This window comes from Callospermophilus lateralis, chromosome 12 (genome assembly GCF_048772815.1).
Source record: "Callospermophilus lateralis isolate mCalLat2 chromosome 12, mCalLat2.hap1, whole genome shotgun sequence".
In the NCBI taxonomy this organism is placed as follows: domain Eukaryota; kingdom Metazoa; phylum Chordata; class Mammalia; order Rodentia; family Sciuridae; genus Callospermophilus; species Callospermophilus lateralis.
This window is the reverse complement of record NC_135316.1, coordinates 71,134,768-71,206,856: the sequence shown is the minus strand read 5'-3', so window position 1 is coordinate 71,206,856 and position 72,089 is coordinate 71,134,768. Positions and strand designations below refer to the sequence as shown.

The window sequence follows — 72,089 nt, the reverse complement described above, 5'->3', positions numbered from 1 at the left end:
TGTTTTTCTCTTTTTGTTTATATATCATATTTTAATCCTTTAAAACGTGTGACTAATACATGAGTACTTTGTTTATAATATTTAGGAAACATATTTAAGTGTTTTTAAACGTTTCTTAGCATGTGCCTTACTTTATAACATTTTTTTTCTTTCTTTCCTTCTTTCTTTTTTTCTTACAAAGCTTGTAATCACTTGAGTACAATTTGGGAAGATGCACAGGTTCTATATAAATAAGAATTTTTTAAAAAGGATCAGTCATCTAAATAGAAAAATCCTTATGTTTAATGGGAGATGGCAACTTCCAATTTCAAAAGTACTTATTGACATTGGATTCCATTTACATATCATAAAATCTTGAACCATTTCCTCTGCATAGGAATGGACAGGCAGATTTGGAGACCTTTTTTCCTAAAGCTGATAATGTCCTTACTTCTGCCAACTCAGCATTGTTATGTTGGAACAACTTTATCTTCATCTTTCAATGGAGAAAAATATGTACTCCTTCATCTTATCAGTTACTCCTAAATCAAGTACATTGGCACACGATTTTCAACCTACTTGGGTCTTACTCTGACCAAAATAATACTGGGCAAGAGTGCTATTTCTCTACATCCTATATTTGTGGTAGAGATTGCTAAAGCATTCTTAGAACTGATTCTCACCAATTGTGTGTGTGGTTGTTATAATTATTACAACAGCCCTATGAGGGTGTAGAGATGAGGACACAGTGAATCAAAGAAGAAACTTACTCAAGGTCATAACAGCTAAAAAGCAGGAGAACCAAGATTCAAATACGGTTCAACTTTTCTTCCAAAATCTCTCCCTTACTCATTGTCTTTTAATTACTGGTACCAGTGGTGAAATGTCATTGCATTCCTGTGACATGTTTGACAATTTATAACAATATAGATGTTTTTGTAGGAGTAAAGAAGGTGAGCCAGACTGTGGAAAAGAGGAGATTACAGACAATGAGAATGTCAGGCACCAAGGAAAGGAAGAGTGAAGAAGTTCCTAAAGATGGTAATGAATCAGTCTTAAGAAATAAATAATTAAAAGAACATCAACAAAAAGTAGTACCAAAAGATAATTATGTTAGAAGGAATAATAAATTAAAGTAGAAGGAGGCAGTTATATTTCACCAGGAAGAAATGTACTCAGTGTTTAGAAAAGCCATAACAACCTGAAAATACAGGCCTATGTTGAAAATCCATCAGCTATAATTGCTATTGAGTTGTTGTGGTGACGCTATAGTATATGTGCAAGTGGTCCAGATAAAAAAAAATTAGGTCAATCAAAATATTTATACTCTTCCAGAAAAGAACAGTTGTGGCATTGCAGAAGACAGCTTTGAGTTGCCTGAATTGCCTGCTATTATTGCCTTTGATTTTGATTTTGTCTAGAATCAGGGAGGATTATCAATCCAAAATGTACTTTTCTTTTAAATCAGAAAAAAACACCTAATTTTTCATGTTCCAGTATAGAAACATAAGTGTCTTAAAATGTCTGCATTTTAAAAACATAAGTGTTTTTTTTTTTCATTTTAGAAACGTAAGTGTCTTAAAATGTCTGCATTTAGTTTTTATCATGTACTTTATTCTTTTGTCCAGCTGTGGGCAAAGAAGATACATCATCATTAACTGAAGTTATAAAACAAGTTGCAAAACAACAACAATCACAAACATCAGAAATAGAAAGAAACAAAAAACTTCTGTTTCATTTACAGGTAACTTATTTCATATAATCCTTTAAATGTCTTCAAAATTTAATAGTGACAAAATTTTTTAAGAGAACTTCATATTGGGAATCAATTTTAATTACACTATACAATCAGTCAACAAATATATGAAAAAATGTTCATCATTGCTAGCAATTAGAGAAATTCAAATCCAAACTACTCTAAGATATCATCTCACTCCAGTTAGAATGGCAGCTATTATGAGACAAACAACAATAAGTGTTGGCGAGGATGTAGGGAAAAAGGTATACTCATATACTGCTGGTGGGGCTTCAAATTGGTGTAGCCAATATGGAAAGCAGTATGGAAATTTCTTGGAAAATTGGGAATGGAACCACCATTTGATCCAGCTATCCCTCTCCTTGGTCTATACCCAAAGGACTTAAAAACAGCATATTACAGGGACACAGCCACCTCAATGTTTATAGTAGCACAATTCACAATAGCTAAACTAGGGCCCACTTTCTATTGAGAATTTTGCTAAGCATTTTTCTCAACATTGTCCTTACCCTTGCATTGCTCATGATTTATTTGGGAAGGAGTCCAAGTAAACAAATAATTGCACTCATGGTGGTAGCATCAACAATAGAGGTAGGAGCCCAACACATTTAACATTGACGAATGAGTGATTGCAAAAGAAGTGATGTTTCAATCTTGGGTTTTAAAAGACAGTTGGAATTCACTGATTGATTGGGTATCTTGGCCAGTTATAAGATTAAGGGAACTGGGATAAGGAGGATGATATTCTAGATTAACAGGATCTGAGAAATTCACAGAAGCCTGAAACAGCTGATTACTGATTACTCTCTAAGGACCCATGCTTTTGCTAGGAGCCATGGACCCTGTTAAGAGGCAGCCATATTCTGACCAGTTGGGGGGCTGCCCTTAGACGACTTTGCTTTTTGGATTTCTTCTCTAGAAAATTCCTGCTTTTGACCTCAAATGCTAAACCAAACTGTTCTGACTTATCTTCTCCATTAGCCAGTGGTGTAGAGATGTTTACTTGGAAGTACACAGGGACCATCTAGGGAAGACAGTGGGGAGAACAAGGGGAATGCTGGAAACCCAGTCCATTTTTGATATGGTTCTAGACAGAGAGCAATGGTTCCCCAGGGAAGACTGAGGAGGTGAATGAGAACCTGTTTTCTCTGCAGCATAATTATTCCCAATGAATAAGTTATAGAAAGGATTTAGGAAGCTCCTGAATTCCTTCAGTAAATCAGAGGAACACCCAAGTTTCACCTTTATAGGACTGGTCCTACTTCAAAGCAGCAAAATGCTGGTGGGATCCGCTCTGTAGAAACTCTTTATTCAGGGTCCTTTAGAGGACTCTGCATGGTGTCTTAATGGTCTTAAGGGTGAAGTTGTGGGGACTATGGATCTCCCTCATCTGGTTCCACATTCTTGTGATCTCAGAATCGAATGAGGGTCCAACAGTCATGCTTCATCAACAGAAATAGATAAGCAGGTCATTTACCTGGGAGAGGGAAAGCAGCAGCATTCTGTATCTACTGGTGCCCAGTCATCTGAGACCCGAGGAAGCTACAAAAAAGAGCAAAACATATTTGTGCATTTGGGTTCCAGCAGCGTGCGAGTGCCTATCAGAACTGTTGGCTGACAAAGGAGGCACAATCACTGATCTCAGAAAGAACAAAATCCCGTGAGAAGAAAAACATGTAAGTAAATAAATGACATCTATAAGAGAGGAGTCAAAAAGTAGTGATAAGATGCAGATGCAGATTTGAGCAGAGTTGACATTTGAAGATAATCAAATATGCCTAGCTATATGACTAGCAGATGGTTCAAGTGAAAAGAGATTTAAGATTTCAGACAATGTTTAGCTTGTCAAAGATGAAAGCTTACAAGCAGCCAGGGGACAGAGTACCAGCTCAACTCTGACTCCACATCATCTGGCTGCCCTCAGCCACATCCGGGCCTTCACCATTTTGAGCCCCGCCCCATCCCTCAATCTTAATCTCATTATCTGCCTCTTAGTGGTGTAAACCTACCCAGAGGCAGACAGTTGCTTAGGTCTTAGATGCAGACTTTTTCTGAGAAGAATATTTAATCATGGTTGGTATTTCAAATAGCTTGTGCATTGTGATCATAAACCGAAGACTGGCTTTGGTTTTAGAGTTGTTTTTAGGTTCTCCACAGAGAGCTCCTACCATCATGGCCTGCACCCAGAGTAGACTTCTCCACAAGATTCTACTGCCATCTCTCCCACTTCTCCATTGGCCTCTGATTTTCCTTCCCTACATCCCTCCTGTGCCCCCATGACTTCATGCCACTCCCACGGCTTGTTCCAAAGTCCCAAGTTCAGTCCCAAATACTAGGTCACCCTACTCTCCAGTCTCTGGATGTTGCTGAAGAAGGTCACAGAAACAGGCTTGGACTTCTGTAAATTCAAGCTGATGAACTTCGCCTTGCTTCCCAGAAATACTTTTATTCAGTTTCATTAATTTCTGAGAGCAGACGTCCTCAGCCTGGGACCCACAGATGCTTAAATCACATGTACAATGATGCATACATGAACAAAGGGCCAACGTATTTATTCATCACCCCTTTAAGAAATCACTGACCCCATAAGGTTGGGCCCCTAAAGTCTGTCCTCATGCCTCGATCTTCTCCATCCTTCTACAAACTTTCCTGGTCCAAGATGCCTCTGGTGCCTCTTACTCACTGTGAAGAGCCAAGTGATGTGGTGGGCACCTCCTTATCTAGCACCCTCCAGGCTCACAAGATCCACCATCCCTCCCCTTCTAGAGGGTTCTTCCTTCTCCTGAGGTCACCGGTTCCTCCTTATGGTCTTAATCTTACCTTCTACTTCCTGAGATGCCTTGTGCCATTAATTATCTCATGTTTTTCTAGCTCCTCTACCTCTCCCCACTTCCTCTTCCTCACTTTCAGGACAAACCCCTGGCTCCTCTCTACTGCCCCCAAGATACAATGGGCTGGGGATGAAGACAACGGAGATGGACACAGTCCCTGGCTTGCTAGAATGTCCACATAGCCGAGGACATAGACATATAGAAAGGCCAAACGCCAGCAGTCTGCTCAGAACCATAACAGATGGAGAGTGGACGGCCAATGGGAACGCACAGTTCCAACTCCCACTGGGGGCCCAGGAGGCATGCCACATGAGCAAGGGAGGGCACGGTTGGGTGTAGATACCGGACCAGCCACTTAGGTCAGACCCCAGCTCTACTGTTCTTTTTTTTTTTTTTTTTTTTAATATTTTTTGGTTGTAGATGGACACATTATTTTATGTACTTATCTTTATGTGGTGCTGAGGATCGAACCCAGTACCTCCCACATGTCAGGCAAGTACTCTACCACTGGGCCACAACCCTAGCACCCTCAGCTCTACTGTTGTACTAGTCATGTGACCTTGGGCAAATTATTTAATTTCCCTGGCTTCAGGTCCTCATTTAGAAAGAGGACTGACACATGCAAAAACTGAGCACCTGCCACATAGTAACCACTATGTGAGTGTGAACTAGTCTTTGAATATTTATACCAGGCTCTGGACTAGACCCCTCACATACATGATTTCATTTATTCCTCACAACAACTCTAGGAATTAGATATTATTTTTGGTTTTTCTTCCATTTTCAAATAATAGCCTTATTGAAATAGGATTCATATGCCATGAAATTCACCCTTTAAAACTACACAATTTGGTGGGTTTTATCATTAACAGAATTGTGCAACTATTACACTATGTAACTTTGGAACACTTTCATCATCCCAAGAAGAAACTCTGTACCTTTTAACAGTTACTTCCCTCTACCCTCATTTCCCAAATTCTCAGCCATAGGCAACCACTAATTGACTTTCTCATTCTGTAGATTGGTCTATTCTAGACATTGCATCCAAATGGAATCATAGAAACATAATATTTCATGACTAGCTTCTTCCATGTAGTATGTTTTCAAGGCCCATTTGCTAGAACTTTGCTCCTTTTTATAGAAGAACATACTACATTATATCATTGTTCCACCGGCTGATGGCCATTTTGATTGTGCCTACTTTTTTAATAGTATGACTAATGGTGCTATGAACATTTGTATAGACATATGCTTTCAATAATATATGTTTTCAGTAATTTTTTATGAAGGTAATACAAGTACAAAGTTTGGAAAGTCAGATATTTCTCCAAGGGTCATTATGAAACAATAGCCTCCTGACAACACCCTCTTCACCTGATTCTCCAGAAACAGCCATTTTCAATAGCGTTAGCTAGTTCTTCTGCTGTTTAGATCCACACTTCTAGATTCTATGCTTATAATATATATAGGTTATTTGGATATATATACACACATGTAGATAAATACGCAATACTTATATAATTAATATTTCTACTTCCTGCTCAGCCACCCAGCAACATGTACACACTAATCCTCCTACCATCCTCCAAAATGATTTATAACATCTTTTAAATTAAATCATCATTCAACTTTTACAATGATCAAAATACTCACAACTGAGTTACGTAGTACACTACATTTTTTTGTGTCTTTTTTGTTTGTTTTTATGTACTTACTACTAACACTGGACCAAATTTTTGAACAGAGCTCAAAGAAATAAACACTTGCTCTTTCCCACTTTGGAAAGAATGCCCCGTGGAGATTTCTGTCCTCCTATCTGGTACTGTCTGGTTGCCATCTAGAATGTTCCTTCATCCTCATCCTGGGAAGCCCCTTTGTACCCTGCTGGGCTTATCTCCTGTTTCTGAACCACATCCCTTCTACTTCCTCGGTCTACTTCCTTGTTTCAATAAGCACATCCTCTAGTAGATTCCTGAGAAACAATATCCGGGACATAAATTTCTTGAGACATTTTACACCTGAGAGCATATGTAGTCTCCCCCTCTTCTTAGAAGCCCACACTTCTAGGAAGTCATCTTCTCTCAAAATTTTGAAGAAATTATCCCAGTGTGTTCTGGGTTGCAGCGTTGCTGCTGAAAAGTCCCGAGGCCATTCCCACTCCCCTGCAGGTCATTTTGGTTTTCTTTCTAGAACTGCTTAGGAATTTTTTTCTTCATACCTGGTGTTCTGAAATGTTTTGCTGACGTGTCTTTGTGCATGTCTGTTTGCCTCCACTGTGCTAGGTACTCAGGGGTCTCTTTTCATCTGGAAATTCAAGTCTTTTGGTTCTGGGGAAATTCTCTGTTTTCTGTGTACTTTCCCTGGCATTATTACATTTATTTGCGTATTGTACCTCTTGGGTTAATGCTCTAGTTTCCTTTTTTTCCCCTCCTATTTGTTGCCTCTTGGCCTTCCTATTCTACTGCCAGAAGTTTTCAACATTTTTAAAAAAATTTCTACCGAATGTTTTATTTCTGCCATTATTATTGAAATTTCTCAGTCCATTTTGTGCTGCTGTGACAGAATGCCACTGACTGTGTAACCTGTAAAGAACAGAAACCTCATTGGCTTATATTTCGAGTGATTCGGAATTCCTAGGCTATAATGCCAGCACCTGGCATGGGCCTTCAGGCTGTGTCATCACATGGCGGAAGGTGAAGGGTGAAGAGCAAGAGGGGGCCAAAGGTGCCCTTTAGTGATGCATTAACCCCACCCATGAAGACAGAGCTCTCAAGGCCTAATCACCTGTTAAAGCTCCCACCTCCTTATACTATTATAATGGCGACTAAATTTTAACATGAGTGTTGGAAGGGACAAACGCTCAAACCATAGCAATAGCCCAGACTCTTTTTCTCTGAATGTTCCCTTTTCTTTTATAGCCGTTAGGGGGGTCAGGATGGGATGGGAAATATCTGTCTGTTCTATACGCAAACTTTTCACCAATCCTTTTTTTTTTTTTTTCAGCTCCATCTTGCACCCCAGTCTTCAAAAATATCTGGTGCCTCAGAGTCCTGAGCTTTGCTGAGTGTCTGTTGTGTGAACTGAATTTCTTCTTGCTGGTTTCTCTCTCTCTCTCTCTCTCTCTCTCTCTCTCTCTCTCTCTCTCTCTGTCTCTCCTCTTAAATGTTTTATCTGTTTTCAAAATTTATTTATTTATTTATTTTTAATTTTTTAGTTGTCAATGAACCTTTTTAAATTTTCTTTATTTATATGCAGTGCTGAGAATCAAATCTAGTGCCTCACACATGCTAGGCAAGCGCTCTGCCACTGAGCCACAACCCCAGCCCTGGCTTCTCTTATCACAAGCCTAGGGCTCAGTTTGTTATGTGTGCTAAAGCACTTCTCAGAGTCCGCCTACTTCATGGCCTCCAACATTCTGCTGACATCTCTTGGGTACTATTGCCTCCTTTGATACAGTCTCCCCTACTCGACTTGGAATTCCTTGAGGTCAAGGGATGATTGTTTTATCACCTTCTAAACACTGTACCAGGCAACTCAAAAACGTTTGTTGAACAAATTCATGAAGAGAACTAAGCTGATACTTGAAGGATGAGATGGCAAGAAAAGGTGGACACATTCTGTAAGCACAGGGAATGGCAGAGCTAAAGATCATAGGTGAGAGAAAGCAGCCATCAACAACCTGACCATAACCGGATATACTGCAGTCAAGAGGGCAAAGCTGGGGGATTTAGCAGAAGCCAGCTTTTGCCTGTGTCATGGAGCTTGGGCTTTACCCTGAGGATTAGGGTTTTGCAGAGAGGCAGAATAGAATGTGTATGCTTGTATGCACACATCTACAAATACATACATACACACATTCTCATACACACATACACACATACTCATACACACATACACATGTATGTGTATAAATGTTTCTGTATACACAAAGAGATTTATTACAAGGAATTGACTTATATGACTATGGAGGCTGACCATTCTCAAGATCTTTAGGTTGACTCAGCAAGCTGAAGGCCCCCAAAGCCCCTAGTGTAGTTCTAGTCTATAGGCCAGCAGGCTTGAGACCCAGCAAGAGCCAGTGTTTCAGTTCAAGTCCAGAGGGAGAAAGAACCCAATGTCCCACTTCAAAGGTAGGCAGTTTGAAGAATTTGCTCTTATTTGCTCTTATCCTTCTCTTCAAGCCTTTAATGAATTGGAAGAAGGTCACCAACACTAGGAGTTGTCCTCTGCTTTATTCAGCCTACAAATTTAAATATTAACTTCATCCATAAACTCTGGTCCAAAACATCTAAAATAATGTTTGATCAAATAAGATGGAAACTCATGCAATAAGACAGGAAACTCACGAGGAATGGTTTGGAGAAGAGGATTATTAACCTAGGAAATGCTACCTTATTTTTACATGAACTTTATTTAGAGTTGCTCTTCTTATTACTTTTCTGAAACTAGACTCCAAAGTCTTCAATGTCCTTGCCTTTGTAATACTTCATACTATTAAGTAAGCTTTTCTTTTTCAAATTCTTTTCTTGATGGGCAACTATTGATAAATTTAAGTGCAAAATTAACAATTATATTTTGAAATCCTTCTCTCATCCCAAGTATCTGAAACTGAACTCATCATTTCTTCAACAACTAGCAGTCCCACCCTCTCCCTTCTTTCTTTCATTCAGCCAGGACTGTACCTCTGACCCAGCAAGGATCCAGGGTACTCCTTGAATCCTATTTATTTTCAAAATTCCAACATATTGTCAAAATTACATTTATTTTTTTCCCTCAGAGTCTCCCAATTCTGCTCTTTATACCAATTAGATTTGCTTCCTGATTTCCCTATCTCCTATCTCATCACTCCTCAATTCATCCTATGTATCACCAACAAATCACTCTTGATGAAAGCTACACCCTTCTCCCATCCCTTTCTTACTTGCTATGCATCTGAAATTACTCACCACTTCCAAGATAATGTCCAAGCTCTGCCTAAATCCATCTTTCAAATCTCATACTAACAACACTAGCCCTCTGCTGCCCCTGAGCTGATCTGTCATTAATTCTCTGTCTGCCTGAAACATTTCTCATTATGCCTGAGATTCTTGTGCTCTTTCTGCCTGGATTCTCTCCCCACTCTACATTTCTATAAAAATGAGTCATTCTCTGAGAACCAAGAACAGGAACAGCAACATAATTTGGGTGCCCCAAAGAAAACCAAAAATGTAGAATTATGTTAGCTTTCCCTTGCTGTGACAAAATACCTGAGAAAATCAACTTAGAGGATGAAAGATGTGTTTTGGCTCATGGTTTCAGAGGCTTCGGTCCATGGTTACTCTGTTGTTTCTTGGTCATGATGAGAAGAACATGATGGCAGGGAGTATGTGATGAAGGAAAGGGGCTCTCCTCATGATGACTGGGAAGAAAGTTCGGGGGAGGGAAGGGTTCAGGATCGAAACACACCCTCCAAAGGCATATCCCTAGTGATCCACCTCTTCCAACTAGGCCCCACATCCTGATGTTTCCATTACCTCCCCAAAGCATCACCAAATGGGGACTTAGCCTTCAACATATGGGCCTTTGGGGACATTCAAGATCCAAACGACAGCAGGAATATTTTGCTAAAAAATTAAGAATTTTTAGATATTGACAGCTTAGTATTAAACCAAATTTGGGGCCATTCTGGACATAAGGGCCTCGTGAGACTGCAAGGGCTATAAGTCCATGAGTCTAGTCCTGACCATGAATCCTTCCTTGATTATCAGTCTATTCTTTCTTCTCCTAAAACCTTGAGTACTGTTCATAAGCCATTCTTGACATCTCTCGCATGCTACTTTTCTTTGCCAGTTAATATTTGTACAATTCTGTGTGTTCATAGCATCTTTATTCATTCATCAAGATCTTACTGGGAACATACTCTATGCCAGGGTCACAGAAAACAAAACTAAAAAACATGGTCTCATAAACTCATGGAGTTTGCAATCCAGGATGTTACGAAACATACTAAAAATTATAATATCCTACAAACAACACTATAATATATAGAGATGCATAAAATACCAAAAAGGCACTAGGGTAGGATAGCAGGAAAGATAGCATCTAAAATCTATAACCACAGTAAGGTATCACCTCATGCCTGTTAGAATGGCTATTGTCAGCAAGACAAAAGACAATAAATGCTGGCAGAAATTGTGGAGAAAAGGGTACCCCTGCACACTGTTGGTGGAATGGAAATCAGTCCTGTCAGTATGGAAAACAGTACTAAGATTCCTCAAAAAATTAAAACTAGAACTACCATATGATTTTCTACTTCTGGTTATACAGCCAAAGGAAATGAAATCAAATGTATTGGTGACATAGCTGGATCTATTGTTTATTATAGTATTATTCACCATAATCATTTTATGACATCCAAATGCATTCCAAGAAATAACTGGATAAAGAAATTGTGGTATGTATACACAATTGAATACTATTCAGCCTTTAAAAGAAAGAAATTCTGCTCTTTGTAAAAACACGTAGGAACTTGTAGGATATTACATTAAGGTAAATAATCTAGGAACAGAAAGACAATCACTACATGATCCCACTCCTGGTGAATATAAAAATGTTGAACTTATGGGAGCAGAGGGTAGCCAGGAACTGGAGAGATGGGGATATGGGGAGATGCTGGTGACAGGATAAAAAATGTTGGTTAAACAGGGGGAATAAGTTCTACAGCTCTGTTGTACAGCATGGTAACTCTACCTGCCCCAGTAGATGTCATGAGTGTTTTAGTCTAAGCCATTTCCTCCCAAAGGTAAGCCATGTCTTCAAAATTTGAATACATTCAAAATAATATATTTTATACTTGAAAATTACTAAGAAGGTAGATTTTAAACATCATCACTACAAAAAATGAGGTCTGTGAAGTGATGACTATTTTGATAAGCTTGATCTAATTATCACACTTACATCACAATGTTGTTATATACCATAAATTGATAAAAAATTTTTATTTGTCAATTTAAAAAAAGGTGATGATGATGTGTAACTGAATCTTGAGAAATACAAAGAAGTGGGCCAGGAAAACGACAGGGGAGAGAGAATGAACAACATATCAGTCAGAAGGACCAGCAGATATAAACAGTGTGGGGGATGTTACAGACATTTCCCAAACATCACCTTTGGGAGCACAGGAATCTCACCCTCCCACAGAACCTGACACAGTGCATCCTCCATGGACAAACTCAATACATACTTGTGTAGTTGAAAAGGCAAGCTGACTCCACAAACAATGTGGTACTTAAAAGTTAAACCAAAAAAAGCAAAAGTAACTACAAATTTTAAATATAAATCTAAAATTCACTCTCTATGATAAGTCTCCCAAAGAATTTATATATGCAGCTGCCACATAAGTGTTGATTTTACATCCATATGATAAGTTTACCATTCCTCTTAGATAACCAGGTAATAAAAACTAATTATAGCTATTATTGCCAGGAGATCATAAAGATAGCTGTTCTTCATGGTAAATTTTGTTTTCCCAAAATGTCAAGCACACAAAAATGTTCTCTCTACGCTCTTCCTTAAGTATTAAAAAGTGAAATTCAGCGAATGAGGCGGGCTCTGTCCATTTCCAAGGTAGAAAATTCTCCCACCTGTGGATCATAACAATTCCCTGTATCCTCATGGACATTTGCTAACCCACGTGCAGGCACAGCCATTGGAGCAGATGCAGGCTGAAATGCATGTGTGTGCTTGCCTTCAGCTTTCCACGCTGGCACTACCAGATCTCCTCCACTTGCAAACAAGTGGGGAGACCATGTTTCATACTCCCCCAACCACCAAGACTTCAAATAAAGGGGCCCAAAATTTTAAAATACGGATGCAGAAAAATGAAAGAAAAAGAGTGTAGATCAAGTATTTCAATGGAAAAAAAATTATGTAAAGTCATAAACCCTTTAACAATGTAAACCTAAAAAATAAATAAATAGGCATGCGATAAACTTATCAGGAAAATATTTGGGGGAGCACAGTACATGAGAAAAGTAAAAAGTCTGGAATTAGAAGATATTAGACACAAATTCTGATTCCAATGTACACTAACAGATCTGGGGTAAGGCATTCTCCTTTCCTTGGCTAAACTTATATGTATTTGGAGGAAATACCATCTGTTTCACAGGATGACGTCCAAGAATAAATGAGATAATATGTGTTAACATAGCTGACATAGGGTCATCATTAGGAGTGTCAAATTTTAATTGAGTCTGAATTTTATAAACTTTAATTTACTTAAAAAAACAAACAGAATTGGGATTGTGGTTCAGGGGAAGAGCGCTTGCCTGGCGCGTGTGAGGCCCTAGGTTCGATCCTCAGTACCCCATAAAAAATAAATAAGTGAAAAAAATAAAGGTATTGTATCCAACTACAAGTAAAAAATAAATATTAAAAAATGTTAGTTTAAAAACAAATATTCCATTACATCATGAAGTTAATTCATTCTATCATTTTGTTTTAAGGCTCAAGCAGGATTTCTTTTGCATCCCCTAGATGCTTAGCCTGGGTGGCTTTACACATCATTTTTAATACTTCCAGCAAATCTAGGGTATAGGTCACAGTTTTAAAAATTTATCTTAAGGTAAGGAAACAGTCCCAGAGGAGAAGTTTGTGTCTTTACAGTTTATGTGCGGCTGCCATATGAAAACATCTACAATCAAGTTCCCCATTCTTTAAATAGAGATATGAATCAGCTGCTAATTCTCTACATACTAGGTCAAAGAATAGTTCACATAGCTTCTGTGAATTCATATGACACAGCTTCCTTATTTCAATTACTCTTAGGACTTATGGAGCAAGAATCCACCCTGCATAATGAGTGCTAAAGAAGATGCAAAACAAAGATAGCCTGAAAATCAGGCAATTCCATCAGTAGAGAGGGAGAAAAAGTGGAGCATTTTGGAAAATTAGTCTTCCAAGTAGCCAGAAACAAAAAAGTTAGGAAACTGGGACTACCGACAAGGGGTGAGGCCTGGGTTGGTGTTGATGGGCAAAAGGGAAAAGAGGTACAGAGACTGATTGTCTCCTGAGGATAATTGAGAAGGATGAGTCAAGGGTAATCATCTAAGGATTCTGGGAATGGTCCTACAACGGACAGAACTATGGCAATTAAGCAAGATAAAGATGAAATCCACTGGAGCCCCAGGAGGCTGAGGCAACATGGAGACAGCTCAGAGGGCTCTGAACAACTCGAGGCTTGTCCCAGCACAGGACAAGGTCAGGGCAGAAGATACAGATCTGAGCTCATCAGTACAGAGGTAACTAAAACCACGAGACAGAGTTAACTCTAGTAGGTAGCACTTGGGTGCAAATGAGCAAAAGTATAAGGACTGACATCTAAATTAGGAAGGAGAAAAAAAAAGCCAATTTAATCAATTTTGGCATGCACTATATTTTAGTAAGAAAAGAATGTTCTCTGTGCCCAGTTAATACCAACAAAGAACGAGGCATGTACATTTGAGATTCTGTTCATTTCATGAACACTCACACTCAGGGGAAGGAAATCATGGCTAGAAACAAAGCCCTTGGAACCAGATAGAAATATTAAAATCTCATTTCCAATTCACCAGTGTGTAAGATCTGCTTCCATCAACAAAACCCTGGAAGTATCCAGCAAATCTGTCTTCTACCTGCAGTGACCACAACATCTAAATTCAGTCTGTCCTTCCTCACCCATCCTATTTTCTGCAAGTTATCAACCACATACTGAGCATACATTAAGAGCAGATGGAGATACCTTCTTCTTTGTGGAGTTCATTCTAGCACATAGCATCTGCATCCTATTTCTTTGTTTCCGATCCAAAGTATTCAGAATTGAACCTAAGTGGCAATTAATTATCTGTGCTTCTCATCCTTCAGCCATGTAGTTTTTATAGATGAAGGCTGGGTGTTCAATAACCAGCATAGGGATGTCTTCTTTTGAATGAATTTATGTAGTAGGCATCAAATGTGATAAATATGTGAATAGGTCACTGCACATTTTAACTCAAGTGGTTGAGTGGTCCCTGTGATCACTCTTCAGGGCCGTCAGTAGTCTGTATGGCAGAGGGTTTCAGCCTTATGAGGCTTCCTAGTCCCTTATGAACTCCAGAGGAATTATTAGATCACAGGAGGGAAGGGGATTCTTCTCACCTTGTCTCCCTTCTTATCACTTTTTCAAAAGAAATGAAGGAAAGATAAATGAATGAGAAAATATTTTTTTAATTTTTAAATAAAGCAAGAGAATGAATGAAATATGGACTCACTAAAACTGTTTACTGAACCTATTGAACTTATGAATATTCATGTTATGAATGTTCAGAAATAAAGCATGATGCTTTAGAATAAGTGTGATAACTCTACCTGTGATGGAAAGAGCCATTAGTGTTTTAATCTTATAAGCCATCTCCTTGCTTGTGGTTTAAGTCATTCTCAGAACCCACAGGGACTCATCATCTAACAAAACTGAATGAAATGGGTTGAGTATAAGTGGCAGGACTGTCTCCTCCTGGAAAAGATATGCCTTGTCTAAAGGCAGAAGGAGAAAGAATGCAAACTTGTTCAAGAAAAATTAATAAATCGAATTTTTTCATGGAAAATATTTTTTAAAAATCAGCAAAGTGTTTTAAAAAATTAAATGTCAAGTTGGTTATTCTGTAACTGATTCATCCAGAAGTCACCCATTTACCACCTCTGGCCTATAGCAAGTTTGTTATTTGCATAGAAACCCAAACCTTTGTGGGTTTACAAACATTATTGACCTTATCACGCACACTAAATGCAAACAACTTGAAGATGTTGAAAAAACCTAAAAGAAGAGTCATATATTTATAATGTAAAAGAAGAGAAAGAGAGAGCATTTAAAAAATTAAGAATGGTGATAAAACAATGAATATTACTGGTGTTTGTGGGATGAAAGTTTGGATAGTAATAATGGCATTGAAAGTCCAATACCAAACCATGCAAGAGTGTTGAAATGGGCTGGAGCTATGCAATCATCATCATCATCATCATCATCTTCATCGACATAATCATCATCCAGAACTAGGAGAAAATCTTTGGTGTGGACAATGTTAATTTGGGACATTTGGAATTTCAGCAATGAACATATCATATTGAACAACCAAGTTGTTGCAAGGCACAAATGATTCCAGTGATTCGGAGCCTTTTTCACTAAAGTTTGTGTTGGGTCCCAGTATGTGTTCACACACCTATTCATTCTTTCAACAAATATTTGTTGAGTACTTACAGTCTCAGGTACTATCAGAGATACTGGAGAGAGAACACAGCATGAATTAGACAGAAGTTCCTGACCTTCTGTAAATTCTATGAATTTACATTCCAGCTTGGAGAGAGAGACAATGCTTAAGATGACTAAATATTTAATATATTAGCTTATTAAGCCTTAGGTAGAAAAAAATAAGCAGGGGAAATAGAAATCTCTGGGTATATAGTGTACAAGCCTGGGAAAGGAGGAAGAGTGAGGTTTAACGAAATTCTAAATAGGGTTCCCAAGAAAGGCTTTCAAAGAAAGTGATATTTGAGTAGAAATATGAGGGGAGGCAGGGCTGACAGTGAGGTTATAGAAGTGGAGCAAGCCCTGAAGATATCTGGGATAAGAGATTTCCAGGAGAAAGAAACAAGTACAAAGGTTCTGAGGGAAAATGTGCTGGTCATTTTCAAGGTCAATGTGATAAAGCCAAGAATGAGGGGTATGGTGGTAGCAGACTAGGTCAGAAAGGCCTGATCATGCATGGTATTGGCTTTTAAAACAGGAAACACTGGAAACTACAGCAGGGAGGGGGTCTAATTGACGGGGTTACAGAATCTGATATTTTAAAGGATCCCCTTGTCTGCTGTGTCATTATTGAACCACAGGAGAGCACCGCCAAATGAAGTGAGACCAACTGGATGCTTGTTGCAATATGTGTAGGTAAGAGACAATGGTGGTCTGGAGAAATCTTAGAAAAGGAAACGGCAAGATGACAGCAGATTCTGAGAACATTTGACAATAGAGCTGATAGGATTTGCTGACAGATTGATTGCTTTGTGGCATATGAGAAGGTGAAGAGTCAAGCTTGAAGCACTGCAAGAGTGAAGTTGACATTAACCAACATGGAGAAGACTGAATGAAGAGCAGGCCTGATAGCAGAGAATAGAAGGTACTCAATTTTAGATCTGTTAAGACAATTAGGGGTCCAGTTAGGAAATGCTGAGTAGGCAGTTGGATATAGGGGTCTGGAGGTCCATGCTGAAGGCATGTGTTTGAATTCATCACCATGTAGATGGCACTAAGCTGGATGAGCTCACCTAGGAATATCAGAGAAGTCCAAGCTCTGAGATCTGGAGCACTCTAACAAAAGAGGTTAGGAAAATGAAGAGGAATCCACAAAGGACACTAAGAAGGAGCTCCCAGTGAGGCAGGAGATAAATCTGATGACTGTGATGGCTGAGAGGCCTGGCAAGGACAGATCTGAAAGAGGGCACAGGGATTAGCTTTGAAAAGCTGTTGACTGGTGGTAGAATAAAGACAGAGAACTAACTGACCACTGGATGAAAATCACTAGCAATTGTGTAAATGTAGTTGATAAACTGATGGAAGAGTGGACAAAATGCCATTGGAATCGGTTTTCCAAGAAATGAAAGGGGAGAAATTTGGAGACCAGAATTGTAAATATAAATTTCAGAAGATTTCTTGTAAGGGGACAAGAGAAATATGGTGGAAGCTGGCTGAAGGGGAAGTTGAAGGGGAACTCTATTGAGGTTTTTTGGTTGTTTTAAGATGGGAGAAAAAAAAAGTTTATACCTATGATTCCAGGATATGTGTGTGTGTATGTGTGTGTGTGTGTGTGTGTGAGAGAGAGAGAGAGAGAGAGAGAGAGAGAGAGAGAGAGAGAGAGAGACGGGGGAGGGGGGAGAAACAGAAAGAAAAAGAGATTATTCAGCAAAAGACAAGGGAAGATTTGCCTGAGCATTTTTTGAATAGGAAAGAGATGATGAGATATAGTAAACAAGTAGAGGGCTCCGTGGCATCTAGGAGCAGAGACAATTCAACCACAAGGATAGAAGAGTAAACAAAGGTTCTGTGAAGTGGGCCTATGAAAATTATTTTGAGTTCCTTAATTTCCTCTATAAGTGGAGCTCTGGGAGGATTGTAGAGAATGGAGAGTGTGTGTATGAAATTATTGCCTCAAGTTTGGAAGGATGAATGCTTTAGGAGAATGGGGTATGATGGCTGGGCAGTATTCAAAGCCAGTCATTATAGTTTTAAAATATTCTTAACTTTTCATTTTGAAATAACTTCAGAATTACCAAAAAGGTGAAAAAAAATAGTTAAAAGAATTCCCTTATTTCCACCCAACTTTCCCTAACTAGCATCTTACATAATCATTGTACAATATCAATATGGAATTTATAATTTCCACCATTAACTACAGACCTCTTTCAACTTTAGTAGATTGTCTATTGATGTCCTTTTTCTGGATTAGGGTACCGATTCATGAACTTGGTTGTGATGTCTCTTTAAATCTGGGATGGTTCTTTAATCTGTCTTTTATCACTTCAACACTTTTAATAAGGACATTCATAGAACGTCCCTCAGTTTTGGCTTGTATATTTCTTCAGTTTAATTTGGGTATATATTTGGGCAAGAGTATCACAAAAGTGATTTTGTATCTTTCTTAGAGCACTGTATCATAGAGCATGATAATCTGCTGCGGTCTTCCACTTTAAAGTTACTCTTATTAAAAGTAGGTGACCATAAATTTAAAATAAGAGTATTTCATATGAGTTTCCTCCTGCTACAGTACTGAGTAGGTGGAGAGTTAATTTAATATTGTGGGTTTATCAAATGAGTGTCTTAGATAAGGTGAAACCTAAAACAGCTGCAGATATCATCACAGAGGAGAGTAAATTTGCCTTTAAAGAGGAGGGTGAATGCCTCTTGATCATCAATGGAGACCAAGACAAACAGTTATAGAAAGGGCAATGGACTGTTTGTGTATAACTTCAAAGAAGAAAAACAGACCTAGTTTTAAAATTTCACAGAACTGATTTATCCCCATCTTTACAGGAAATGCTTCTGGGAACTTCTGAGAAATACTTTAAATCCATTTTAGTCACTCTAGACTAATACACAAATGCACTTGAAAATAGCCTTCTGAAATTGGATCTGTTCGGAGGTTCTAGATTTTTACTTGTTCATCCAAAAATCCTTATTGATGAATATCTGTTCCCACTTGGTGTGTGCAATAGGTGACAGAGAACATAAAAGAGGTGTCAAATATCAAATTAAAACGTCCTAGGTACTCCATGAAAAATCAGGTTTTCAATCCCCAGGACTATAATCAATCAATCAAATGAAAAGTAAAGTGAAAATATGATGAAATATTCTGAATTTTCTAATATACATGTACCAAACTAAGCATTTTTCTTACAATAAGATCTCAAACCCCTCTTCAGCTCTATACTTTCAAAGAAAGGCAGAAGATGGAAGGGGGTCTGAGGCAAGGTAGAAACTATACTAGACCACATGTCAAGAGATCCTAAATCTACATATGGCTGGTTCAAGCTGGTCTAGAGACAAGGGTAAGCTCTCAGGCCCTGGAGTTACAAAGGCCTGGGTTCCAAACCTGCTCCTGAATTTAGGATCTTAGTGACCTTGAACAAGCTTCTTAATGCCTCTAAGCCTCAATTCCCTTATCAGTAAAAGAGGAACAGAGTACATAATGCTTACATCATAGCACAGCTGCAGGGTATAAATGAGGAAATGCATGATGAATACTACCATGTAGTCCAACAGAGCCAGTATTAATACACTTTATTGTCATTCATTATTAGTCATCTTCCTGGGCTTCATTTTCCAGAACTAAGGACAGTCAACCAGACTAGAATTTCTCTAAATGCGTAAGTATATATAAATAATGATCCCAAAGTTCCAGAGTTGTGTTTACCTTTTACATCAGAAAACATAAAACTTGAAATAAACTGCTAATGCAGTTAGATCACAACTATAAATCCAAGCTTAAAATTGAACACATACACACCCCCAACTCAGTATTTTAATAAGGATAGTGGTGATTTACTTGGATTGTCATACTTAGCCCTATGGCCTGATGCTGACCTCCAAGGCCAGGTTCTGCCCAGGCTTCGGCGCATGCATTCTGTGCCAGCTCAGCACTTGTTCACTGTCAGTGAACTACTACTACCTTCAGTGACATCATGGGCTTTTCACTTTACACTTACTCCTGATTATGTCAGAGCTGCTTCTTTAATCATTAGCTCTTAAACATTACGGGAGTAACTTGGCTTCAATTCCAGATTCATTTCAGTACCAATTCCATGGCTTCTCTACTCCACATGTGTCAGTGGCTCTCTACCACCAGTTGATACCCTGATATTTAAGTTCCTCCCAGACCTTCACATCACCCTTTCCTACTCAATGTCTTCTCTAGTCAAACTGGGATACCTGGTAAGCATCTCTGGAATTTGTTGAGATTTCCTTTGTGGCCAAGTGGTCACAATCTTGGTAAATATTTCATGTATACTGAAGAGAATGCATTTTCTTCTATTAAACACAAATATCTCTACATGTCTCTCAGATCATGTTTAATGACTTATTCAAAAAATATCCTCAGTAATTTTTTTGTTCATCCTTTTATTTTCTGAGAGACAAATGTTTTACCAAAAAAAAAAAAAAGTAAAAAAAAATCCCCATGTTAGAGGTGGAATTATCAATATCTCCTTATAATTTTTTCAATTTGTGTTTCATGTATTTAGAAGTTACAAGGTACAGAAAGCTTCATATAGGCAATTCATTTTGAGAAATCATATTTTGTGCATCCTTAAAAATGAGCCCATTAGGGCTGGGGTATATAGCTCAGTGGTATAGCACTTGCCTAGCATGAACAAGGTCCTATATTCAATCCCCAATACTGCAATCAATCAATCAATCAAATAAAAGTGAACCCATAAGAGTCTACTTTGTCCAGCATATTATTTGATTAGCCTTTAAATCACTAGGGAGAACAATTTCCTTGACACTGTGCAGGCCAGCGTGTGGATTTCCACTCCCTATTTCATAGAAAGGGTCTCAATTTGGGGCTGTCAGCTTTGTACAGTGTTTCATCTCAGTTGGTTGCCTGCTGTGTAGACTAGACAGTTTGTCTTCTATGGAGGTGGGACAATTCCAGTGTCCACTTCTTAAAAGTCCATGTCCAAATCAGATATCCCTATGGACCACCATGACTTCACCTACAGTTCACATCATTGTCATTAACATCTTTTTTGTTTGCAACACCCAGGATGTCTTTTTCTGTTCATCTCAACTATATATTTAATCTGGCATTTCTACTCATTTGAGGTGGGCAGGAGGCCATCCATATCAGTGCTGGTGGCCACACAGACTGAAAGTCCCAGCATCAATTTCTAACTAAAGGAACTACACATGCTTAAATATAAAATAATATCTTTCAAAAGCATACAATGCCATTTTCATGTAATTTACCAACAAAATCAGTTATATGTAGTAATAATAATAGTAGTAATGAGTATGGTACTTCCTTTGGAATCCATTGAGGAACTGATATTCACTGACGATTTCCCAGGCACCAGGTTAATAAGGCACTTTAAGGATGTTCTCATTTAATTTTCACAATAATTTTATATAGAGCAGTGCATTATTGTCCCAATTTTACTTACAAGATTGAGTAACTTGACCAAAGTCATATAATTAGTAAATGGTGGTGCCCATATTTATACCAGTCTGTCTGACTTTAGGGTCTTCATATGTAACCATCTTATATCTCATATTAAATTGAGGCATTTTAGGTATCATTAATGTAAAAAGACCCTTAAAAATCACTAAGGAGAACAACACACATTACAATATAAAAATTAGCAAGGCACTAAGATAAGCCATTTACAACAGAATACATCCAGTAATAAGCACAGGAAAGAATGTTTGAATTTGTTATTAATCAAACCTTGCACTAATTAAAATAAGATGGAATTTTCGACCTATCAGAGTAATGAAGGTTAAAGAATTGCTTAATCCTAGGTTCACTTAGAGTAAAGAGAAATGAACACTCCACACAACTAGTGAGAGCTAAAATCAAGATTTCTGGAGGAAAAATATTGAATATTTTATCAAAAACTTTAAAATATTTATGCCATGTAGAAAAAGTTCTCATATTTTTAAGAAAAACAATATTCTATAAAATAGCAATGTAACAGAAAATTTTTAAATTGAAAATATTCAAAGGTTCGTGTGCATTTGTATCTATATAAATGGCTGTAAGCAAATATATTATATGAAAACATTAATATTAGTTATCTCTATATGAGATAAGTACAGGAAATTTTGCTTTTCTCTGTTTTTTAAAAATGTATATAACTTAATTTTTCCACAATAAACCTCTACAAATTTCATTACTCTCTGTTTCGTGTTTTTTCTTTCTTTTTTTTCTTCTTCTTCTTTTTTTTTTTAACAATATCTGGGCTGATGGAAAGTCAAGGTGCTAAGCCTATAAAATCAAAGGCTGATATCAGAAAGAGCAAGGAGGATCTAACCCTGTTGTTCTATGGGATGTGTATGGTGTGGATCTGAATGTCCCCGCAAAGTTCCTGTGTTGAAAGTGTGGTCCTCAGGAAGGTGCAGAGGCAAGGCTCTTGGGAAATGATCAGATAGCGAGGGCTCTGACCTCATTAGCTAGTTGATCCACTTGATGGAGTAATAATTTGAATTACTACTGTTTCCCTGTTGCCATGAGCTGAGCAGCTTTCTTCTGCCATCCTGTCTGCCGTGACAGTTCAGCAATGGAAGTGGCTGACTGTGGACTGGACTAAGACCTCTGGAACCCTGACCCCAAATAAATCTTTCCGTCAGGCATTTGGGTTACAGGGACAAAAAGCTGACTAACACAGGATGTCTGAGGTAAAATGTCAAGGAAAAAAGAGAGTTGCTGAAAAAAAAAAAAATAATAGAGTTGTCCCAAAAAATGCAATGTGATCTCTTTATATAAATGTTATATAAATACTGTACACACACATACATACATACATAATACACACATGTGTGTAAATATATATATTTACATATATATTTATTTTATATGTATGTAAATATATATTTACATACATATAATATAAATACATGTAACATATATTATATATATATTACATATTTTATATATATTACATATTTTATATATATTACATATTTTATATATATATATATATATATATATATATATATATATATAAATTCTGAAATGTCTCACACCAAACATTTAGAGTTGGGGTGAATACAGAGAAGAATTTCACTTCCTGAACCTTATTATTTTTTCTCCAACAAGCAGAAATTACTTTGATATTAAACTCAATTAAACATAAGAAAGTTGGGCTGGGGATGTGGGGCAGCGGTAGAGTGCTTGCCTTGCATAGGCAAAGCCCTGGGTTCGATCCTCAGCACCACATAAAAATAAATAAATAAATAAATAAAGGTATTGTGTCCAACTATAACTAAAAATAAATATTAAAAAAATAAAAAAGTTGGAGAAGAAACTGATCAAAACCTGTGAAGTATACACATGACTTTGCTCACTAAATCATGAAAATACCAAACTCAAATGCTACCATTAACCAAAACTTGATAGATTTTCTGTGATGGTAAATAAAAATCACCCAGTCTAGTGGAAAAAAACAAACAGAACTATAGACATTTGTACTCTAAGACCAGCATAGGTGAAAACAACCAATATATTCAAACATTACTTATTTATACTTATATATAATTGATAGTACTAGTTTATGAGCAGAAACTAGCATTGGAATCATAGAATATGAGATGGAAAGATCCTTAAAGGGGAGGAAACAGGTTCATGGAGGCTAACCAACTGAAGCTATAATTTTAAGATTGATAAAGCAGATGAAAATGCCCAATAATTTCCTCAGATCCTTTTTTAGGAGAGAGCTATACTGGTGCTGACTCTAATTTCTTATGTAAATCTCAGGATGGCACTTTTAGGATAAGTACCCACTATTTAAAACAAATAACTCTTAGAGAGTATTTTACTAGTTTCATGAGTTTTTAAAAAAATATGGATCTTGTCTCTAACTCACCCTGTCCCCTTCAAAAATGTGTCCCTTCTACTTCCGAGAGGTACCATCAGATATCTGGAAGAAAGGTGTCTGCTAATTTTTGTGCTTTGGGTTCTGAAGGGCGGAGGTCACTTGGGGGAGGTCTAAAGGTCACACAGGGGATATGGGCTTCTTTCATTTCTGCTGGATTCCTTCACCTCTGTGCTTCCTTAATCTTCAGCCAGAACCTGTCAACTCATTCTCAATCCACACCTCCACGACTGTAGAAAGCCCTTCTACAATGCCCTAAGGCTTCTGCACCTCACAGAAAAAACTTCTCTTTGAAAATGACTCTTTTCCCCATGGACATAGTATAAATAAGAGAAACACGCTGATTAAGAAACCCAGCCAAAGGTAGTCCTCAGGTATAAGTCTAAAAATCTCAGCTGTTCCAATTCATCATAGCTCGTCTTACAGTTAACCATACTAGATTAGAAAAACCAGCCCTTCCAGTTCCTAACTAAATAATTTCTCCTAAGCAAGTGGTGCCAAACCGGATTTATTATATTCATGGTTCTACATTCAGTCACCGTGGTCTGTCGCTTTAGCTCCCTTCAGAATGCTGGTATCACCACGGTCCCCAGGAATACTAGTTTCCTTTATTTTTTTCTTGTATCCACTGGGGACATCAAGTATCTCACAACCGCGTACTGCAAATATCCACAGTGAGTGAGTGTGTAGGAGGAGATGCTTTGTTCTTTCCCAGTAGGAACACCTGGGTAAAGTGATATGCCAAGTTACAAGTCCTCTGGAAGCAATCCTTTCAATGCCATGAGTCTGAGTAGGGAAGTGCAAAGTGGGAAGGGAACATTCTGAATTCTTTTGTGCCTATGGAGGGCAGGGGTGCCTTATTGGTCTAATTCTGTGTGGACTGGGAAGCGATGATGCACGTGGGGTTCCTGGGCACAAGGAATGGGCAGGCAATGTTTCCACGACTCAGGGTGAGGCACCATCCAATGAGAAGCAGGAGTAGGCTAAGCCTAAGGTTGGAAACACCTAAAACATCTAGTTTGGTTGTTTGCATGGAGATCTCTTTTAGCCACAGAACCTACTCTTCAAAGCCAGGCTTCAGGAAAGTCTAAAATATCCAACTTACAAAAGCAGAGCTGCTGTTCTCCTGTGGCTTCTTAGTAGAGCTGGACACCAAATCCTCTTCCTTTGCTGAGTATTATGTCACCTGGAATGACTGGCAGAGGAAATGAGGGAGCTTCTTCCATACTATCAAGGCAAGTGACTACCTGAGGCAGGGTGAGGAGAGAAGCCGTGTCCTGGAACTATTGTTAATGTCAACCCTGATAAAAATTTCTGACATCAAAACACATTATGAAAGTGGAAACGGAGCAGAATGGTCAAAGCATATCAAACCACATGGTGCTGAAACACACTCTACAGTTCCAGCTGTCCAGCTGTGGTATAAGAAATGCAAGTTCTTATTTATTTATGCTTATATATAATTGGAGAATACAGTGCATCACTACATGTCCAGGTAATCCCTATTGATTTCCACCATTATCCCTTTAAAATCTGTAGCTTCACTACACTTATGAATAAAACATATGCTCAATCAGGACAGAGAGTGTAAAGCAGAGCGATAGGTTTGAAAAATAAATCACTGTATCTGCTGTTTAAGGTCATAAATTGCTATTGACATTATAAGGAAGAATAAGCCATTACAAAGCATTTCTAAATGCTACAGGTGTTTGTTGAGGGCTCAACGCAGGCCACACAGCTCAGTCACCTTATGGCATGTTACATCTTCCTTGTAAGTTTAGGACAAACTCCCAGCAGAGCTCAAGACCTCAAATATACTCAGCTCCCAAAGCTTGGTGTGCCCATCTGAGAAACCCTAGGAAGGTTCTGTGCTTCTCTAACACCTTTTCTCTGGCTGTTCAAAGGAGCTTCACATGGCAGCCCTTCTGCCTTTTCCACCTTTGTTAAGCTCACCAGCGGGCCCAGGAGGCTGAGAACAAAGTGGCTTTCATCCTCAGGTTGACTGGCTGAAATTCATCATGGATTCAGTCCAGCTGGATCAATGCTGCTGCAATACTCCACTCACGTGAGGGACAGGTCAAGGCTTTCTGGACACGGCACTGTACTTGGACTCTTTCAGGCACCAGCTTGTCCCACTATTCCTCTGTGCTCAGAGTATAAGGATCAAGGACCAGTAACAGAATGTAGGCCACTTCCTAGGGCACAGACTGTGTGTCACTGAGTGCTATAAACTAGGTCCTCTAACTTTCAGAGACATCAGCAAACTAAGTGTGAAACTTGATGGAAAAATACCCAGGATTTATCCTCTAGTCCTCCAGATATTTCTGTGAATATGAACTACTATCACATAAAGCAGGGGCATGGAGATAGAAACCTGGGCTGTTTGCCTAACTAAATAACTTTTATTAGTGTTCTAACACGTACTGAGCACTCCCTCACTAAACTCTGGACACTGATTATCTCTTTAAATTCTCAATGGCCTTGGGTTGGGTACCATTTCCTTCCAATTGTACAAGTGAGGAAACCACAGGGGCTTAAAGAGGTTGGGCAGATGGCCCAAGGGCACAGAGCTAACAGGTGGCAGCAGGAGGTTTTGAACCCAGACAAGTAGAGATATGCTATGCTGCTTTTGATTGAAACATGATGCAAATATTAGAATTCTCAATTAAAGTGATAACTGGGCATAAGTTTAAGGCAGGAGAATCGTGAGTTCAAAGCCAGCCTCAGCAACTTTGTGAGGCCCTAAAGTCAACATTTAGCAGAGTGTCTTCCATATAGGAACAAACATTACTCATGTTTAAGACCATGTCATAACCCACAGCATGAGGACAGTTTACTTAGTCAAACTAACAAGGAAACAAATATTAACTCTCTTTCTGTTGCTGTTGTTCATGGACACAATCATAATATACACAAATACCTAACACCAGCTGGTTGCAGACAAATAGTCTATAATGACTGCTACAGCTACGAAAATACAAATTGTTTTTGAGCAATTGGGATAGTGCAAATAAATAACACTAGTCTACCTAAGCAACATCAAAACAAATTGTTAAAACAATAAAAATTCAAGTAGCTATAATTATAAATAATGAAACCTTGGAAATGATTTTAAAATTTTCATTTTAGTGTTTGAAATTATAAAGAGTCAAATGATTCATTATAAATTGTCTTAATAAAGTTTAAAGTTCAGCACCTAACCAAGTGTCTTATACATAGTAGTGTCCAATATATTAATCTGGAATGAATGACTGAATTCATTACTGTGCTTTTAAAATCAGACATTGTCCTTTCATTATGTGCAGGATATTTTTATATTAATTTCATAATGCAGACTGAATGTCATTTCCTTATTGATGTTTTTTTTTTTTTTACAAAGAAATTCCAGGATTTCTAGTTAAAACAAAGGAAATGAAATAGCTATCATCTTGAAAAAGCAAAAGGTATAACTGGCCAAAAATAATGAACAGAAATGAAGTTTTGTTCTTTGCAGTAAAATATGAAGGATAAAGGAAGAGTAGAGTCTTCTAAATATCTTTATTAAAATTGGAGAAAATATAAAACTGTCCTCTAGGCAAGAGCATGAAAACACTTGGCATAAATGAATATGTTTAAGACACTGTAAACTATGAAGAGTAAATGTGTTTCATAGTATATATAATTAGCATAAACAGATAAACACACCAAGAAAACACCTCTTTTTCAAAAGCACTTTGGTGTCCTGGGTTATCCTGAGGAATCAATATTGAATTCACATGTACTCAAAAATAACTCTTCATTCTTTAGAGGAAATTCAAAAACTAATATGAGCAGGGCATGGTGGTGCATGCCTGTAATCCCAGCGGCTCAGGAGTTTAAGGCAGGAGAATCGTGAGTTCAAAGCCAGCCTCAGCAACTTAGTGAGGCCCTAAGCAACTCAATGAGACTCTGATTCTAAATAAAAAACAAAACAGGGCTGGGGTTGTGGCTCAGTAGTTAAGTGTTCCTGGTACCAAATACAAAACAAACTAACAAACTAATATGAACATAAAGCCATAAGTTACTACTTTATTTCCATATGATAAAATAGATTAAATCAACACAGACACAATTGTTCAGCAAATTCTGTTCTGTTTAAAAGGAAAATAACTGGAGAGAAATATATGGAAAATAGTTAAGATTTCTAGTAACACTTTTTTTTTTTTTTTTAACTTCATTCCAACAGTACTGTGCCCTTTCGCCAAGAGCAAATCTAAGGTTCCCCAACTCCCAACCCCAACCTGTCCCACTCATTGGGGAAATAAGTAGCATTATCTACCAGTACCTGGGACTGCTCTTTTGCTTTTATCTCAATTTAACAACATGTTTTAAAAAGATGCAAGATGTCTATAACCTTGGTGCTCACCATTATCCTGAGCACCTTGATACAATTTGCTAATTGAGAGAAAGCATTGTGGTTTTTGTTTGACAAGCTTCTTTCCCTGGTTCTGCCAAACTGCAAAGCTGATGAGACAAATAAACAGGAACATGGTTCTGTACATCAGATAAAGTAAACCTTAAAACCAAACAGGGAGCTGCCTGATTTCAATGAGCCATATAATAATTATTTTTTAAAAAGAAAGAAAAATAGTAAACCTAAAAATAGTAAAATGATCAAAATTGAATGTGATTTGTTTTTTCAAAACCCATCCTACATTTGTATATCAATTCCATGGGTAAATCATATGAGTTAAAATAACTATGTATACATATCAAACATACTAAGCAATGGATTTAGTTTTCATAGTTATTATATTATTTGTCTAAAGGTTTGGCACTAGGTGATACTAACAGAAGATAACAAAAACGTCCACACTGAGAAAGTTACATATTAAACAGACCTAGGTTCTGGCCTGGTACTTGCTAGAAGAAAATCTGCTAGAAGAAATCTACAAGGAATGTAGCCTGATGCCTGCTGGGTCCATATGTGACAAAGCATTTTTAAAAATATATTTAAAAATGCATTGCCTTGATTTTGACTATGCAAAACTAAGCACCAATTTCTAAAGGTCAAGCATCTGTAAGTCAAACTGAAATCTAATAGTTCTCATGGTTCAGAGTACAGGAACTTAACTCAATTTATACAGTGGCATACATATATTTTTTATGCTTAAGAATGATAGGAACATTTTTTCCATATTTGCAAATATGTACAATCTATACTACCTCAGGCAAAGTCTCGCCAGTAGATCCACCTTTTGCTCTCTGCTTTCTTGTCTTTCTGAGAAGTTCATAAATCTATGATGTAGCCACAGGCAGAAATGGCATAAATTCATGGTCTGGTCATCTAATCTGGGACAAATAATTTTATAAGGAAAAGAAATCACATGCTAAGACTCTAAAGGAAATAATTTGCATAATGTTTCCCAGAGTCAGTTTCTACTTTTTTCATTGTGTTAAAATATAGGCTTACTCCTAAAGAGACTAAGGAAGATTTGATTAGGGAATAAATTTTTAAAGAGTCCCAAAGCTTATACGAAAGTGTCTCATTTTCCAAAATCCATTACTAAGGTTCCTGCCCCTGTACCTAACAAACATCCTGGAAGGAAACTCCATCTACTTCACTTTCTGAGCTGTGATTTCCCCATCTACATAGTGATTTCTTTCTGGTGCTTTCTCCCCCAAAGCTTCAGAGAAACAACATGCAAACACACGATGCATCTGCCGCTGCACATATAGGTTCATCAACACCATGACTGAATAAGAGACAAGTTACAATAATCAGAACGAACGACTGAGACAGAAAAGGGTCTCTTTTTTAAAGCCCGCTGGAATTCCTCCCTAATGCTCCTATTCCTACACAGCTCCTCCTCAACCAGGAAGTTTAAAGGATCAGAACGACAAAACAGGTTGCATCAGGGGAAAGCAGAATGTTTGCTTTTCAGGGGCACTGCCAAATAAGCAAGGGGACCCCGCTGCGCAAAAGCGCATCATTAAAGAATACCAGCCCAGACTCTAGACACCCAAGTTAAGCTTCGGGTCAGAGAAAAGTAAGTCATTGTCATTAAGAATAAGAAAAGTAATAACAATTGTCACCACGGCGTTCCGTACAGCAGCTGCACGTGGAGTGGCTTCTCCTCTTGCCCAACCGCCCGCTGCCTCCCCAGCTATCCCACACCGCACCCGAGTGGCGCAAGGGGGCACCGCGCGCTGCGCCATGGGCGGGGCCGCCTTCGCGGGGTTCTGCGGGCGTCGCGATCGCCCCGCCCGCTCTCCGCCCTGCCCAGTCACCACTCCTGCCCGCCCTGCCCTCCAGCGCCTGCGCATCCATCGGGCGGGGCGGGCTCTACCCGTCTCAGGTGGCCGCTAGTTGCTGAGTGGTTGGTTTCGGTGGCCTCTGGACACATCTTGCTGGAGTCTGGATGCTTGTTTGGGAACAGCATCCTATGGAAAGACGGGCGACCTCACTATACTTTTACCTGACTGGCTAGAGACCCAGGAAAAGGAGACGGAAGCCCAAAAGTCAGTTGATTTGAGAAGCAGATGAGTGGTGTTGGAATTCAGCTCTTCCCGGAATCTCTTAGGATACTACCAGGGAAATTTTCCAGCATCAAGTAGGACATACCGCCAGGGAGCAAACCTTGAGCGCTTGTGTGCAGAATTATCTTTTATGGGTGAATAGCCCAATTGCGCAGCTGCAGGTTCCCTTCTAGGCTGTCAACGAAATAGTGGTGTGCCAGGCCTTCTTGATATTGCCCTGCAAACTAAACACACGTTTTCTGGGGTAGGAGAGGTGTGAATCTTTTCCCATCATTTCCAAAGAGTACTAATCGGGTTTACCAGCAATCCTGGGAAAGCCCATGTTATCTTTGGACTACATGGTTATGACCCAACTGTAGTGATCGAATTTAAACAAGCCATTGTTAGAGAAAGAAAACAATGAATTTGTCAATGTTAGATGTGATGGGTCTTCAGAGGTTTGTATATTGAAAGGATCTTCCACATATAGTGATAACATTTTGTAGTGAAATAAAAGTCATTTCTACAGTTCCGAAAAATCATTTACTGGCTGAAAGAGTATTGGTAGATTGAATTTTGTCCTAACTTGGGAAATTTCAGGTTGATATTGATTAACAATTGTATGTGTATTTTTAAATTGTGCATTAATTAATTATAAATCTAAATTTTTAAAGTAGAAGTTTTAAAAATTATTTTCTTAATCTCATTTTCTTATAAAGAAATTCTGCTTGGATTCAGTATACTATTATCACAGAGTGAGTTTCCTTAAGATGTAATTTAAATTCTAATAAATTGCTTTTCAGCAACATGCTTAAAAACTTTTCAATTCTCCCTTAACCAATAGTTATGAAAAAACAGAGTTTATTAATCACTAAAATGCAACAATACCCACAACTTCTTCGAAGACCTTTACCTCCTAAACACCCTAAGCTGCCTTTATATGCAAAGAAAACCCATACAGGTACGTGTATGAATCAGATATGTGTATTAAACTTTATGTATTTTTCATAGAATTTCTCTGCCTTGCATAGCTCAGAATCATAATAGTTAAGGACAATAATAATCATAACTTATAGGTGTTCATTGTAAGATGATAACAACCAGATATTAGTTCTACAGGTGTAGACATTGTTCCTTATTTGTGAATTTGGTAAATATGGACTTACTCATTGGTAAGATTTATTTGTATAATCTAGCTCCTTCACAGCCATTTGTGGATCGGTGAAAACATGAGCTGTGCCTCACACAGTGCTCCCCCCTGAAATGGAAGAGGCTACCACTGCCTTCTAGTTTCTGCTCCTATTGTGTAAATAAGTGCCCCTTTCCTAGTCTATTTAGTGCTAAACTTCTTGAATTTTGGGGCTTTTTGTTGGTAATTTCATTGTTTAAAAATGACCCTAAGTGCGTAAGTGCAATCTAATGTTCCTAAGCACAAGGAAGCTGGGATGTGCCTTACAGAAAACAATCCACGTGTTAGGTAAGCTTCTTCCTTCATGTACAGCACTATTGGCTGTATGTTCAATGGTAATGAATTAATGATATATATTAATAAATGTTTGTTTTAGTCTGCTTTTTCATCCCTGTGACCAACAGACCTGACAAGAACAATGGGAAGGAAGAAAAGTTTATTCTGGTTCACAGTTTCAGAGGTTCAGACCATGGTTGGTGAACTCCATAGCTATGGGCCTGAGGTGAGGCAGAATTATGACAGAAGGCCACGGCAGAGGAAAGCAGCTCAGAACATGACAACCAGGAACCAGAGAGCTTATCTCACCATGGACAAAATAAACCAAAAGTCATGCCCCAAGGGACCTACCTTTTCCACTTACATTTTACCTGTCCACAGTTACCACCCAATTAATTCGTACCGGTGGATTAGTCCACTGGTTAGGTTACAACTTTAAAAATCTAATCATTTCACTATTTAACATTTTTCATTGTCTCACACTTGAGGCTTTTGGGGACACCACATATCCAAACCATAACAATATTTAATATACTTTTATTTGTGAGAGGCTGAGGCAATAGGATTTTAAGTTCCAACCCAGATTCAGCAGCTTAGAAGACCTTGTCTCAAAACAAAAGAATAAAAAGGGCTGGGGATGTTGCTCAGTACTAAATACCCTTGAGTTCAATTCTCAATAGAGAGAGAGAGAGAGCACTATGATTAGTACACAGCTTGAAATAAGACTTGAAGAATTAAACTGGTATGGAATATGTTTAATTATAGAGGAGGCCTTGGCAATTTTTGATGATAGAGAAAAAGTGCTTGAATAGTAGAAATTTAATATACTAGAACAAAATCAGAAATGATCATGGTGAGATTTGTCAAAAAAAAAACAAACAGGGAAGTATGGAATTGAGAAGTCAGACATCATCTTGTTTGGAAGAATTTCTTGAAGCATCTCTTCTCTTTTTATCCAGTAAGACTGCCTTTCCCCTCTTCTTCACAGTAGCCTTTACTTAATTCCTACCAACTACTTATCATTTTCCATTTCCACTGTTTACCTGCTTGGTTTCTATACTAATTTTTGAGATCTTTGCTGATAGTAAGGTTTGTGCTGTTGTACCCCCGGTACAGTGTGTACAAGTGGCACATACCATAGGTGTTAATATGTCCTCAATGAATTAATGAGAACAATAAGTCAAGCTGTAATCAACAAAGATGATTATATAAGGTCAACTTTGAAAGAAGAAAACTGTGTAAATTGGTTAGTAAGAGAAGGTATTCCCTGCAGTGTGATTAACCTAAGAATGAAGTTATTAATGAGCAGCATGACATTTGTGGTTATCAGTAGTAATTATCATAACTAGGGTTCTCATTGGAAAATGTCATGACACAGTAAGCTTGAAGTGAATCTATGAATCCACATCACATGGATTCTTCTTCTCCTCTTTCCTCTTCCTTCTCCCCGCCTCCTCTTCCTCCTCCTTTTCCTCCTCCTTCTCTTTCTCTTCCTCCTCCCCTTCTTCCTCCTTTTCCTCCTCCCTCTCCTTCTTCTTCCTTCTCCCCCTCCTCCTTTTCCTCCTCCTTCTTTTTCCTCTTCCTCCTCCTTCTCCTCCTTCCCTCTTTCTCTTTCTCCCCCTCCTCCTCTACTCCCCTCCTCCTCCTCCTCCTCCTTCTCCTTCCTCTTCTTCTCCCCCTCCTCCTCATCCTCCCAGCCTCCTTCTCCTTCTTCTTCTTCCTTCTTTGCCCTTTCCCTCTTTCTCTTCCTCTCCTCCTTTCATCAGATTGAACCCAGGGCACTTAACCCCTAGCCACATCCTTAGCCTTTCTTATTTTTTATTTTGAGACAGGTTCTTGCTCAGTAAGTTGCCTTGGGCCTAAGTTGCCAAGTCTGGCTTTGAACTTGCAATTCTCCTGCCTCCTGAATCCTTGGAATTATAGCCATGCACCACCATGAGAACTACATAGATTCTTATATCTCAGTTATCACAGTGAAGATTCTGGTAACTTAGTGAAAACGTTGTCAGGCAGTATCAGGAAACCAAGGGAAAAGTTAAGCCATTGTAGACTAGGAGGGCGGCAGAGAAAATGAGAAGGGAAAACCTATTCTTGGGATTTTTAAAAATCAGTTTTTAGAGATCAAGTTTCAAATGCCTATATAAAAGCACTTTATAAAATTACTGCCTAATTTTAAGATGTTATTTGTAATACTCTCAGTTGGCCCATAATTATTTCCTGTTTGCATCAACAGTGAACAGTGCAAAATTTTGCTCTACAGTGGGAGTCTAGGGATTTGAATTCTGGTCTCAATACCAACTAAAGTAATGCATGGCTTTAGTAAGTAATTTGGTCAACAAAACTTATCTTTCTATTCTGAAACAGCAGAACTTAATTTCATGTTCAGTTTTTAATTTTTTTTTCACTTTAATTCCAGATATGGATAGAATAGAAATCCGTCAGAACAAAAGCTCACCTTTTAAGTGATTCTTATGGTGGAGATGGAAAGAGAGTGTGCCCCCTTAAGGTGGGGGGTAACATTAGAATTTGGGAATTAGAAACTCTACAGTTGACACATCATTTGAATAAAGCCCTGAGGTCAGACTGATTGTCTGTGTTAAATGTGAAGAAGGAGGGATGGGAGCTGTGTGTCATGGTTGCATGTGAGCAGTCACCCAAAAGCTCCTGTTAATGCAGGGAGAGCGGTCAGAAGTCAGATGATTACAAGAGCTGTAACCTAATCAGTCTATCCTCGTTTGAAGGGACTCACTGGTTGGTTAGTATAAGCAGGTTGGGCGTGGCTAGAGGAGGTGGGTCACTGCAGGTATGCCTCTTCCTACAGCCCCTTACCTCTCTCTGCTTCCTGAGCCCTCCTGAGCTGAGCAGTTTTCTTCTGCTGTGCCCTTCCTCCATGATGTGCTTGGAATTATAGCCATGGGCCCAGAGCAGTGGAGTTGGCCTTTTATCTTAGTCTTTTCCCATCAGTTCTGTTCTTCCAAGCATATCTTCCTACCCTTTCTAAATTTAATACAATTTAGCCTATTAACTTCTTTAGTTGTTTAAAATTTCTCAAACTTTATCCCCATCAGCTTGACAAAAGTCTTGGTGGCTAAGCAAACATAAAAGGAAATGTTTTTAGGGAGAGAAGGGTGAGTGGTAAAGAAAAAAATGTGAATGCTATGACATTATAGTTTTTTCTCTGACATCTTAATAAAAGCCATTCAACTTTGCTCTTTTTTTTCCCTCTTGTATAGCCAAGACTGGTGAAATTGAGACACTCTCTGGAAAGTTCACTCAAGATGAAACCACTCCAGTTCCAAAAAAACCTGCTTTACTTGATGTATCTTCAGAAGAACAAGCACAAGGTCCTATCAATATCCAAGCTGACTCTTTGGATCAAAATGTAACAGAAGCAGTGACTGCAATTTCAACATCCACAAAATCTAGAAATGTCAGATCCATGTTTATTCCAAGTTATGCTTTAGTTTCAACTCAATTTTTCAAGAAAAATATAAGAAAAATGAAAAGAAGTTCAGAAAAGTCCACAACTAAACTACCCAAAGTAGAAAATATTATTACTGATAAAAAATTAGAAGACATTTTGGTTGTTTCTTCAAAGTTCCCTCAATCAGACGGTTCTTTGTTAGTTAATAAACGAAAGCGTGACTCTTCCAAAAGTGCAGTATTGCCAAGTCGTCTAGTCAGTGCCTCACACAAGGTAGTAACCATTAGTAAAGTGCTACTAGGGATTACTCAGTTTCCAAGAAACATTGTCCTACCAACACCGATTTTACCAAGAAAACCTCATCCACAGTCTATAATAGGTAAATATAATCAGAACATGGTATCAAGTAATGGGGACCAATTGGAGCAAAGAGGAGAAAGGAAACATAAAGGGTGCCCCTCCCCTGGGTGTTCAGAGTGGACAAATTGAATCACTTTTTGTGTTTACATTTAACACCTGAGCCAGAGGGCAAGAACAGAAATCTTTACCTTGCAGATCTACCAAGCCCAAAAGGGGTAGTTCCTCCAATGGTAATGATGGAGACCAGTAAGGAAATTCAAAGGATCAAAAAAAAAAGAAAAAAGAAAAAAGAAAAGAAATAATGTAAAGGACAAGTGAGCAATGATTTAGAAGGTGATCTAGTTTTCCAAAGATAGGACACCAGTGCCATTGGATAGCTTCATGGATGCATTCCAATGGATAATACCAGTTCATTAAATTAACAATTATAATGAAGCCAAAACATCCTCAAGTGAATTTTCACAAGTATCCAAAAGCTCTCCCACTTTTTTTTCTAGAAAGTCTTGCATCAGAAAATGAAAAGAGAGAAAGTGTTCTGAGGCTACCTGAAGGTAAATGCTAAGCCTATTATCATTCTTTTGGAAATTGTATATAAGATTATCTTTCTATAAAAGTATTGGTGATTTTGTGTGTTTGTGTATGTGTGTGTGCAGTTCTGCTAGTGCTTTGGTCTAGCAGAGACAAATTGAAAATTCTCCTTAAACAAAGATTATACCGTTCTAGACTTTGCATTTATCTCTACCAACAATCTCACAAAAATAGTACAGGGCATATGATTTAGAATTATCAGGCAAAAAAGGAGAAAGTCAAAATGGTTAAGGACTAGCAGGGAGAGAAAGTAGTAGAAACAAACTCCTAAAAGTATTAAGTATGAGAATTATCTGGCACAGATTTTAAATAACCTGATGACTTCCAGTTCTGTCATAATTGGGTAGCTTCTATTGGACAAACTTTCCAGCCAAAATCAACTATTAAAGCTGCCAAATATACTTAAAATAGTCATTAAAGGCACTGGAAAGCAACCAATGCAGACTCAACCTGAGCCACTACAATCTCTAGAAGGGCAGCCCTTGAGTTAGCTGGACCTATGGGCATTTGTGGTATGGGGAATACATATAGGTAGAAAGTGGTAGTTTTCATGGGTTGAGGAGATAGAAGTCAGACTTCAGAGTGGCCAGTGTCGCTGGGACTTGAGAAGCGAAATCTTGGAAAGGAGAAAAGTGAAGGGAAATGAATTTTTAAAAAAATTCTATACACAGATTCCCTTGGGGGCATTGGCTGATTTTGAAGCTGTGAATCTGCAGGACAGGATTGAGAAACACAGCAGAGAACATCAGCTGAAAAGCCAAGAGATTTTTGCAGTTGCATAAGAAACAATTAATGGAGTTCAAGCTCTGGCCATGTGTAGGGCTTTTAATAACTCACTGGGCTTCTGATTGAAGATGCAGAAGATCTATGACATAGGACCTACGACGTAGGACTGAGGATGAAGTTCTAGGAGAAAGGACAAAACAAAAATACACTATAGAGTTTTTTTAAAAAATTCAAAACCAATCCTTGATAAATCAAAGTGATACTTTCTGCCTAATGAAGAAAACCTGATACTTGTTAGAGACAGAATTATCCAGACCCCTTAAAATCATTCCTCCACAAAGTCTAGCATTGCTTAAAAAAATCACAAACATTCTTTTTAAAAAAAGTTAAAATGTCTGAAAACCAATAGAAAGAAACAAGGCAATAGAAGCAGCTGCATAGCTGATTCATATATTGCAGTTTCAAACTGGAATTTTAAAACAATTGGTTACTATGTAGGAGGGGGAAAAAAGGTTGGAGAATTTCACCAGAGGACTGAAATTTTTGTTTTAAAAAAGTAAGAGTCAAATGAAATTTTAAAGTAGGCAAAATAATATAACAAATTAATATTTCAATAGCTGCATTTAGTAGGAGAAAATACACAGTAGAATACTCCACCACAGGACTTCCCAAGCCCTCCCTTTCTTCCCAGTCTTTGTGTATCACTGTGATGTAAAGGAACTGTGGGTCTCTTCCACATCATGAGCCCAGGCAAGTCATGCCGCCATTCCTGCATTATTGAGCTTCTTCCACTCTGATTTTCCCTCCTTGGAAAGTTTAAGGATCCTCAGGTACTTCAGAGATCTATTAGAGACTTTCTAACCCCTTTCTCTTTTCCACTCAAAAACCAGATGCTTGGGTTTAGATACTGAGGATGTATGATTAGGGATCAGGTCACAGACTTAGGTCTTAATACACAATCCTTTTCTTCTTGCTCCATTTCCCCTCACTAGACAAGGTATCACTATTTCATATATGCATCCTTCTTTATTCTGGTGTTAACTTTCATATCTATTGATCTAAAATGGGCATAAAGTTTTCATTTTAGAGGTCAAAAACAGAATTTTTTTGTAGTTCTTCTAGGATGCTTTATTTCCTCTCCCTGAAACAATAGCATAGAAAAATTGAAGTTGTAAAATATATTTCTGCAAATAATACTGCAAGAAATGTCTGTGAATATAAAATATGGGCTTTAAAAATATTTTTCTTTAGTTGTAGATGAAACAATGACATTTATTTATTTATTTATTTATTTATTTATTTGTTTGTTTTATGTGGTGATGAGGATTGAACCCAGTGCCTCACTCGTACTAGGCTAGCACTCTACCACCAATCCACAACCCAAGCCCTAAAATAAGTTTTTTAAAATTTCAAAATATTTTTTGGCTGCACTTTGGTGTATATTTTTGTAGACCGTTTTTGATGGAAGGTGACCTCCAGAATGCTCATGATAAAGTAAATTTAAATATAAGTGGTCTTTGCTCAGCTACTCCTGGGTTGTTTTTTGTCTTCTTTCCTTTCCTATGTGAAGTCTACAATCTGAGAAAAGAGTTAAGTTATGTACAGCATTCGAATCATACATCCAGGTGATGTTAGGGGGAAAGTGAGATGCCGCTTGGAAGGTGATATCTGAGTTGTGTTGTCTTTTAATTTTGTGGACCAAAAGGTTGTTTCCTGTGATTTGTAGTAAAATTTTTCCAAATATTTTACATATAGTACAAAAATACAGAGGTTAATGGAACCTAACTTATCCAGGTAAAAATCTGTGAGCTTATCATTTGGTTTGAAAAACAATTGTGCTATTCACTTTTTTTATTTGTTTTAATTAGTTACACATGACACTACAATGACCTTGAACAAAACGGTACTCAGGTGACAAATAGGAATCAACTAAGATTGGGTAGAAGAAGGATAGGGGGCATTTCTTCCAGAAGAGGTGTATAACTTTTCCCATGGTGACTCAATCTTATAGCATAAACACCCTTCAGCTTTCACTCTTAAACAATAACACTTGAATTTGATGATCATTACTATCCAAAGTACATGTATGAAGACACAAATTGGTGTGAATATACTATGTATACAACCAGAGATATGAAAAATTGTGCTGTATATATACAATAAAATTGTAATGCATTAATCTGTCATATATAAATTTTAAAAATTACATAAAACAAATAAATTTCATTTTTTATTTTGATTTGTTAATTTAGGTGGCTCTAAATATAAAAAAACAGAATCAGACTACGTTTTACACGGTGACGGTTTTAAGACTATTGAGACAACACATTCTGAAACAATAATAGCGATGGCCAACCTGGCTGTAGTAACTTGCCAAGTGCATGGAAGAAATGCACTTAACCTTAAGGTATTCTAGATCTTTCTAATGACAATATCTTATCAATCATTTTTACTTTCACTCTTCTAAGGGAGGTTAGTTTCCATGGTATTAAAGGAGTCTTTCCTATTGCAATAAAGATTTCCCAGGAACAGAGTCAAATTGTATCTCTAAACCTATCTGTTCTAGTTTGCCTTCAGCCCCCCAGCTAAGTTTAAAAAGATGCTCAGATCCTAACAGTAATGGTGTCTTTTGCATTACATGGCATAATAAGAGAAACAGAACTCAGATTTATCAGATTTTTAAGTTAGCAGCAATTTTTGGCTTTTCAACAAACACAAACCCAATATGATGCATAACAGAAATACTTGGTACCATTTATTAAGCACTCACTATATTCCAAGCCTATGCTACTCTTAAAACTTAGCATTCTGCAAAGTAGGTATTATAATCTTTATCTGACATATGAAAACACCAAGTTTCAATGAAAGTAACTTGCATAAGACTACACAGTAAGCAAAGTTCGATTTGAACCCAGAACTCTTTGGCCTAAAAACCCTATATATTTGATAAAAACATCAACAATAAAGAACTATTAAAGACCATTTTAAAATGTTGCTCATTAGCCAAAGTAAAGCATGCACTAGTTTTTCTGTCAGATTTAGTGGTAAATATAAGAAGTCCTAACCGAGAATAACTTACCATATAATGTGTTTTGTAACCCTGGAGAAACTTCTGAATCAGCAAGCATCTGTCAGAAGGTCACTGAACTCCTCAAATCCTTCTCATGCTCTGACAGTTTCTTGAAGACAAACATGACATTATGTGTGAATGGGAAGTGTTACATAATGGAATAAATTGGCAACTATACTGCATACAACAAAAAACACACTAATGCCTTCCCAAGAATTCAGTTTTCTGTCCCTCCTATGTAGGCTTTTCTTCAAAGGAAATTTGGAATTTGGAGATTTTAGTTCTCAGGGTTACAACATTTAGGATTTTAATTTTTCAGGATTGTGATTTGAGGGATTTTGATCTTTAGAGATTTGGGATTTCAGGGAATTTGACCTTTGGGGATTACAACATTTCTGATTATGGTTGCTGGAGTTATGATCAGCGCTGATGAGAAAGCTGCTAGAGCTAATAAACAATTTCAGCAAAGCTACGGAGGATAAGATCAACACACACACACACACAAAATCAGCTGTGTTTCTGTGTACCAGCAAAGGAAATTAAGACAATAATTGCATTTACAATAGCATCCAACAGAAAAAAAGAGGGGGGGGGGCAAAATAAGTGAACAAACAATTCACTGAAACAAAATACCCTTATAAATATGAAACGTACTTGACCTCATTCAAAATAAAAACAATGAAATTTAAAACTACATAGAGAAACAATTTCTCCCTTCACAGATTAGGAAAAGTTTGACAGTGTTAATGAGTTTGTAGTATTACCATTAGAAATTTAAAAAGGAGCATTATCATGGGGAGAATATATTGTTAAGAATTAATATCTCTTTTCACTTTCTTTTAGGGTTTTTTTCTCCTTTATTGTCCAGACTTCTCACCTTTGGCTTCCCAATTGATATATCTTAATTTATCATTTAATGACTTCCGTGAGTTTCCGGTAGAAGTGAGTCCATTTTAATTCTTATATATATATAAAATCATTGTATATACATATATTGCTATGATTTATTATTTGTGAATAACTGTAACCAAAAAATAGACCCTGAAGTTACTATAAAGTCCAAACATTTTGTATTGCAACTGAAAAGACTTATTCATACAATACAAAAAGGCTGAGGCTGTGGCACAGTGGTAGAGTGCTTGCCTAGCAGGTATGAGACAGTGGGTTCAATCCTCAGCACCACATAAAAGTAAAATGAAGATATTATGTCCACCTACAACTTAAAAAAATACATATTAACAAAAGTGTAGTATACTTTTCTTAGGAAGTCCCTTGACATAATCATCAAAGGCTATGCTATAGTCAGACTCTCCAATATGTTTACTGTGTAAAATTTGTTCAATGTACAAAAAATATTTCTTCTAGTTCTTAATAATAAACATGTCCCCATGCCAATTCAAAGCTCTGAAAACAAAGTTAGTGATCAGGTAATACTTTAGCAAATTCAATTAACCATAGACTGCTCAATGAAATATATGAAGGATAACATATCTGGAATGATATAATTTAATGCCATTTTAAATAAACAAGACATTAGGGCAAATTGTTTTTTGTTTGTTTTAGTGTCTGTAGTCAATGCCTCACCAGTCACTTGGTGATTAATTGTTTTGTGAATTGACTTTCAGAATATTGACATTTAGTTAAGCCATTTTTTTAATATTTATTTTTTAGTTTTTGGTGGACACAACATCTTTCTTTGTATGTGGTGCTGAGGATCGAACCTGGGCCACACGCATGCCAGGCAAGCGCACTACCGCTTGAGCCACATCCCCAGCCCCAAGTTAAGCCATTTTTAATTTTCAATCCAAATTGACCTGCTTCCTATCCAAACATGTAGTAGTGAAAACACATATTTTCCAGCAAAACAAACAAAATACCTATTTCATGGAGCATATGCTGTAGTGGGGGGAGATCATACATCTTTGGGAGTGATCTATCCTATGATAATAAGAGCTTTGAGGAAAATAAAGGAGAAAGAGAAGGAGTTTTTATTTTTAATAGGAAGACTTGCTTTTTACTTTTCTAAACAATGAAACCAGTTTTATTAATTTGACTAAGACAAATTGAGACGGATTCCCAAGGAAAATAAGGATCTTAGTTTTTGTTTTTTTTTCTTCAAAAACTTATCCAATTTCTTTTTTTTTTACAATTTTTTTATTGGTTGTTCAAAATATTACAAATCTCTTGACATATCATATTTCATACATTAGATTCAAGTGGATTATGAACTCCCATTTTTACCCCATATACAGATTGCAGAATCACATCGGTTACACATCCACATTTTTACATAATGCCCTATTAGTAAATGTTGTATTCTGCTACCTATCCTATCCTCTACTTAGGATCTTAGTTTTTTGTGCTAATTTAATTTTAGCAGTGTGTATCTGCCAAAAATTCTCCATCCATTAAAAAAATGACATTTAAATGCAGGGGAGCTGTTAAGATATGAGATACAGAGTGCTTATCTTTAAAGTGATAGAAATTAGTAAAACTTTCCTTTACTATGTACATCTGTGCTATACAGCTGTAGATAAAATATTCTAGTGAGGGTGGTAACATCCAGGCATAGAAGGGCTACATTGAGGTGAGCTAATTATACCCAGTTACTAGCATGGGACACAGGCAATGGATGGAAACCTGGGGACTTGGGTGAGTGGGGTGACTGGATTTATGACAGGATTTAAGATGGGGGAATCAGGCAGAGCACAGAGTCTGCTGCAATAGTTGAGAACAGGAGAAGGTAGAAGCAGAAATGTTAAATAAGAAGGTTAATATAATATTCTATGTAAACATATTTGGTCTCCTTTCTTCTCTAAGCTTCTTTTAAAAGATGGAAAATTATATTTGGTAATAATTATAATAATATATCATTAGTCTTATAACCTATGGATGCAATATATTTAACAATTACAGAAGAATAAAGGGAAGACAGTGTAGACTACAGAGAAGAACATTTCTATATCTAACTGGAATTAAGCTTATGTAAATACGAAGCAGGTTCTAATAAGAACTCAAGAGAATATAGTGAAAAATCATTAGTTGAAATGTTTGCACTAGAAAATATTTACTCAATGCAAAAGAAAGCAGTAAATAAGGAACAAAAAAATCATAAGGCATATAGAAAGTTAAAAGTAAAATGGCAGGTGTAAATCCAGTTGTGTTTGTCATAACATTAACTGTGAATACATTAAGCAAAACTCACAGATTGTCGGGCTGGGCTTCAAAAATACACAGGGTCCAGTGATATACTATCTGTAGGAGACACACTTAAGTTTGAAAACGACAAAGTGATTGAAAGTAAAAGCATGAGAAAAGATATATCATGCAAGCTGGAGTGACTGTAATAGTATCATACAAAACAGACTTTACAACAAAAAATGTTACAAGAGACAAAGAAGGACATTTTGTCAATATATTAGGATGATGTGAACATACATGTATTTTTACAACAGAGCCCCAAAGTTCATGAAGCAAAAACTGAAAGAAAGGAAGAAATAAGAAATTCGACTATTATTATTGGATACGTTCATCACTTTCAATAATGCATAGAACCACTGGGAAGAATATCAACAGGGAAATAGAAGAATTAGACAACACTGTAAACCAATTAGACTTCAAAGACATCTATGAAACAGTCCAACCAATAGCCATAGGAAAAAAATATTCCCAAATTTTCATTTTCCAGGGTAGACTATGTGTAAGGTCTCAAACAAGCCTCAACAAACTTAAAAGGATTAAAAATCATAAAGGTTTATTTTTTTACTACAGTGGAATGACATTAGAAATCAAAGTCCAAGATTTGAAAATTCACTCATGTGAAAATTAAGCAACTCATTGGTAACCAATGAGTCAAAGAAGAAATCAGAAAAGAAATTTTTAAAAAATGAGAAGAATGAAAATGAAAAAAGGAAATGATAAAAACTAGTACCATAACTGGTGAAATAGAGAGTAGAAAAAAGAGAAATAAAACCAACAAGCCCAAATGTTATTATGCTGAAGTGATCCACAACAGTTCACAAACCTACATAGACTGATTGGGGAATAAAAAGGCAGAAGGCACTGATACTAAAACCAAGAATGAAAGGTCGCTCCTGAGCTTACCAATTTTTTATAAAAAGAGATTTTAAGAGAATACTATAAATAAATAGGCTACAAAATTTACTATCCTCCACTCCATCAATTTGTTATTTTATTATTATTAAAGGCTCAATAATAATAATAATCCCAGCAACTGGGAGACTGAGGCAAGAGGATTGCAAAGTTCAACGCCAGCCTTTGCAACTTAGTGAGACACTGTCTTTTGAAATAAAAAATAAAACAAGGACTGGGAATGTCTCTCAGTAATAGAGCATCCCTGGAATCAATCCTCAGAACCAAAAAAAAAAAAAAAAAATGAAACAAACAAATAAAACCAAGATTCATCAGAGAGCAGAAAGCAAAATTTGTATTAAGCAAAGATCATGGGTATAAATGGTATATCTTTAACTTTGATATGAAAATTAAATTACTGTGATAGCTCATGAAACAGTCTACTGTAAGACTGTTTCACTGAGTATTGTTAGATACTATGTTAGATACTCTGTTATTGTTAGATAGCCAAGTATTTTTTAATCACTCTCCTCCAAGAGGTTGGGTCCATTTACCTTCCCAGCTCTGCAGCTGTCTCCTTCCTCCCTTATCTTTCCATGATTGCTTCACATGAAACTCTGAGCTTTATCAAAAAAGCTGACCTTTCCCATTTTGAAAAGAACTCTTCTTGAGTCAAGGACATATGAATATACTAGTTGCTCTATCTCTCTTGATCATACATATTAATGCTGGTCACTTGTTTTAAAGGTTTATTAGAAGTATTTGTTGAAATGCCAAATATCTTCTCTGATAAAGATGGTGATTCATGATGGGGATGGGGGCCAGTATGGGAGGAATAGACGAACTTTAGATAGGGCAAAGGGGAGGGAGGGTAAGGGAGGAGGCATGGGGGTAAGAAAGACGGTGGAATGAGACAGACATCATTACCTAAGTACATGTATGAAGACAAGAATGGTATGACTCTACTTTGTGTTCAACCACAGACATGAAAATTTGTGCTAATATTTGTGTAATATGAATTGAGTTGCATTCTGCTGTCATATATAACAAGTTAGAATAAATAAAATAATAAATTTTTAAAAAATATTGATGAGATATAGGTTATAAGCCAAGTTATGTTGTCCTACTGATTTCGCGATAGTTCAAAGAGTTAAGGTAGCAAATAGGAGTTATTATTCTGTTCATATTTGTTTCTCTTTTCTATTCTCCAGATACTTTGTCTTAAAAATCTACAAATACTGAAAATGAGAAATAATCCCATCAAAGAAATTCCTTCTGAAATCCAATACCTTAAGTTCCTTCGAATTTTCAGCATTGCTTTTAATTATATTCATGTTCTTCCTTATGGGTAAGCTTGATTATCTGAGATTATCAACATAGGAAATAAAATTAAACTATTTAATTTAGTAAAGAATAAGCTACCTTTTGGAAACAGCTAGAAGCTCTTTGGCTATTTAGTAATCTTCTCTTCTAATTAACTGATTTGATTCTTATTCTGGTACTAAAAATAATCCTATCAGCTGCATAAATGGCAATTAATATGAGTCTAGTGAATACTCATCTAAAGATCTGCTACTGATTATGGAGTAAATGAACCAGAATCCTGTACAGTTCAGATGAGAACCTTGTACCCTAGTGTATTTATTCCACTATAAGAAGGGCAGAATTTTATTGATTAAAAGCATATGCTTTATTTTTTAATTATTTTTTAATTTTTTAATTTTTTTATTGGTTGTTCAAAACATTACAAAGCTCTTGACATATCATATTTCATACATTAGATTCAAGTGGGTTATGAACTCCCAATTTTACCCCAAATACAGATTGCAGAATCACATGGGTTACACTAGGGATTTAAAGAAAATGATTAAACCCTGGTGTCTTCAGTAAGGTGGAGAAATCAAGAGGTTAGACTGGGCAAGTCCTTGCAAAATGTATAGTGTCCAGACAGAATGGCAGCAGGAAGCTTGACCTCATAATGTGTAAACACTGTAAACAAATATGCAAAGGCCATGGTGGAGCCAGGTGATGATTAAAAAATAATAATAATAAATAAATAATTAAATAGATAGACAGATAAATAAATTTGTATGGAAGAAGAAAAAACAAAAAAATACTTAGACAAAGTGATACTGATATAAGAGAAACAATGGATAAAACACAATGCCCAATTTCAAAATTTAAAACAGAGCCTTAGTAATAAAAACCATGGTCCTGGTGTAAAGAAAGACCCATATACCAATGGATAGAAGAGAAGTGAGAGAGCAAACCCACACAGGTACAGTCATGTGATACAAGGCAAAGACACCAAAAAAAAAAAAAAAAAAAAAAAAAGAGAACCTTGTACCCGCCTTTCATGGCCTTTGGGGGGATATGGGAAGAGCACTGAACTTGGATTTGGAATGTACACCTCTAATATTAAAGTTGATATTTTACCTGCAGAAAGTAATTTGACAATTCTTGGCCTCAATTTCCTAATATATAAACTAAGGAAATTGGCCTAAGTGCTATCTAAGATCTTTTCAACTCTAATAGAAAGGCTGATATTTGGGTATATAGAGATGGACTTCTTACGTAAGAACCATTAATTTGTTGTTGTTGTTACTGGGGATTTAACCCAGGGTGCTTAACCCTACATCCCCAACCAATTTTACTTTTTAACTTTGAAGCAGGATTTCACTAACTTTCTAAGGCTGGCTTTGAACTTCTGATCTTCCTGCCTTAGCCTTCCAAGTTGCTGGGATTAGAGGCGTGGGCCACAGTGCGTGGCTGAACTTATTTAACTTTTAATGAAAGCAGTAAACCCATATCTTAACCAAATGCCCAAACAAGATACTTCTTTGAACTATAGTTTAACAAACTGAATGTAAGTTAAAGACATTATATATAATATCCATGTTACATATATATATATATATATATATATATATATGCATACACATAAATTGCATATATTTTTATATATACACAGAAATATATAAATATTTATGTACATATACAGTTACATATGCAGCACCTAGACATGAATTTGTGCTGGATAACCTGTAATCATAATTACAAAATTATAAATAATCATAACCATCATTTAAAAATGTAGAAATCCCTAAAGCAACAAAAATTTGATCACAACTAAAGGGACAACATATTGTTCATTGTTAAGAGATTGGGCAAATTAGTATGAACTCTTGGTTTTAAGGAGCTAGTTTTCAAAATATAAGTGTTTCTTAAAGAAAGTACTATATTTTTTATAAAATAGCATTGAATATGCATAACCAGAAAAGATTGATGGCATAATGAAGCCAAGAATAAAAAACATAATGGGAAGACTTTATTGACCTCAGAGAAGATTTAGAGCAACATCTGACATAAGTTAAAATGTTTGTTTGCAGAGTTTGTTAAGTAGAAACTCACCAAGAGAGTGCTTATACAGCGAGGGAAAGGCTGAACTCTGTATACTTAGGAACTGTTGTCAGAATTCCAGTTTGCTGAGCACAAATGACCCAATGTACAGTGGCAGGATTTAGGGAGCATTAGCTGAGTAAAATGGAGTGAAATGCAGTGAATCAAACAGTTATGCAACATATTAGAGATAGTTCCAGTTGCATATAAATTTTGAATTTTGGATGTTATTACTGTCAAAAGTAATTACCCTGATGCACTTCGAATGCTATGTTTTTGTTTTTGTATTTAATTCAGCAGATGTTGATGAAGCATCTACTATGTTCTTCCAAGAGCTCACTGCCTACAAGGAAGGCAGACAGTTGGATACAGTTAGTAAAGTAAAACAATAGTGATGTAAATTGTAAGATGTGTGAATTCCATAGACTGGCATGCAACTCATTTTGGAGGATAAGAGATGACTCCCTGGAAGAGATGATGTTTGATCCAAGTATGACTATGAGTTAGCTGGGTTTCAGGGTCTGGAGAGAGCAAGAGAGAGTTGGTCCCATAATAGGGTGGATATTTGCTCAAAAAGAAGATAGCAAGGAAGCAACATATAAAATATGGAATGGGAAATATAAGGAGTTTGTTATTTTTGAAGCAAAGTCAAGTGGTGAGAAATGAGCCTGGTGCCAGGGTCCTTGTGAGTCAAGATTTTAAAAAAATTATACTTTATGCTATATGCAATGAGAATACATTACAGGGTTTTCCACAGGGGAATATGGAATCTATTTTAGGTCACACTGGTGACAGTACAGATGATGGATATGAGGGACCAAGCAGAATTCAAGGGGACCAGTTGTAGGGCTATTAAAATAGCTCAGCAAGAAATAAAGAAACCTTGAACCAGGGAAATGGTCATATGCACAGAGAAGGAACATATTGTTGAGAAATAAAGCACAATCTGCAAGATTTGGTACTGATCAGACATTCAGCATTTTTAGTCAAGGCTAAAAAAAAAAATGCATTGCGACTCCCAGATACCTACAGTAGAATAATTTAATCATGTAAAATTTATTTATTAATTATTTACTAAATAGTGGGTTTTTTATTAAGAATTGGATTTAGATTGGTAGACTGGAAGGGGAATGATCCCTTCTCTTATGGGGTTTAGAATACAGAGAAGGATATTGAAATTCTAATAGATACGTAATACATAAATACGTATTCTAGGACCCAACTTGGTGGCGGGCGGGGAGGCAGCGCTTTCAGTACTTCAATCACGGGGACAGAGAGACGCATTAATACGTTCAGATTCTACCTGCTGAGAACCTCCTAGCAAAATTCCACTGAAGTGAGACCTGTTGGGGAATTTGTAGGATTATTGGAGGTGACAGTTTGCCCCAGATGAGTGAATCTCTGCCACGCAGCGCGGAGATCCAGACCCGCCGCTGCTGCGTGGCGACCAGCACAGTAGAAGGCGGTTCAGCAAGGTGCGGCATAGGGACCTATGAAGAGGTCGCTAACCAAGCCTTCATGAAACAGCGAACCAGAACTGAAACCAACTGAGACTGGGTCAGACCAGAGACAGGCCAGACCCACCCCTCCCATCGGACTCTCCGGCAAGAAGTCTTGGGCCCGCCATAGCAGAGAGGTGAAGTCACGAGAGGTCGGCGGACAGGATCCCTTCCCGGCGGAATCAGCTTTAGCAGGTGTGTGACTCCCACCCCCACCAGATACATACAGCCAGGAAAACTCAAATATTTCCACCCAGAGCTCCATGGGCGTGACTGTAGGGGCTGACGGAAGCAGAGGGGATTCTCGATCCCCAATTTCCCCCTACCACCAACAGCGACACCCAAGGTCTTAGCCGTCAGTTCCTGGGGGCGTGCCCACCAAAGGGGTCCGGACGAATTAAACTGTCGGTTCCCAGATCACCGCTCCACAGCCCTGGGGCTTGGATGAATGACAGAGAGAGTGCTCAGTCATTCGGGAAATAGGGCACACAGTGGGGCTACAAGTGTAACCAGATCTTTGGAGAGCACCTCCGGTGAGCGGGGGGTCTAGCTAGCTGGCAAGAGGAAGGGGGGGAGGCCCTGGAGAAGAGAAACGGCTCTGGACTAACAGGATTGAGAGACGCGCAGGAGCCACCTTACAGGGATTGCTGCCGGCACATAGAGGGCAGAAGCTCGGCTCGGAGGGCACAGCTCTGCCTACTGGAAGAGAAGAAAATGGATCTCTAAGACTTCATTATTTATTTATTTATTTATTTATTTCTATTTTATTAGTTTTTTTTCTTCTTTATTTTCCCTCTTCAAGTTTTATTGTTCTTTCCATTCTCCTCTATTCTACCTATCTCTCTCTCCATCTTTCTCTTTAGGAACTCCTTCCTTCCCCTTCCCCCTAACTTTCATCCCAAGCATTACATCTTCCATTACGTGTAATTGTCTAAATGCAAATAGGTGATTGTTTCGAGGCTGTCTATAGGGCTCCTAAATACCTAGCTATTACTAAATATCCTGATCCAATCGCCGATTAATTTCCCCCTTCAGTAGAGCAATCTTCCAAAGTAGCCAAGACATACTAACCTTCATACCATCATAGCACCTAACCTAAGCATAAAGTCCTAAGACCAAACAACAAATCACTATATGCATACAGAATCCGTAAGCCTTTTATGAATTGAATGAATCAGCTTTAAATTACAATAAAGCCCAACATTTCAAGGCATAGTCTCCCACCATAAAGGAGAGACCACAAAGATATACAAAACCAAAACAAATTTTTAGGAGAAAACAGAAACACAGCAGTTAAACAGAGTTGGAAAGTAACATGAACACCATGAAAAAACAAGGGAAAAAAGGATTACAAACAATACAAGACAACTTAAATTTACAGGAGAACCTAGAGGCATCAGAAAAATGGACAGAGAAAGAATTCAAGGCATACCTGACTCAGATGGAATGGAATCTTAAAGAAGTCATTAGACAGCAAGTCCAAACAATGAAAGAATACTTTGAAAATGAATTGCATAAGCAAATTCAAATAGCAAAAAATGAACTCTACCAGGAGATAGAGATTTAAAAAAATCAAACAGTAATCTTAGAAATGCAGGAAACCATAAATTAAATTAAAAACTCAAACGAGAATATTACAAATAGACTAGATCAAAAAGAAGTCAGAACATCAGATAATGAAGACAAAGTTTATCAACTCGAAAAGAATATAGTCAATGCAGAAAAGATGGTAAGAAATCACAAGCAAGGCATCCAAGAAATATGGAATGTCATAAAAAAAAACAAACTTGAGAGTCATTGGGATAGAAGAAGGTATAGAGGTCCAAACCAAAGGAATGAACAATCTGTTGAATGAAATAATCTTAGAAAACTTTCCAGATATGAAAGATGGAATGGATTGTCAAATCCTGGAAGCCTACAGGACCCCAAACGTACAAAACCATAATAGACCAACTCCAAGACACATAATTATGAAGATATACAATATGCAGAACAAGGAGAGAACATTAAAAGCTACGAGAGAAAGGAGGCAGATTACATTCAGGGGTAAACCAGTTAGGTTAACGGCTGATTTTTCATCATAGAGGTTGAAAGCGAGAAGATCCTGGAACAACGTATTTCAAACATTGAAAAATAATGGATTCCAACCAAGAATACTGTAGCCAGCAAAATTAAGCTTCAGGTTTGACAATGAAATTAAAATATTTCACGATAAACAAAAGTAAAAAGAATTCACAGCCAGAAAACCAGCACTGCAAGGCATTTTGAGCAAAACACTACAAGAAGAGGAATTGATAAACAGTACCCAAAACTAACAGTGGGAGGTAACTCAGTAAAGGGGGGAAAAATAACCAAAGAGGAAAAACTAGCCAAATTAAAATAAATAAATAAATAAGCAAGACTGGAAGTACAAGCCATATATCAATAGTAACCGTAAACGTTAATGGCTTAAACTCACCAATCAAGAGACATAGGCTAGTAACCTGGATTAAAAAAAAACAGATCCAACAATATGCTGCCTTCAGGAGACTCATATGATAGGAAAAGACATACGAAGGCTGAAGGTGAAAGGTTGGGAAAAATCATACCACTCATACGGTCCTTGGAAGCAAGCAGGAGTGGCCATACTCATATCGAATAAAATCAACTTCAAACCTAAGTTATTCAAAAGGGATAAAGAAGGACACTATATACTGTTAAAAGGAGCCATTCATCAACAAGACATAACAATTATCAACATGTATGCACCAAATAATGGTGCTGCAACGTTCATAAAACAAACTCTCCTCAAGTTCAAGAGTCAAATAGACCACAACACAATAATTATGGGTGACTTCAACACACCACTCTCTCCATTGGACAGATCCTCCAGACAAAAGTTGAATAAAGAAACTATAGAACTCAACAACAATATCAATAACCTAGACTTAACCGACATATATAGAATATATCAACCATCATCAAGTGGATACATGTTCTTCTCAGCAGCACATGGATCCTTCTCAAAGATAGACCATATATTATGCCATAGGGCAACCCTTAGTAAATATAAAGGTGTGGAGATAATACCATGTATCTTATCTGACCATAATGGAATGAAACTGGAAATAAATGATAAAAGAAGGAAGGAAAAATCCTTCCTGGAAAATGAACAATATGTTATTGAATGATCAATGGGTTTCAGAAGACATAAAGGAGGAAATCAAAAAAATTCTCAGAGATAAATGAAAATACAGACACAACATATCAGAATCTATGGGACACAATGAAGGCAGTGTTGAGAGGGAAATACATTGCCTGGAGTTCATTCCTCAAAAAAAGAAAAAAACAAAAAATAACAAGTTCACACTTCATCTCAAAACCCTAGAAAAGGAAGAGAAAAACAACAGCAAATGTAGTAGAAGGCAAGAAATAATTAAAATCAGAGCAGAAATCAATGAAATTGGAACAACAACAAAAAAAAAAAATTGAAAAAATTGATAAAACTAGAAGTTGGTTCTTCAAAAAAATAAGTAAGATCGACAGATCCTTAGCCATGCTAATGAAGAGAAGAAGAGAGAGAACTCAAATTACTAACATACAGGATGAAAAAGGCAATACAACACACACTACAGAAATACAGAGGATAATTAGAAATTATTTTGAAACCTTATATTCCAATAAAATAGAAGATAGTGAAGATATTGATAAATTTCTTAAGTCATATGATTTGCCTAGATTGAGTCAGGAAGATACACACAATTTAAACAGACCAATAACAAAAGAGGAAATAGAAGAAGCCATCAAAAGACTACCAACTAAGAAAAACCCTGGACCGGATGGGTATACAGCGGAGTTTTACAAAACCTTCAAAGAAGAATTAATACCAATACTTTTCAAGTTATTTCAAGAAATAGAAAAAGAAGGAGCTCTTCCAAATTTATTCTGTGAGGCCAACATCACCCTGATCCCGAAACCAGACAAAGACACTTCAAAGAAAGAAAACTACAGACCAATATCTCTAATGAACCTAGATGCAAAAATCCTTAATAAAATTCTGGCGAATCGAATACAAAAGCATATCAAAAAAATTGTGCACCATGATCAAGTAGGATTCATCCCTGGGATGCAAGGCTGGTTCAATATACGGAAATCAATAAATGCTATTCACCACATCAATAGACTTAATGATAAGAACCACATGATCATCTCGATAGATGCAGAAAAAGCATTCAACAAAGTACAGCATCCCTTTATGTTCAAAACACTAGAAAAAATAGGGATAACAGGAACTTACCTCAACATTGTTAAAGCTATCTGTGCTAAGCCTCAGGCTAGCATCATTCTAAATGGAGAAAAACTGAAGGCATTCCCTCTAAAATCTGGAACAAGACAGGGATGCCCTCTCTCACCACTTCTATTCAATTTAGTTATCGAAATACTAGCCAGAGCAATTAGACAGACAAAAGAAATTAAAGGCATAAAGATAGGAAAAGAAGAACTTAAATTATCAGTATTTGCGGATGATATGATTCTATATCTAACAGACCCAAAAGAGTCTACAAAGAAACTACTAGAGCTAATAAATGAATTCAGCAAAGTGGCAGGATATAAAATCAACACGTATAAATCAAAGGTATTCCTGTATATCAGCGACAAATCTTCTGAAATTGAAATGAGGACAACCACCCCATTCACAATATCCTCAAAAAAAAAAAATAAAATACTTGGGAATCAACCTAACAAAAGAGGTGAAAGATTTATACAATGAAAACTACAGAACCCTAAAGAGAGAAGTAGAAGAAGATCTTTGAAGATGGAAAAATATACCCTGTTCATGGATAGGCAGAACTAACATCATCAAAATGGTGATATTACCCAAAGTTCTCTATAGGTTTAATGCAATGCCAATGAAAATCCCAATGGCATTTCTTATAGAAATAGATAAAGCAATCATGAAATTCATATGGAAAAATAAAAGACCCAGAATAGCAAAAGCAATTCTAAGCAGGAAGTGTGAATCAGGCGGTATAACGATACCAGATTTCAAACTATACTACAGAGCAATAGTAACAAAAACAGCATGGTACTGGTACCAAAACAGGCGCGTGGACCAATGGTAAAGAATAGAGGACACAGAACCAATCCACAAAATTACAACTTTCTTATATTTGATAAAGGGGCTAAAAGCATGCAATGGAGGAAAGATAGCATCTTCAACAAATGGTGCTGGGAAAACTGGAAATCCATATGCAACAAAATGAAACTGAATCCCCTTCTCTCGCCATGCACAAAAGTTAATCCAAAGTGGATCTAGGACCTTGATATCAAATCAGAGACTCTGCGTCTGATAGAAGAAAAAGTTGGCTCCAATCTACATATTGTGGGGTCGGGCTCCAAATTCCTTAATAGGACACCCATAGCACAAGAGTTAATAACAAGAATCAACAAATGGGACTTACTGAAACTAAAAAGTTTTTTCTCAGCAAGAGAAACAATAAGAGAGGTAAATAGGGAGCCTACATCCTGGGAACAAATTTGTACTCCTCACACTTCAGATAGAGCCCTAATATCCAGAGTATACAAAGAACTCAAAAAATTAAACAATAAGATAACAAATAACCCAATCAACAAATGGGCCAAGGACATGAACAGACACTTCTCAGAGGAGGACATACAATCAATCAACAAGTACATGAAAAAATGCTCACCATCTCTAGCAGTCAGAGAAATGCAAATCAAAACCACCCTAAGATACCATCTCACTCCAGTAAGATTGGCAGCCATTATGAAGTCAAACAACAACAAGTGCTGGCGAGGATATGGGGAAAAGGGTACACTTGTTCATTGCTGGTGGGACTGCAAATTGGTGCGGCCAATGTGGAAAGCAGTATGGAGATTCGTGGCAAAGCTGGGAATGGAACCACCATTTGACCCAGCTATTGCCCTTCTCGGACTATTCCCTGAGGACCTTAAAAGAGCGTACTATAGGGATACTGCTACATCAATGTTCATAGCAGCACCATTCACAATAGCTAGATTGTGGAACCAACCTAGATGCCCTTCAATAGATGAATGAATAAAGAAATGTGGCATTTATACACAATGGAGTACTACTCAGCACTAAAAAATGACAAAATCATGGCATTTGCAGGGAAATGGATGGCACTAGAGCAGATTATGCTAAGTGAAGCTAGCCAATCCCTAAAAAATAAATGCCAAATGTCATCTTTGATATAAGGAGAGCAACTAAGAACAGAGCAGGGAGGAAGAGCATGAGAAGAAGATTAACATTAACAGGGACGAGAGGTGGGAGGGAAAGGGAGAGAGAAGGGAAATTGCATGTAAATGGAAGGAGACCCTCATTGTTATACAAAATTACATATAAGAGGATGTGAAGGGAAAGGGGGAACAAAAACAAGAGAGAGAAATGAAGTACAGTAGATGGGGTAGAGAGAGAAGATGGGAGGGGAGGGGAGGGGAGGGGAGGGTGGATAGTAGAGGATACGAAAGGCAGCAGAATACAACAGACAACAGTATGGCAGTATGTAAAATTGTGGATGTGTAACCGATGTGATTCTGCAATCTGTATACGGGGGAAAAATGGGAGTTCATAACCCACTTGAATCGAATGTATGAAATATGATATGTCAAGAGCTATGTAATGTTTTGAACAACTAATAATAAATAAATAAATACATATTCTAAGGATTATGAATGAAAAGAAGGGAAGAAGGAATATGAATTAAATTGCTTTGCTAAGAAAACATTATTTGAGGAAATGACATTTAGCAGACATATATGAGTCTAGGCCAAGAATAGAGAAAAGAATATATTATGCAGTGGAAATAAGGTGGGTGAGAGCCTGGCCCTTCAAAGGCTTCCAGGAAGCCAGCCTGGTTTGGGGAATGATGAGCATGTGGCCCCAGGTGAGGGCCAAGTGTTTGAAAATGGCTACATCCCATCAAGTTTTGGAGGTCACATGAAGAAATGTATATTATAAGTGCCATGAGAAGCCCAATTAGTTTTAAGCAAAACAAAGACCAGATTAAAGTTAAGGAGTTTTGAAGGGAGGGAAATAATGCATTTAACCCTAGATCAAGATGTTGGTCAGGAGTTATTTTCTATCCCACCATTGGACTTAGACATAGTGAACCACAGAAGAGTTTTGTGCTGGAAATAAAAATTTTTTAATATTTATTTTTTAGGTGTAGATGGACACAACACAATGCCTTTATTTTTATGTGGTTCTTAGAATCCAACCCGGATCCTGCCCATGCTAGGGGAGCACTCTACCACTGAGCCACAATCCCAACCCCTGGAAATAAAGTTTTCGAATTAACAATATATACTAACTGAAGGCAGTGAGAATATGTAGAGGAATTGGAGAAACATCAACATTTCAGCTAAAGACAGATGAGGAGGAAATTCTAGAGATGGAGGGGGAAAAACTGTCAAATTGCACAAAGAGAACCAGTTGTACCGTGGAAGCCAGATTACTTCAGAAAAGGATGACTAACAGTACCAAATACAACAGAAAAACTCGGGTTAAATCTGAGAACAGTTTCAGTGAAATGGTAGGAACAAAAGCCAGTTTGTAGTGGGTTGAGAGAGAAGGGGAGGAGAGAAATTGGTAATGATGAGTATAGAGTCCACCTTTTGGAGAAATCTGGATGTACCAGGAGGAGAGAGATTCAATAAAAGATAGAAAGAACATGGGATCTTAGAAACATTTTTGTTAGGTTTTTTTTTTTTTTTTTTTTGATTCATAGTGGGATAGGGAGGGGTGCATGAGAGGAATAGACGAACTCTAGATAGGGCAGAGGGGTGGGAGGGGAAGGGAGGAGTCATGGGGTTAGAAATAATGGTGGAATGTGATGATCATTATTATCCAAAGTACAGGTATGAAGACACAAATTGGTGTGAATATACTTTGTATACAACCAGAGATAAGAAAAACTGTGATCTGCATGTGTAATAAGAATTGTAATGCATTCTACTGTCATATATAATTTTTAAAAAATAAGTTTTTAAAAAAAAAGACTTGGGAAGCTTGGTGCACTGGTGCTTGCTTATAATCCCAGAGGCTTGGGACACTGAGGCAGGAGGATTGAGAGTTCAAAGCCAGCCTCAGCAACGGGTGAGGGACCAAGCATCTCAGTGAGACCTTGTCTCTAAATAAAATACAAATGGGGCTGGGGATGTGGTTCAGTGGTTGAGTGCCACTGAGTTCAATCCCTGGTACCCCCCACCCCCCGTAAAAAAAAGACTCAGGCATATTCACAGAATGATGGAAAGGAATCAGTAGAAAATAGACTGGCCGGCTGTATGGAAGGATGCCTGATGGGACAGAACTTCACAATCTTACAGGAGGTGGAAGGGAAAGGAGTCATGGGCACAGGTGGAGATCCTGGTCGTGAACAGGAGGAATGACCCTATCTCCTAAAACCAGAAGCAGGCTCTGAGAATGAATATGGCAAACATGCAGTCCTGTGGGTGGGTAAACCGGAAACCCACTTATTAACAAAAAAATTTAACTCCTATTATGTGTCAGTTGAGGGAGATGACTCTGAAATGACTTGAATTACGGTCATCTTTGATTGTATGAAGAATGATGCTTAAAAAGGAGGTTTGAAGACACTTGTAATGATTTAGTATTGCTATTGAGCTAAGGGAGCAAAGCTGATGCCTGAGGCAGAGCCAGGAGCCAGGAGGGAAGGACATCGAAGCCAGTGGGTTGAACTGTGAGATGCAGATGATGATTCCCTGCCTTGGAAGCAAGTGGACTTTACCCAGGTGGATTCCTAAAATTTCTTAGGGTCGGTAACTGCTTTTCAGTTTTTCATTTTCTCCCTTTTGAACCAGAATGTCTGTAACTGTTATTCTGTGCCTGCCCACCATTGTGTCTTAGAGGATGATAACATTGCATTAGTTTCATAGACTACCAATAGAGAAGATATTGTGTCCCCAGAGAGATTAAGTTTGGAAACTCACCTCCACCTGCTTTAAAGCATGAAGTTTGGGTTTGAGTTTAGATGAGATGTTGGACTTTGAGTTGACAGTGTAACAGGATGAGACCTAGGGGAGTCTGGGATCTCTAAAGGTATTTTGCAGGTGGGGTAGAGGTAAATCTCTAGGATGGACTATGATCAGCAGAATAATTGTTCCTAGAGATGTCTGCATCCTAATCTCCACAAAACATGGATATGTTACATGGCATGGAAGAGGAATTTAGACTAGAGACCAAAAGGTTTCTAATCACTGATTTAAAAAAGTAGGGAGATTATTGTGGATTATCCAAATGGACCCAGTCTAATTCCATGAGCTCTTAAAAATGGAAGGGAAGTGGCAGGATTTAAACAAGGAGGCAAACTTCGGACTTGCTCTTGCTGCTTCGAAGGTGGAAGGCGGCCATGAGTCAAGGAATGCAATGCGGCAGTTTGTAAAACCTGGGGAGGGTCATTAGCTTGCTGCCAACAGGAGCTCAGAGACCTGAGTGCTGCAGCCAGAAGGAACCAAATTCCAGCAAGACACAGATTGTCTAGAGAGGGATGCAGCTGGCTGAAGACTTAATTTTAGTATGTAACTGTAAAACAATCAATCTGTGTGACGTTAAGGCACAAAGTTAATGTTGCAATTTAAATGGCACCAATAGAAAGCTAATATAAAATCACTTCTGAATCCCACATATTCACAGAATAAGTAATATACACAGTAAATAAAGTGCCTACTAGGTAATAAATGGAGTAACTTAAAAGGTAGTGTTATGAAAAAGAAGAAAATACAATGGTATAAGGAAGTGAGAGTGGAATTTTAAATGGGATATTCAGGTGGGCCTTATTTAAAAAGGACATTTGAAGAAAGCATGCAGTTAGTAGTATACATTTAGCAGTTCAAATAAAATTTAGCAGTACTTATTAAATAAGCAACTAATATTAGAATTTAAATCAAGATGTATACTTTTTTGCTGGGCCAAGTGACTCATGCCTATAATTCCAATGATGTGGGAGGCTAAGGCAGGAGAATTTCCAGTTTGAGAAAAGGCTCAGCAATTTAGTAAGGCCCTCAGCAACTTAGTGAGACCCTGTCAAAGAATAAAAAAACTTTTTAAAGGCTGTGGTAAAGTGCCCTTTGTTCCATCCCCAGTACCAAAAAAAAAAAAAAAAAAAAAAAAAAGTTAAGAGCCAGGTTTATAGCACATGCCTATAATCCCAGCAATTTGGGAGGTTGAGACAGGGGGATGGCAAGTTCAAAGCCAGCCTCAGCAATTTAGCAAGGCCCTAGGTAACTTAGCCTGACCCTGTCTCATAATAAAAAATAAAAAGGGCTGGGGATGTGACTTAGTGATTAAGTACCCCTGGGTTAAACCCCCAGTACCAAAAACAAAAAAACAAATACCTCAAAAAAACATGTTTAGAAGATCACCTTTTTCTAGTCTTATTATCTAAATTTTCTTATCACTTCCATATTATAAAAAACATTTTTCTAAGATATATTATTTAGATGACTTCTTAAACTTTTTCTAAAACTCTGATGAAGTTCTTTCACTATTATCTTCCTATTCCTCACTAGATCTTTCTGATTTCATGAGACTCAACATGGCATCTTTGAAAAGGCTAGGGACTGTCAGAGGCGAGCTTTGCCCCTTAGATGCTATAAGCTTAACTTCAGCACCCTTAACCTTAACTTCAGTTTCTATCTGGAAGTTAGAAAATAAGAAAACCTTGTAAATTGTTTTTTACATTCTCTTAATGATTTCTACAGATTTTTCTTTTTCCCTTGATCTAAATTTCAAAATCAAAATGAAATAGCCAACATTTAAAAAATTATATAACAGCTGACTGTTTCAATGTAGGTGAACTAAAAGTTAATGAGGAAAAAAAGTCTATTTGGTAAGAGCACCAATTCACAGAGGCCGCATTTTTGTTTCTGATGGTTTGCTCTGACCTGGTGGGGCATCTGGTATGCAGCAACATGGATGCAGGAAGGCCCATGTTTTAGAGGCAGAAAGAACTATCATCCCAGCCATGCCCCTTAGAGACTATCAATGTATAGTCAATTGTCCCATGTCATGTTTGGAATTTTGCAATCATGAGAAGTTCTTTGATTTTAAATGAAAGATAATAAATAACTTTAAAATCCAAAGTTTTTTTTCTTTCCCCAAAATTTTTAGATAGAGAAGATAAGAGAGAAAAGGAAACCAAAAAAGGAAAGAAGCTTGTTTTGGTGTTGTCATTACAACCTTTCGTGAACAGAGAAAAACACATATTTCATAAACAAATACTATTTGCTACCAAAACAACTTTTGGGAATCAAACCCTGAGGTTATGCAGAAATAACTATCACAAAAGTTCAAGAAAGAAAAAAAAGTCCTTATCTTTTTCTCAGTGGCTAGCAGAATAAAAATGACATAGAAAATTGTAACTTTTAACTATCAGAACCAAATGTTTGCTTTCCTTGTCTGATTCAGTTTGCTTTAATGAGCAGGCAGTTTCTTTGGGAAAGAGAATCTATTCAGAACAAAATACCCGGCAACTGATCTTGAGAACTTATACAAACAGCTGGTTTTTCTGTATTAACAACTGATGTTGCATACTTTGTTTTCCCATATTGTTATAGATTAAAAGGGGGGATTAAGTTTCTTTGTCTCCACATATCTGATACCTGAAAAAAAAGGATAACAACCTTGCAATAGTATGGTGAAAGAACATTCTAAATTGGCATAAACATACAGTATGCTACTAATAAATGATATTTATTATTTGATCATAACCATTAAAACATGTAATTATTAATGATAGCCTATTCCTCCAAGCTAGCAGCAGGGCTCTAAGCACCTATTGCACAATAACGTGCTGGTAAATAAAGCAATGAAATAAGTGTTAAGAACTCTATACATCCTAAAGAAAAAAAAGGGACAGGGTTGGTGCTAATGGTGTATAGAGTACCAGAACAAACTGAGGCTGTCTAGACATATTTGCTTTCTAAAATCACATACAGATGAGGTCAGTCCCACTCTGGAACCTAAGCTGCTTCCTTGATGCTGCCCACCAGCCTTATTCAACTTCCCAGTCATTAGGACATATCATCCACCTGAAAGCCTGGAACTAGAATAAGGGGGAGGACAGGATGAGACAAGAAAATAAAATATATTTGAATTGCAAGCATTTATTGCCCAATGCTACAGGTCCCATGATAGAGGCAAGCAGAGAAGTACAGAAGAGAAATCTTCCCACTCTGAAAGAGTCAGAAGTAGTTTCTTGGAAGAGCTAATATCTGAACCAAGACTTAAAACTTGAAAGACAAGTCAAGTGTTGGGGAAAATACATGTGGTATTTGGAAATACGTGAGAACTAGTCAATGCAGAGAATTTTAGCAAATAATTTTTAACAAATAAAATAATTTTAGCAAATAAAATTTGTCCCTGGACTACAGGGACAATGGAGAAGAGTGTGAAAGGTGAGATAGACAAGTAATCTGGAGCCAGGTCCTAGGGACCTTTGTATGTCATGCTAAAATAGTAAAAAGTTAGTGAAATACCGTGTTAATGATGCCTTAGTTAATAATCATGCAAATACATTTACATCTTTTATTTATAGGGAATCAGAAAGACATTTGAGGATAGCACACACAGAAAGGGGGATTTTCACAAGCGGTTTTGATAAATATTATATATTGAGCCCTTCAATTCCAGTCTTCAAGAAGTTATTCCTACTCCCATGCCCCAGGAGACAGGGCTTGTGGCAGAATAACAGTATTCTTCAGTTCTTATAACTGCATTACTTGTTATAAAGTCTTGGCATTCTTTGGTTTTTACTTATAGGAACTTATCTCAGTGGAAAGAATGATCGAAGGTATTTCACCATGGAAGTCTTAATGCAACTGGGTTGAGTAGACTGAACAATCTGTGTCCATACGGAAACTCAGAATGTGACCTTATTTCCAAATAGATGCAGTTCATAGATGCAGTTAGTTAAATTACCATGAGGTCATACTGAATTAGGGTAGGCCTTAAGTCCAAAAACTGGTATCCTTATAGGAAGACAAAGTCCAAGGTGGGAGTTCTGATGTCAGAAGCTAAGGGACCCCAAGGACTGCAGGCAGCCTCTAGAAGCTGGGAGATATGCAATGGACGGTTTCTCCCTCAGAACCTCTAGGAGGAATCAGCCTGATGACATCTGAAGTTTGGCCTTCTGGCCTCCAGAACTGCAAAAGAATAAATTTCTGTTATTTTGAGCCACCTGGATTGTGGTTCTTTGTTATATCAGCCTGAGGACACTAATACAGCAATCACGAAAAATGGAGTGAGTGTGTGTGTGTGTGTGTGTGTGTGTGTGTTTTAAATGCTTTTAAAAATGTCTCAGGTGCCTTTTTCTAAATGGGGCTTCACCCACTCCAAATATCTCAAACAAGTCTCACTGGATAGATAAATAATTTTTAGAAAGTAATTACCTCATATCTAATGAAAAGATGTCTACATAAATGTCAAGATATTAGCAAGGTACAACTTCTGTACTATCACCTATTAACTTAAATATCTGATTCTTTTATTCCCAACTATGACAAATAGATAGTCATATTTACAATTAGTTTTCTCTGTTTTAGGTTATTTTCCTTGGCCCATCTTGAGGAACTTGATATTTCCTACAATGAAATTACTTCTATTCCAAATGATATCCAGAAACTCAGGTATTTGGGGATTAGTAAGTACAAAGAAAGTCATGTTTCCCTTAAAGATATGGTAACGATTGTGATGGAGAAACTTGAGTCCTCTCATTTATTTAGTAGCAAGCAATGAAAAATGTGAGCTACAAAATTCATAGAGCGGCTCTTATCTTTGCATCTTTATAAGGAAATACACATTATAAAATGCTCATAATACTTAATGTAGTTTTAATATTAAACTCTGGTTCTCACATTAATAAAAAAGAAAGTCGAAGTTTTTCTGTGTCTTTCTAGGTCAGTATCATACTTTTTTAAATTTATTTTTTATTTTAATTAATTTATTTATTCTAACTACATATATATGACTATAGAATGCATTTTGATTCATTGTCCACAATTGCACTACAACTTTTCATTTCTCTGGTTGTACACAATATAGCATCGCACTATATGTGCAGTCATACACGTACCTAAGGTAATGATGTCTATCTCAAGATCCATTGCTTGCTGCTGCTTTGTCTCCTCTTTCATCTCATCTTGAATCTGGAAAGATGTCTGTTTTAAGTCGTTGATGGGTTAGAGTGTTCCTGAAGATCTTTTTTTTTTTTTTTTTTTTTTTTTTTTTTAAAGAAAGAGTGAGAGAGAGTGAGAAAGAGGGAGAGAGAGAGAATTTTAATATTTATTTTTTAGTATTTGGCGGACACAACATCTTTGTCTGTATGTGGTGCTGAGGATCGAACCCGGGCCGCATGCATGCCAGGCGAGCACGCTACCGCTTGAGCCACATCCCCAGCCCCCCTGAAGATCTTTTCTCCAGTTAGTAGCTTTTTTCTCTGAATCTTGAAGATAACAGACAAAGGATGTCATCAATGGTGAAAGATCTGGCTCTGCAGCCCTCCCTCTCCATCAGCATTTCCTCCCCATCTTCCAGCATGGCAGGCCAGGTGCCTGACGCCAGTTTGCTCTTACTTTGTAAGGGGCTCTTATTCTCATCTGAGAAGCCTTAAGGTTCTCTCATCATCTTTGATCTTCAGCAATTCCATAAGGTTATGCTTAAGAGTGGATCATTTTTCTTTTGTAAATCTGTCTTTCCTTGGATTCAGGGAACTCTTTATCAGCCAGCTCACACTTCTTTAAGACAATACGTTAAGTGATTGCCTCTTCCATCTTTTTCTACTTCTCTTCCCGAAATGACTATTATTTATATATTAGGTCTACTGGATCTATCTTCAGTGTCACCTACGTTTTTCCTCATGATTTTTCTTTACACTTTTGTTTTGTTCTGAATCATGCCTTCTACTTGGCTTCTGATTTGGATCTCCACAAAGATCATGTTCTTCTGTTTATCCACTTAAATCTTTTATTTCACAAATCATGCATTTGGGTTCAAGAAAGCATTTGGATGTTTGAGTGTGCACACATTTGACTCTCATTGTTTTTCCTGTTCCCACCCCAACTTCTTATCTGTCTCTGCACAGAGAGTGCTTGCTTCAGGGCCACTGTCCTGTGCAATGTGTCTGTTTTTCTCGTCTGGTAGCTTTTCTGCTTGCCCAATGGCAGTTGAGAATGTCACCACTCAGAATGTCAGTGATGTCTCAAGGAGACTCCTCTGCCCCCAGAGTGCTCAACTTCGAAACTGGATGTGGGGGTCTTCCAGCTTCAAATATTGTTTGGCCAGCTTAACTCCCCCAAACCCATAAATAGGAAGAGGGCACCCAAACTTCTGGGTCCTCACCATGGATGTCCTGGGAACATTTGCTGGCCTTTCCCTTGCATGTACCACACTCCTTCTGGTTGTCCACACAGGACTTGTCCTTGTCAGCGGGGGCTGCTACAGCAATGTCCTGTAGGCTTGGTACCTTGTGTATAACAGAAACTCATTTTTCATGTTCTGGAAGCCCAGAAACCCAATATGAATATGCAAGTGAATTTGGTGTCTGGCTAGGGTGTACTGTCACGTACACAGCCACCTTCTCCCTCTTGCCTCCCATTATAGAAAGAGCCAACTGAAGCCTGTTTTATCCTGCTTATGAGGGCTGTCCACCCCAACCTAATCACCTCCTAAAAGGTCTACCTCCAAATGTCATCACCTTGAGGACAAAGATTTCAACATAGGAATTAAGAGGGACATAAATATTCAGCCCATAGCCAGACTCTCTGCTTCTGCCATGTTGGCTTGTGTTTGATGCAGAGGAAAAAGTGAGCATGCTAGTTCTCTCCTTCAGGACCAAAACAGCCTGGAGTCTTGCTCACCTGTACCAGACCATGGGAGGCACAAGGTCAAACTGGAAGAATTCTGTTATCTTCTTAGCCTCTTCCTGTTTTAAATACATACCACCTTCAAACACATTTTAATACTCTTAGTAAGGGTCACAATATGAGACTAGACTGTCAATGAGAACCTAGAAGCCCCTTGCTCACTGCCTAACTTCCATTTTCCAGCCGGTTCACCTTTAATGCATATGAAATTTTGTTGGCCTTTGACTTCGATTTTTATGTGTCCCTCATGAACAGATACTTTTCTGTCTGCTTCCAGCACTAATTAGAAAGGAGATAAATAAGAAAATCAGTCATGCTGGTTTTCTGAATAAAGGACCAAGGATTATTGAAAGCAATTGACACAGTGAAGACTTAAGGGCTTGGGTGTTGAAAAAGTCAAAGCATAACATAGCACGTGGTACATTTTGATGGCATAAATTTCACTGGTTTTATTACCATTGAATGACAGAATACATGTTGATGTTCAATTTTCTATAAAAGCATTTTTTTTTCTGTATGTATTTTTATACCGTATTATATAATGTTTGTTAGTCTTCCTGTGATTGTGGACATTATTTCTTTTTCCATACTGATGATCCCATTCAAAGACCTTCCAAACACAGGCACCAATTGAGCACACAAAGTGTACTTATTTGTGTAACAATATATTAGTTCAGTTGTTTCATATGTAAATTCTCTTGATTTTAAGGAAATACTTAAATACACATGTGTTTTTTCCTTGCCACTAAATTTGTTGCCAGTTTTTAAGAACGCTGGGACAGAATTGTATAAATATCTTTAAAATGAGATTATCTTTATTTACAGATCACTTGACAAATTGATTATTGATGGGAATTACTTGTTTTTTCTTCCACCTGGAATTTTGAAGCTTAACCTGACAAAAATCCAGCTTGAGAATACTTTCACTCATCGTAGTTTATGGGTCGAGAATTGTTTCAATAGTCCTCAACAACTTACTCACATGTGTGCTTTGTTCATTGTCAAAAATGATCTACTTGGTTCTTATGATAAGATCCCACTAAAAGTTCAAAAGTTACTGATGTGGTGAGTAAATTCTGAAGTACTTCAGACCAAAGTACACCTTTTAGTATCTGAAATGTCTTCATTAAGGGCTGGGGCTATAGCTCAGTGGCAGAGTCTAGCATGTGTGAGGCACTGGGTTTGATCCTTAGCACTACATAAAAATAAACAAATAAAATAAAGGCATTCTGTCCATCTACAAATACAAAAAAAAATTTAATTTCTTCATTAGGGGCCAAATAACAGTTTTACTAAATCACACACACACACACACACACACACACACACACACACCAGCATATCATCTACAAAAGCATACACACAATTCTTCAAATTGCCCCTTTCAACTTTTCAGGGATAATAATACAGTCTGAATTTAGTGCCATTTTTCTCAAGTTATTATATAAATCCAATATAAAGAGTGGATTGCTGAAGTATATTGACAGTATTTACACAGCTGTTACATAAATCCTTTCTATGAGTTACTAAGTACATAGAAGTGGTTTCTTTAAAAAAAAAAATTCCTCCACCCAGGGAAAATGTTTGCTCTACTGTGATAGAGACCTGGACAAAGCAATTGCTCTCCTCCAGTATCCATGACCAATTGTAGAGTCATTACCTGATCTCAGGACTAGAATTCTTAAACCCCTACATACTTATAGCTCACTTAAGCTTGTTTCTTATTTCCTTCAGATAGCATGAAACCATTTTTACTTAAGTATTAAGTAAATCAACTATTGATTTAATAAATACTATTGTATGCCCAAGTTTCCCTGGAATGTCTAAATTACCAGTATTGACTCAACAAAAGGCAGATGCTATAGTTTGGATCTTGAATGTTCTAGAGGACCATGGGTTATTGGTGTGGTTCTGAAGATAGTACCTCCATTGAGAGGTAGTGGAACCTTAAAAGGGTGGGGCCCACCAAGAGATGACTAGGTAATTGGAGACATGCCTTTGGACGGGATTCAGGAGTCCAGTTCTGTCTTCATTCTCTTTGCTTCCTGGCCATGAGGTGAGTGATTTTACTCCACCACTTGCTCCCATCACGATGTGTTGCCTCACCACAGATTCAAAGCAATGGGACCAATTGATTATGAATAGGCACCTCCAAAACTGTGAGCCAAAACAAACCTTTTCTCTTTTTACAAGTTGAATAACTCAGGCATTTTGTTAGAGTGATGCAAAGCTAACACAGCAACCATTAAAGAAAAGTAAAAAAAAAAAAAATAGTTAAAGATCTATCTATAAAAAAAGGACCAAGCCAAGAAGTTTTCAATTTTAATATATTGAAATTTCAAAGCACATGAAATTTTATTGCAAACAAGAAAAATTTTTTAAATTCTCCAAGGGAAAAATGTTTTAAAGAAGCAAAACCCAACTTGTAAAGATTTAGATTCACCACAAGGTTGGGAACATGAACCTGAGATTCCTGAATTAAAGCTAGACCCAAAGAAGTCCTACATGGTTCCAGAGCAAAAAACCACCAATGTATTGGACATTCTCGATTTATACAGCAAAGATTCCAAGAATTTAAGTTCAATGAATATTATCTCATAATTTAAAGAAATTTACAAACCATCAAAAATAAAAACCAGAAGAAACAACTAACATGTACCAATCTTCAAGAATCTAAGATATTAGTATTATTTATAGAATATGTAAATGTTTCAAGAAATAAAATATAATTTTAAACATAGTTAATAAGTAAGAGGTTATCAAATGTGGCCAGGAAAATACGGAAAAGAAACTTTAAACGAAAGTAAATTCTAGAAACTAAAAATGTAATACTTCAAATCAACTTGGTGCATGAGTTAAACAATAGGTCATATCTACATGAAGAAAGAGGCAGAAAAATCACAGTTAAGACAGAGACAGGAAGTAAAGAAGGAAAAGAGTTAACATAGACTTTGAGAGCCAGAAAGTGAGAACAGAATAGCAGAGTCCTCACTGGATGAGATGATGGCTGCAAAGTCTCAGAAGTAATGAAAGGTGTGAATTCACAGACAGCTCTGCACTGGCTCAGAAAGGTACCTCATAGTGAAAATGAAGAACACTAAAGACAAAGACAAGAAACCAAAATCAGCTGGAAGAAAACCACAAGTAACAGTTGAGGAACTGTCAGCAACAGCACAACAGTGTCTGAAAAAATATTATATTCTGCCTGGCAAAACTACCTTTCAAAAAAGAAAGACAAAGAATGGTGTTTTTGGAGGAAAACAAAACAGAGAATTTACTCTCAATAGATTTTCCTTAAGGATATGCATTAGAAAGAAGGAAAACAACTACAAAAACAAAGTCCAAAATGTAAGAAGGAATAGTGAAAACAGAAATTTAAAAACAAGTAAGCAAACATAATCTCTCTGAAATGATAATAATAGCAATGTCTGTAGCATAAGTTTAAAAGGAGATATGGCTAAAAGCAGACATTAAATAGAAAGAAAATCTTTAAAAGATATTTTTATGATAGTAAAAACAATGTATAGGAATATATCAAGTGAAATATGTGCACGATATTTATGAAAAACAATTTAAACAATGAAAAAGTAAAGAAGTCTGAATATAAGGGGAGGGATACATATTCAATACTAAAAATACAGCAGATATTCCCAAATACAGTTATAAATCCAATACATTTTTGGTCAAAATCCTAATAGAATTTTTTCAGGAACTTGACGGTCTGATTCTAAAATGTACATGGAAAAGCAAAGGCTCCAAAATAGCCAGAGCAAACCTGGAAAAGAAGTCTAACATACGGGGCTTTCAAGACTTTATATTAAAAGCTAAAGAAAGTAAAACAGGTTGGTATTAGGTAGAGGGAAGGACACACTTAGTAATGGAAGAAGAAAACATAGCCCAGTCATTTTGTTTTCATGCATATGTGAAAACTCAATATTTGACAAAATGGCACTGTGGATCCAGAGGGAAAGGCTTTTCAATAAATGTTGCTGAGGCATTTGCTCATTTTCAGAGAAAAAAAATATTTAAAATTAGATTTCTGCTAGGCATATGTCACCACCATTCACAAAGATCATTTATGAAGATCATTTCCAATAGTGTTAAAAATTTAAGTATGAAAACCAAAACCTTGAAGCTTTTAGAAGCAAGTACAGGAGACTTATCTTCATGGCATACAGGAAAAGACACCTTGAATAAACCACAGAAATGCAAACAGTAAAGCAAAGTTTATGAATTGGATCCAAGAGAGAGATTTTCACAAATATAAAATACCATCAATGAAATTAAAAAAGACAAGTCATTGACTGAAATAAAATATGTCAATGCTTATAAAAAGTTGAAACATGTACATTTTCCACAGATCAATTAGTAAAGATATATAACCCAGAGAAAAGTAAGTAATAGGAATATGCAGTTAATTCATGAATGATACAGATAGCAGATAACTAAGAGGAATGTTAACCTCACAGTAATCAAGGAACCAAAATGTGAAATAGCAACAATGGATTTTTTTTTTTAACTTACCTGTCTTATCAACTTTTAAAAGATTGATACAGTGTTGACTTTCCCTGCCTGAAGACAGAACTATTGGCTACTGTTGGTGGTAACTGTAAACAGCTGGAAGCTTCATGGACAGCAATTTGACAGTTTGCTACTTACCCCTTAAAACAGCAGTTTAAAAATCTTAGGATTTGGGCTTATGGAAGTAGTTACCTGTGAACACAAGTCTGTTACAGGGATAGTAACTGCAGCTTAAATGTGCATCAGAAACAGAGTGGTAAAATAAACTGTGGTCTACCCAAATTATCAAATGTGCTATTAGTAAGAATGAAGTAAAACAAAATATATCAATATGGAGAGTTGTCTAAGAAACTATACATAATACTTTTGTTTAAGAAAAGTAATATTGTGTTACACATGTGTATACTTCATTATTTGGCACTTTTAACATTTAAGTTTTTTGTCCTTACCAGGGGTGCTTAACCATTGAGCCACATCCCCACTCCTATTTATTTATTTATTTATTTAATTTTGAGACAGGGTTTTTCTAAATTCCCTAAGGTCTCACTAAGTTGCTGAGGCTGGCTTCAAATATGTGATCCTCCTGCCTCAGTTTCCAAAGCTACTGGGACTACAGGCATGGGCCACAGCACCCTGAGCATATATTTTTTCACTTGATTGTAAGTGCCACTTCTAGAGGATAAGCTCAATGAAGAGAAAGGTTGTATGTTATAGTACTTTGGATCTTGCCAAGCGACAGTGTTTTTACTTTGGTAGAAATTTATTACATGTTCACTTGATGTTTCTCCATTTCAGCACATCCAGGTGTGAATGGTGTCTTGGTCCCAAGTTTGGTGAAGGTTTTCGTATCATCCAATCCTACAATATCTTTGGAGCAACAGAGCTTCCTGTTATGTTTCATGTGTGTTCTCTTTCCTGCTATAGGAAAATAAAGGAGAGCGGTTTTGCTTGTGAAGGTGATCTTTATGACAATACATATTAAAATTGAGAAAGAAAGATAATACAGTGATTTATCATTCCCTCTATAGAGGAGGGTAAAGTTTATGTTTAGTCATTCCTCTCTTTGCATACAGGTTCTGACAGAAGTGTCTTCTCAGATGAATTCTCTGTGTAATCTAACTTCTTGTGAAAGTTTGTGATTGTAGGAACTCGTTGCAGAATAATTTTACTCAAAAAAGATTAGTAAAGGCCTCTGAATTTCAACAGAGATTTAGAAAATTTCTTTCCATAGCCTGTTTACCATAAAAAGAAAAATGCTCCTATGCTTTGCAAAAATATTTGGTGCATTTGGTCTTTTCATGCATCCTCAGTAAATGAAAAAATAGCATTTCGAAGGCATCACTAAAGATTATGCTACAGATGGCTTCAATGTTGTGCAACCCAAATTCTCAATGTTTGTGTGCATTTCTTTGGAAATCTGTCCAGTGCTGATCATCTCAATTGTGGTTTGCTTTTTGGAATAAAAGATGAATTCTAGACTGGTTTTTAGTTGTTTGAATTCATTTCCTAAGCTCTTAGAAAATGGGTACAATCTCCAGTGTTTGACTTAAACTTCACGGCAGAAAGCTGAGATACTGATTAGCCCAATTCCCTAGGTCAGCACTACATTTACCAAGGTCTTAAGTGATAATCTGACAAGAAAAAAAGAATAGAACTCACAAAATTGCATTGCAAAGCAACATAAACCTAGGGTAGAGCTTGAAGCTTTAAGAATTAATTTTTGGTAAGAGAAAGTTCAGAAAGCGTTTTGATATAACAATTTTATATAGCATTGAATTATTTCATTATGCCGTGTGTTTTATGTGCAGTTAACTTAAATACAAAATATGGTTCATTGAATTTTATGACATAAAATGATCTAAATTTATACAGCTATCTTATCATTAGAGAATGTCAGAAAATCCACAGTATGTTAGGTTTATGTGTATCATTGAATAATATTTAAATTAAAGGCAATATAATGAGGCAAAATATTTTTTTGGCAATTGAACTAAATAAATCAAAATACCTATACACTATTCCTTGAAATTCAGTTGATTTTAAGTAGAAATAGGCAAACTTTGCCTGAGAAGTACAAACTGCATTCTCCAGCAATATATATTACTTATAATAGAAATATATACCATATCACATATGTAATCCAGAAGGAAATATTAGCTTGATAACAAATTAATTCATTAAATCATAATATACAACCAGGCGTGTTAGTGTATGCCTGTATTCTTAGATACTCAGGAGGCTGAGGCAGGAGGATTACAATTTCCAGGCCAGCCTCATCAGCTTAGTGAGGCCCTGTCTTAAGAAACGGCCTAAGAAACTTACCAAGACCCTGTCTCAAGATTGAAAATAAAGAAGGCTGAGGATGTAGCTAAGTGGTAAAGTGCCACTGGGTTCAATCCCCAGAGTCCTCTGCAGAAGTACTTCTAGTGTGTATTTCAATATAGATTCCCCCTTGTAATGCCACCACCAAGTGAAAGTTAGAGAGAGTAATTTTGACATGTGTTGGTATGTGTTCTCAAATTTATATCATGCATTACTGCTTTTAAAATGAGATTGCCTAGCCAAACCTGGTAGCCTAAACCTGTAATTCCAGCAAATCAGAAGGCTGAGCAGGAGATCACAGGTTTGAGGTTTGAGGCTAGCTTTGGCATCTTAGCAAGATCCTGTCTCAGAATTAAAAATAGAAAGAGCTGGGAATGTGGCTTGGTGATAGAGTTCCCCTGGGTTCAATTCCCAGTACCAGAGAGAGAAAGAGAAGGTGGGGAAGAGGGGAGGAGAGGGAGGCAGGGGGAGAGGAGGAGGGACAGAGTGAGAGAAACATTGCCTTGCTTTATACCACATCAAAAATTAATTTCCAATTTTAGACCTAAA

General features: G+C 37.2%; 1 protein-coding gene across 1 annotated transcript; it reads left to right on the top strand.

The window, feature by feature from the left end:
• Positions 1-29,869: 29,869 nt before the first annotated feature.
• Positions 29,870-70,332, top strand: LOC143411440 (leucine-rich repeat-containing protein 63-like). Its single transcript, XM_076872222.1, has 10 exons — positions 29,870-30,011; positions 31,016-31,132; positions 34,870-35,346; positions 38,987-39,141; positions 40,648-40,746; positions 45,108-45,244; positions 62,379-62,462; positions 65,523-65,762; positions 70,014-70,174; positions 70,292-70,332. Exons 1-10 carry the CDS (start codon positions 29,870-29,872, stop codon positions 70,330-70,332), a joined length of 1,653 nt encoding a protein of 550 aa, XP_076728337.1.
• Positions 70,333-72,089: the final 1,757 nt, after the last annotated feature.

Excerpts from the sequence above, each read along its gene's own strand:
- LOC143411440 (XM_076872222.1), top strand. The coding sequence starts at position 29,870 with ATGGGCGGGGCCGCCTTCGCGGGGTTCTGCGGGCGTCGCGATCGCCCC. Across the intron at positions 39,142-40,647 it reads GAAATGCACTTAACCTTAAG|GGTTTTTTTCTCCTTTATTG; the intron begins GTATTCTAGATC and ends ACTTTCTTTTAG. Across the intron at positions 62,463-65,522 it reads AATGATATCCAGAAACTCAG|ATCACTTGACAAATTGATTA; the intron begins GTATTTGGGGAT and ends CTTTATTTACAG.